General features: G+C 39.5%; 2 protein-coding genes and 1 non-coding gene across 5 annotated transcripts; 2 read left to right on the top strand and 1 right to left on the bottom strand.

Moving 5' to 3' along the window:
- Positions 1–23,137: 23,137 nt before the first annotated feature.
- Positions 23,138–24,499, bottom strand: LOC131299647 (uncharacterized). Its single transcript, XM_058325231.1, has 2 exons — positions 24,021–24,499; positions 23,138–23,882 (listed from the first exon to the last, which is right to left on the bottom strand). The coding sequence occupies exons 1-2, from the start codon at positions 24,497–24,499 to the stop codon at positions 23,138–23,140; spliced, it is 1,224 nt and encodes a 407-aa protein (XP_058181214.1).
- Positions 24,500–33,572: 9,073 nt separating this feature from the next.
- LOC131300754 (uncharacterized) lies at positions 33,573–43,056 on the top strand. Of its 3 annotated transcripts, XM_058326734.1 has the most exons (7): positions 33,573–33,640; positions 33,885–33,967; positions 34,522–34,654; positions 36,126–36,722; positions 37,605–38,100; positions 38,760–38,841; positions 42,745–43,056. In XM_058326734.1, exons 2-7 carry the CDS (start codon positions 33,923–33,925, stop codon positions 42,946–42,948), a joined length of 1,557 nt encoding a protein of 518 aa, XP_058182717.1. In that variant the 5' UTR covers positions 33,573–33,640; positions 33,885–33,922; the 3' UTR covers positions 42,949–43,056. The 3 variants fall into 3 exon arrangements, with proteins under 3 accessions (XP_058182717.1, XP_058182716.1, XP_058182718.1); XM_058326733.1 differs by lacking the exons at positions 33,573–33,640; positions 33,885–33,967 and having other exon boundaries at positions 34,229–34,654; XM_058326735.1 differs by lacking the exons at positions 33,573–33,640; positions 33,885–33,967 and having other exon boundaries at positions 34,512–34,654; positions 36,221–36,722.
- On the top strand, positions 35,388–35,495 carry LOC131302139 (small nucleolar RNA snoR100). Its single transcript, XR_009191614.1, has one exon. It is a non-coding gene; the product is annotated as a small nucleolar RNA snoR100 (small nucleolar RNA).
- Positions 43,057–72,089: the final 29,033 nt, after the last annotated feature.

The following is a 72,089-nucleotide window of genomic DNA, read 5'->3' as shown; positions in this document are numbered from 1 at the left end:
GCACTGGGGGAGACTCGGTACGAAGGGTGGCATCATCTAGAGCCGTGAGTATTGGATGGTTCAAAATTTCTACGGATGTTATCTCCTCGAAGGAATGAGACAAACTTCCAGGTCTATTCACATTCTTCCCATCCTGCTCATTCAGCAGAGCATATAAAAAGTCTACCTCCACATTCGTTTCCTCAACAATGAGAAATTTCTCCCCTGGATCGTTACACAGAAAGGGATCCACAGGGGGAGAACACTGGACACCAGGCTCAACATCCGGCACATCAATCCATTCAGACTCTGAGGAGCTATCAGAATCTAAACTTATATCTTCAACAAAGATAGACGGCTCAATATCCTCTTCCATGGCATTTGAATTGGACTCTTGACAATGTTTAACAAAAACCCTAGATTGCAAAGTTTGAACCAATCGATCAAAGAAATCTAAGGCTTCAGCGGGTTCTTTATCAAACAGTTTTCCATTGCACAACATGTCTATGAAATCATGACTCTTTGGAGAAAGCCCGTCATAAAAATAGTTAGCAATTTGGAAATTTTTAAAGAGTGTTGCTACAGGGACCGAATTGGGGGGACCGAATTCGGACCGACGGCCGCCGGCGGGCCGTCTCCGGCCACCGGACGGCCGATCCGAGCCGTCCAAAAATTCTAAAAAAAAAAACCGAGGGGCCCCGCGCGGGAATCAACGTCATCCGAGGTGTGTAGGGTACATATACACACGAAAAGGGGTGCTCCGATCAAGCACCCTACACACCTCGGATGACGTTGATTCCCGCGCGGGGCCCCTCGGTTTTTTTTTTTAGAATTTTTGGACGGCTCGGATCGGCCGTCCGGTGGCCGGAGACGGCCCGCCGGCGGCCGTCGGTCCGAATTCGGTCCCCCCAATTCGGTCCCTGTAGCATTTTTGATTTTTAAAGCCATGATTCGGGACCGCAATGAGCAAATCCTTGTATCTTCCCCAACATGCATAAAATGACTCATTCTCTCTTTCGGCAAAAGTTTGAATTTGTTTCTTGCGAACCCACGTATAAAAAATGTGAAGGAACTTTCGGTAGAATTCATTTAGCAAATCAACCCAAGTCAGCACAGATTGAGGGTTTAAGGAATTGAGCCAAGTTTTGGCACTACCCCTTAAAGAGAGAAAAGAATTTCACCCACGCGGACTCTGTTTTCACAATGGCACCAAGGGTACCAAGTTTGTCCTTGAAAGCCACAACATATTTGTAAGGGTGTTCGTCATCCATGCCATGGAAGCGGGGCAACAAATTGAAAAATTACATTTGTATCCTAAATACATTAACGGCAAGAGCGGTGGGGGCAACCATGCAAGAAGATGGATAAGCATGATCGGGATAAGAGTATTCCTGTAAAGACCCGGTATTTTTAATAAATAATTATTATTATTATCAAAACAAAAATACTATTTTTGTTAATTTATTTAATGCAAAAAATTATTTATGTTGTCACACCAAATTTTATTTCCGTAATCAATCGTGCGCGCGCGTACCCAATGAGTAGTTTTTTTTTCCGTTGATGCGTGTGTGATCCGGACCAAACCTTTCCCATTTTTTTTTAATTGGTGCGGCTGAAGGAGGGAACAAATTCCCATTTTTTACTCCCCAATTTCCTCTCAATACGACACCACATAATTATCCACATGTTATTACCCCTTAGGCAAAAATCCAAGCCCATTTAAGTATTCATTCCATTTCATTTCCCTGGTGCCCAGCAACTACACCCAGCACACCATCACCTTCCGCCATCACCACCTTTTCCGCCATCATCACCCGGCCACCACCTCTTGCATTCCTCTTCGTAGCCGAACTCCACCTAGACACCACCTAGACCACCTCCATTCTCCTCCGAACCGAACTCCTCACCACCGTAACCTTCCCACCTCCTCACAGCCGTGCACCACCATCTCCTCCTCTCTTCCCCCACGCACCAGCCGGGTACCACCAACACTACCACCTTTTGACCGAGCTCCGCCACCGCTCCGACCGCTACCGAATCACTCCGTAAACCGTTTCGCCGGGCGAGAGGTAGTTCGGAACTCACCTCCCTAAGTATATATATCGCGTGTTTATATTGATTTTAGCGTTTCGATATAATTGTATTCGAATCCAACATCGCCGGTCGAGTCCGGCCGGGCCCCTGGTTTTTTCGACGAAAACACAGCCACTGGATTTTGAAATTTTCTTGGATTAATTACAGTTTGGTCCCCTGAGTTTGTCTAACTTATAAATCCAACCCTTGAGTATTAAAGTCTAATAATGTTAGCCCTTGGAGTTAATTAGTTTCGGTTAAATCTAAATTTTATTGCATGATTAGTTATCGCATGATTAGTGTACCAAATGATAAACCTTATTGCATGGTAGTGTATCGAGTAATAAATTTTATCACATGACTATTTTTTTTATGGCATAATTAGTTGTATCGCATGATTATTTTGCGGCATGATTCTATAGTAAAATTTATTTTATCGCTTGATTGAACATTATTAGGATGTTAGCCTTGGTTGTGAGAATGTGGATTTTGTGAAATGTTGTTGTATTGATAGAATGGACAAATAGGTTCCCGGGATTGGTTGCGATGTGCGGATTTAACTCGTTAGACGTGAAAGCAGGATTAATGGAAAAGATAATAAAGTGAGAGGCTGATATTTGGATTCCGGGTTTGAAACCCGTGGTGATATATGGATTGGAGATTGATTGGTGGTGAATTTGTGAATTGTTGGTTTGCGAAACCTTGGGTACGGCATGGTGGTGGTCGACTCTCGGATGTTGGGACGGGTCATAAGGGTGGTATTGTGCTTGTGTCACAAACCGGGACAGAGTGTGCTCGCGTGCGCACCCGGGAAGTTTTATCCGAACTTATGGTCGCGGACGGGATATCGGGTATATAACTTAGGTATCTTTCATCCGGATCTGGAAAAGGGGAGTCGGACCACACCAGTGTTAGTGCCAGAGGTTATGGGTAGGATCGGATCTGTGGATAAGGTCCGAGATTTCACTTAGGTTAAAGAATAGTAATGAAATAATGGATTTGTTCTCTTTTGATGTTATTCTTATTGCATTCCCATTATAAATCTTGTTGCTTGTAAGTTATGGGTTCGGGTGGGTTTTGGCTACTGAGCGTCATCGCTCACGGTACTATGTTGCCCTGGTAACTCGAACGCCAGGTACCGAAGATGGAACAGAAGTGTCGTACGATTCGATCGAGTTAAACCCTAATGAGGAAGAAGCTGAAAACCTTGGTTTCCGTACACATAGTCGCTCTGATTAATTTAAGTCGACTTTATTTTGGAAGCTTCTAAGTTTATTTGGAAATTGTAATATTTTGATTTATTCGAAACGGTTGTAAAATAATGACATTTGCTTTTGAAATGGAGACGCAGTAAATCTTTGAATTTCTTTTGTGGAAATAATCTTTTCATTATTATTTTTAATGTCTCCGAATTTTTGGGGCGTTACAATTCCCACATAGTCATGGGGACTATTTCCCCATTTACTGCCACCATTCTATTAGATAGATAAGACATAAAGTAAATAGGCAGTTCCATGGGGTTAAGCCACCATCACGTTAGATGGACAACAAAAAGAAAAGGCAATCGATACTTAATCTAGCTTCGTTACACCTCAAGTTTGATAAGATGATCGGTTAGAGGTCTTCGCTAGATCAAGTAGGAATTGAGCAAAGTAAAATAAAATGGAGTACTTACAGTGGTTTGTCGAACCTCCAAATAAACTATAATAAGACATCCCCAGCAACGGCGCCAAAAATGCTTCGTCGCAACCTAACCTCTTAGAAATGTTCACACCCCAAGCGTAGGGCTAGGTCATTGAAAGCATAATAACCGGTAAGACCAGAATCGTTCCCACAGAGAAATCTTCTTAAGCGAATTCAGAATAGAAGTTTCGTAGAGAGTTGTGGCGTTAAAGCGGCCAACTTTGGTTTTCGAATTGAATGACAAAATTTAAACTCAGAATTAAACTAGATTAAAGATGGTTGAGTCAAATGGATTGATTTACCCACGACTTAGTCGTCAAACGGTTTCTTCATCTAACTCAAGAGTGAACCGAAACCGTCCGGATTCCACTAGAAGAATTAAAAGCTAAAGACTACTAATAACTTAATTCAAAGCTCTAATTCAAATTAAACTCATTTAACGCAAGTGAGAGACGAAAAAGGATCATTCGCACACGTAGGATTATCAAGCTCGTAGCACAAGACGATAAACTTCATTGATCAAAGAAGTCACCAACCCCATGATCAAAACTAGACATCATGGGTTTAATTCATTCAAAACCTTGAAATTAAGCTAAAGTTTAAGACAAACCATTTGAACCACTAAATCATATAGTGAACCTCACCCCATGACCAAACCTATATACTACTCACACATAGCAAAAAGACTAGAAAAAGAGTTAAGCATAGAAAAAGTGATTCACCGATGAAAAAGAAAATAAACTAGATTTTATAGAAGATCCAAACCATAGCCATAACATTAATACTTGAGAAATAAACGTACAACCACTACTTACTTGAGTTGTTGAGGAGTTAAAGACAAGAGCTTGAGAGCAATAACTATGGAGTTTCTAGGATAAAAAGACTTTAAGTGTATAAGCTTACATAATGGCCAATAATGGCTTACAAAGCTATTTATAGGCCTTACAAATCAGTCATAAAATGGACCAAAATGTCCCCCAAAATATCCCAAAAATATTCTAGAAGTAGAAACTTTTCGTATATGAAAAGTTAAAAAAGTTAATAAAAATATGCACTAAGGGCTTTGGTACCAATACCAAAAAAATGAGGTATTAGTACCAAATGAACTGTCTTCCAATTCGGCATGATGGTACCAATACCTAAAAAATGAAATATTGGTACCGCTGTGGAAAAAAACTGCAGATTTGAACAACTTGGTTCACCAAGCCTTCTTGTAGTCCGACAGCCTTCCGATGTTTCATTACATGATCAACGGGACTTGGCGGAGGTATGCCTGTGGCCTTGGACTCTCGGATGCCCTCGAGGGCCATCCTCGATGCATTTGCATTGCTTGCTAAGCTTTGGCACGCCCCTCGCCATTCTTGACCATCGAGTGGCCTCCGCGGCTTCTTGAGGTACCGTTAGGTTCCGCTAGCAAAGAAATGGATACCGGCGGGCACTTGGAAACTTGGCTGCATCCCGATACATACCAGCTTGGCACTCAAACACGCCTTATTAGCATGTGTTGACCTAAAACATCACAAAAATACCTCACATGCAATATGGAATAAAAATGACTACTGAAATGCATAAAAGCTACAAACTAGAGGAATTGAGCACCAAGATTATACAATCTTGGGTGTTCATCACAACACCCCCCCCCCCCCACACACACACACACACACACACACACACACGGGGATATTCTAGAATTTTGGGGGCCCTCGTTTTTAACATTTTTTGGGGGCTCGAAGCACGTGCTTCCCTGGCCTACCCCTTTAGCAGGGCCGGCTCATAAGTTTTAGAGACCGAAAGCGAACCTCTTGAATGAGGCATCCCTATATTTTTCATAAAAAGCGGTCTACAAAAAGTCTTATTAAAAAAAATATATTACAAAAGATTAACCATTACAAAATAGAAGCATATAATTATCCCCCAAAAAAATGCAACTATTACAACACCTCAAAATTCATCATTTGAAAATTAATCTTCTCACTTTTTGCTGCAAACGTACTGATTAAGTCTCTATAGTCAAGTTGCTTCACCAACTCTTTCTCGATGGACAATATAGCTATCGAGAAGGAGTTGGGCCTATTTTATGGCTCTTGAATTTCAATTGTGCCTATTTTGTGTAAAGGACGCCTAGTGCAAAAAAAAATTTGGGCCATATATATATACTTACATATATATAAAATTTTGGGGCCCTCAATTTTTACCTTTTTGGGGGGCCCGAAGCTCATGTTTCTCCCGCCTTTGCTATTAACCAGCCTTGCATCCTACTAACCCCCACTAACTATACAGTATTGGCAAAAAAAAAAAACTCTCCCTCTAGCTTCAAATCCCTGTTTGTTTTTTTATTAGTATTAGGCCTTTGGGATTGGATTATTCGTCCCAACCTCATGTTTGTTTACAAATGTGAGGATGGGATTCAAAAACCAAATTGTAAATTTCGTTCCTTAGTTGTTTTCTGTTGATTAAAAAAAAACAAATCAAAGATGCCATATGTCTGAAAAACATAACCGTTTGGAACGCTAAAATATTTAAACTGTAAAGTACATATGTACCCAGCTAATAGTTGTAAGGTTTATTTTTTATTTTACGAAAAACATAATATAGTTGGAAAAAGATCTTTTGGAAATTACCAAACTGTTTATATCACATAGGAATTCAACCAATTTTCTATTTAAGAAAGTAAAAATGTAAAGCAACAGTAGGATCCTTAATTTCTAAAATGGTGCGGCTACGGTTTTACGTTTTTTATTTTTACATTTGACAGGAACAGTTAGGCCATTATATTTGTTAACTGAGGGGAGATTGATCTTTTTGCGTCCATCTGTTCATGGGCCGAATTGCTAATCCCATCGAACTCCTAGTCCATGCACATTTTGATTAGCAAACATGGTAATAGGTACCATAGGGGTCCTTTGCGATTGGTAGTCCAATTCTAGGCCCTATTTGATAAAACTGTTAGCGCTTGAGATTGGAATAGTAGTCCCAACTCTCAAGGGACTCTCAAGCAGCTGTTTAGTAAAAAAAAAAAGGATAAATTATCCATGGTTCAGAAAATCAAGACTTAATTCTCACTAAGGATAAGCTCATTTTTTATTTACCTCCAAATACAACTTCATGATTACCCTTTTACCCATTACTAAATACAACCACCCCCTCCCACCTTCACCCCACAACCACCACCACATTCAGCCGGCAACCACATATTCGCAGTGCTTTTTCGACGACTTTCACAAATTCGCAATGCTTTTTCTGGTGACTTTCAAAAAATTCGCAGTGCTTTTTTCGGCTACTACAAATTCGCAGTGCTTTTCCGGCGACTTAAATAAATTCACAGTGTTTTTTTCGGCGGCTTAAACAAATTCGCAGTGCTTTTCCGTCGACTTAAACAAATTCGCAATGCTTTTTCCGATGACTTTCACAAAATTCACAGTGCTTTTTCTGACAACTTAAACAAATTCGCAGTGACGACTTTTCAGAAAATTCGCAGTGATTAACAAAGTTGTAAACCAGGAAAAATTCAAAAAACCCTGAAAGAAATGGACTCAGAACTCATACGTCAGAGTGAAGATCCCTGGTGACGGACTTTTCACGGAATCGCTTCAACCAAACCGCTCCATCATCGTTGTTACATAACCCCATAATACTGGACGACTCGTCTTCACTGCTCGACAAACTCGCAGCCTCTGCCAACGGCGTCAACGACCTCGGCTCCACCTGATTCTCTCCCTCCTCCTCTTCCTCTACCACCACCTCATTGTCATCATCTCGGTCCACTTCGTCTTCTTCGTCCTGATTGTACAACTCGTCGCATTCTCTGTCTTCTATATTGATTTCCACCGCATCAGGAGGTCCCAAACCAGAGGCGGGGGAAAACGGCGGTGGAGAGGGAGGAGGCGGTGAAAGAGGTGGTGGTGAACCAGAGGTGGCGGAGGTGGTGAGGAAGAGGAGGTAGAGGCGTTCAAGACGTACGGTCGAGATAAGAACAAACTGATCTCACCGGAGGCTGTTTTTTGGGGAAAAAGTTTGTGCAATCCTTAGTGGTGCTTTTTTAATTTGGGTTGGAGTTGAAGGGAATTAGGACTCCCAAAGTGGACCGGCCCTTAAATTGCCCCCAAAAAAAACTCTGGATTGCTAGTCCATGAGATGAATAAGCCGGACCATGTAAGGGGTTCCTTAACAGTGCAATAAACAAACTGGCGTAAACTTAATTATGAGAGTCTTAAAAATAAAAATTAATTATAATTTTTTAGAATAAAATGATCAAAAAAATAAGATTTTCGCACCAATTAAAACAGATTGCGAATTGGAGCACTTAATTTTTCAACCATATTTTTAATATATAAACCATCTAAAAAAAATTAAATGCTCCAATTTCGATAAGTTTAAACCGGTGCCAAAATCTTATTTTTCTGATCATATTATTTTAAAATGTCACAATTAATTTTTATCTCCAGAGCTCTCATCATTAAAAATTTCTATTATCTATTTGGAACCCTATGGAGTAAAAACTAAATTATGATCAGAACTCTAGAGACAAAATTTAATTATGACCGTTTAGAATAATATGATCTGAATAACAATGTCTTTCCACCGGTTCAAATCGATTGAAAATTGGAGCATTTAATTTTTTTAGACTGTTTATATATTAAAAAATTAAGTGTTACAATTTTCAATCTGTTTGAACCAGTACGAAGATATTGTTATTCTAATCATATTATTCTAAAGTGTTATAATTAAATTTTGTCTCTAGAATTCTTATAATTAAGTTCCTGCTCCATAGGGTTCCAAATAAAAAGTAAAAACTTAATTATGAGAACTTTAGAGACAAAAATTAACTATGACATTTTAAAAAAATAAGATCTTTGCACCGGTTTAAAACGGATTGAAAAATTAGAGCACTTAATATTTTAATCATATGTTATCCTTCAGTTTTGCACAAGGGAAAAAATGAAAATGTATACTAGCAATTCAATCATAACCCATAAGAAACAAACATGATATTAATAATCTAATCCCAAAACAAACATACTCATTCATTTCTCATAACCAATTTAAATCATAATCTCATCTCTTTACGAATCACATTCATTTATCACTATTATCAAATGAGGCTCTAAAGTCCAAGACGGTTATCCATATCCTCTTTCAATGCGAGTCAAATCGATTACCCATATCCTGTTTCAATGCGAACCTGCGGTTAAAATATGGATCCGTTCACCCTTTCGGTTTCGGCCGGAGGATCTCAGTGACTGTTGGCGTATAAGTCATATGACTGATGGGTGGACATGTATTCAAGATCGGGTAAGTCAATATCACATGCCTGCTTCTCCTGTGGGGTTGGGTCTTCTGAACCAGTGGCGGAGGGAGCATGGGACGAGTGGGGGCATGCGCTCCCACTCAATTTTTTTTTTTTGAAATTGAAGATTTTAAAATGTATATTTTGTATTTTGTATAGTTAATTGTGTTTCATAAATTTACTTTTAATCTTTCTACGACATGTCGAATATCATTTCATTCTCAATTTTTTGTTTCATCTATTTGAACATTGTCATTACATTGGTGAAATGAGATGTCTAATGTGGAAAATAGCAGTCACTTACTAATTGGAACTCTCTAATGCATAATGTTCAAAATTCAAAAATGCCTAAACCATGAACTATACGTTTTATACTTTAACAATTATTAACAATGGGAGCAATATTGCTAAATATTGTATAGTGAATTGCTCTTAGACTTGATACACTGAGACAATTCAAGCAATTCGATTGTTTTTATATTCTATATAGTTTACTATATTAATAAATATGTTAGGTTTTTTAATTCTTAGCACAAACGTTTTAACGTTGCTTAGTAAGTAATTTTTTGGTTGAAATGTATTTAAAAAATGCCCCCACTTACATAGATTTCTGGCTACGCCACTGGTCTTCTCTATTGTCGGTGGATTTGGAGGGCACGCAATGATCCTATTTTTAATTGGAAAATTTTGGGCAACGGATGAGATTAGTGGGAAGGCGCAAGGGGATTTTCATGAATTTCTGGATGCAAACTCTAAGGTTGGACCCTCTAGTACGAGACCCTCTCAAAATGTGAATTTAGTGTGGACTCAGTCGGAAGGTAGGACGATCAAAATCAATGTGGATGCTGCGGTTTCCACCAGATCAAGAACTGTGGGGAATGGAGCTTTGGCTCGCGGAAATGATGGAAAAGTTCTGGGAATTTTGTTAACACTTCACACTGGTATGAGTGGTATCACGTCTTCCAGAATTGCGGAGGCTCTTGCTATTTGGTACGGGCTGAAATTAGGGATTGCGTTAAAAATTCATTGGGTTTCTCTTGAATCGGATGCGGAAGCTATTGTGCAAAATTGTATTCACTCGAAAGACCCACCTTGCTGTTCCTATCCAAGATTGTTTAGTACTTAAGGAGTCGTTTAATTCTTGTGAGTTCATTTATGTTAAACGTGAATGTAATCGGGGTGCACAATTCACAAATGTGCTCAAAAAGTCCTCTCAAATGATTTGTCCGATCTGTGAACGTCCATTTTGCTCCCATGGATTTTCAATTTTCTGATGTTTAGACTTACGCCTCTTAGATGAATAAAAATCTTCTCTCTTTCTGGAAAAAAAGAAGAAGAAGAATTCGTCATCCAACCATAGATAAATGAATGGTCAATGGACTTCCAAAAGAAAGAAATCAAATTATAGTACAAGTTATGATGGAAAAACACATTTCCCCAGTTGCCAAATACAATGTGCTACAGCGAAAGCTAAGTCGAAGTTTATCTGTTAATAAATGCTCAACTACTACTCATTTTAATTCCTAATTATTCAGGTGTTTAGGTCGGACTTATGTTTACCTTAACTAATTTTAGAGATCAATTTCACCGTCTATTGGCGAGGCTTCTAATTAAAATCAGAGCAAAACTCTGTATGGAATAACCCCAAATGAGTTGATAGCTCTTGGAGGATTTCAAAACTTGAAATTTTAAAAGAGAGTAAACCTCTAAGCCTCAAGTGTCGATTAGCAACCCTTTCTTAACTCCTCCTTCTATGTCGATAGATCCACGCATGGATATCAGAAAGTCTACACCCACAACTCAACAACATTCACATCTCTTAATCTCACCGTCCATCTCGGCAATCAATGGTTCAGATATAAAAAAAAAAAAAAACTCTTTCAGGAACCCTGAAAGAGTTACTTTGGACGGTGAGATGTTGAGCAGTGGGATAGTCTTGCTAAATTACTTATACTTAGCTTAATTACTGATACTTGATGATAAATCTAAACAAATCCATTGAAGTACATTTTCGTGAACCTCGAAAGAGAATCAATTGAACAAATGGTAATGTCCAGGTTCAAGGAACCCAACCACACTCCCAGGTTTTCCAATATTCTCAAACAAAATAATAATACTAGAAACAAACACAAAGTGCACAAAGATGCACAATTGATTTGTGGTTCACACATTGCAGTATTGCACTCATGTATAGTGTGCGCGGCTCGATATCCATTAAAAGAGTATCCACAATGCTATAATCAAAAATGGATAACAAAAAGTTGCCATATCGACTTTTGATTATCCATTTAAGAAATTGCTAAGGTTAGCAATGTAGAGGCCCACAATGTCATAATCAAAAGTTGTCAAATCACCTTTTTAAATTATAAAAATAATAATAACTGTGAACATAGAAATAGTTTTTTCCAAAAATAATTTTGAGACTAATAAACACTATTTATTAGAAATAGAAATTAATTTTTGAAACTTTTTTCAAATTTAAAAAAAAAAAAAAAAAGAAAAAACAGTTTTAAGAAAAACAGCTCTTGTGTAACTACAGTTTTTGAAAAAAATAGTTGTTATATAAGAAAAGGTTTTGAAAAAAAAAACATTTTCTTATACAAAACAATTTTTCAAAAAAAGAACAATTTTTTTTATAGAAATGTTTTTTAAAAACAGTAAAAAAACAATTTTTGGGGGAAAAAGTTTTTAAAAAAAGTTTTAAGTAAAATATTTTTTTTGAAAACATTGTTGAAAAAGAAAAAGAGAGAGGGAGGGGAAAAGGGAAGAGATAGAACATTTTTTTGAAATGATGTGTGTATTTGATTGAGAATGTGAGGTTCATTAAATTTGGTTATTAGCAAAATGTTGCTAGTTTTGGTTATCTAAAGTCCAAAATTTGATTATTTCTAAGTAGGTTGCTAAGTTTTATTATAGCATTGTGAGCTATATTGTGCACTAATATTGTTAACTTTAAAAACTTAGCACTTTTGGTTTTGCCACTGTGGATACTCTAAGTGTGTGCAATTTAAAAATGATGATTATGTGTGCGAGCAATTGTTTGTGTATTTTGGTATGTATTCAGTATTTTGTACCGTATTCCTACAAATGGGGGAGCCTTAGTGATTATATGATGACAAGGAGAACATGTCGTTTGGATAGAGGAGACATAAAGAGGGAAATATATTTTTTGAAAGGCAAACAAAAGGGAAAGCAGAATTTCCATGTAAACAATTTAAATCATTTATGTGAGCCCTCGAGATGGATTCCAAGTTTCAACCACCCTCCAAACATTAAAACATGTTGAAATGAGATGTTGTGTACTGTGTTTCATACAACTGGTCTCTTCTCTCTTTCTCTCTCTCCATCTCAAATGACAATTTTACGGCAAAAAGAGTTGACATTTGCCAAATTTTAAGAGAATGTTTTGTTTGTGCGTATAGCACCTAGTTTACTATTGTTTCTCCACAAAAAGTGCAAAAACCAGATCGGCTTGAGTAGCGCGGGCGTGCCAGGGCAGGATTGCTGCCCAAATTTGTATCAAGGCCTGGAAGCCTCAATCTGACTTCTAACTGGACGAAAGTGCACAGCCTAAGGGTGGAGACCGTGAGGAGGTTCGTGGTTTGCCTTTGCGGGATAAGGACTTAGTATTTCCTAACCGTGTGAAAAATGGAAAGAAATGTAGAACAAGGCCTAAAACAGAAATAAAAGGACTTTATTAACGGTTTAACAAAGTCTGGTTACAAGGAAATGAAATAAAATCTAAACATGGCTAGATTGAACGAGAAAGTAAAGATAATTGAAAGATAAATTGGATAAGACATGGGCTTGATGGTCGTGGACCCTAAGATAGAAGATAATTGAAAAATAAATTTGCATAAGCCGTGAGCTTGATGGTCGTGGACCTTTGCCAAGGCCTTCAACTCTGTAATTTATAGGGGCTTCAAGCCTTCAGCTGCTTCAAATGCTTCAATGCATGGCTGCCATGTGGCCTTCTAGCAGAGGCTTAGGCTTGAGCAGCTTCGAAATGCTCCAATGAGGAGCTGCTCCCTGACCAAAACGTTCCTTTTACTCCAAGAAAACGGCAAATGCCTGAGAAATCCTTCTTCCTTGTATAAAACTTTGTAAAAGGGCAAAAAGAATTTTAGCTCTTGCAACATCTAGGCCATTTGAGCTGCTTCAATACTCAAGCTACTGCTTGAATGGACTCCTTTTGGGCCCACCACTGCTAAAGACCAATACTTCTCTAGGTCTTTCTACCATTTTATTGGTCCTCTATCTCTTGTGGGCCCTCAATTCCTCTAAACTTGATTCCTTATGAAAGAAGAATCGAGAAACAAAGGATTAACCAAACCTGAGTGAGCTGCTTGTGTGCAGCTTGCTTAGGTTTGCATGAGTCATTCACCAACAGCTCCAAGGGCTGCATGTACGCCACCTGTTGTTGGCCTTGCTTCATGTTGAAAGGTGGGGTCCACTCAGACCTTGAGCTGCTAGTGAGCAGCTTACCTAGGTCTGCCAAACAAGAACATTCTAGGTCTTTGAGCTACTTGTGAGCAGCTTGAGGCCTTTGAGCTGCTTGTGAGCATGGATGTTTGTAAAAAAGGCATATTTGGGCCCACCAAGGCAAAAAACGCAGGCCTGGTTAAGCTGCTTGTGAGTAGCTTGTGTGATGTTAGATAGAACCTTCTAGGCCTTTGAGCTGCTTGTGCAGGCCTAAGCTGCTTGTGAGCTGCTTGGGATGTCTCCATGCATGTCTGCCATGTGTCCCAAGCCTTGCTTCATGCTGAAAAAAAGTAAAGACTCAGACCTTGAAAGCAGCTTATCTAGATCTGCCCAGCAAGAACATTCTAGGCCTTTGAGCTGTTTGTGAGCAGCTTGAGGCCTTTTCCCTGCCTACTGAAGGCCATAGGTGACGTTTTCTTTAAAAAGTAGGCCCATCTATTATTTGAGCCTAAACTTGAGGAGCATTATAGGCCTTTTCTCTTTGTAAGTCATGCGAGCTCAAGTCTAAAAAGAAAACTTGGGCTTTAACTGATTTAGGCCCGCTTAGAAGGCCTTATTATTTCTAAGAACTAGCCTAGGCCTAGATAAAACACTCAGATCTAGTGGGTCAACCCTAGTCTTCGGCCAATCTTGGGCTTGGGCCTGTGATAACGAAATCTTAAGCATAAATTTGGCCCAGGCCTTTGAAAACTCAACTCGATCAGTGGTGTTCAAATCGGCCCGATTTCATGGATGACCGATCATGAGGCTTTTCAAGGCTTGAGACCATCATTCAAGCCCTTCTTCTAACCAACAAATTGATTTTCTGAATTTTGGCCAAAAACGGGTGTAAACAACTATTTAATTTTTTTATTAGTTTATGGGAATGGCAAGAATGAGACCCCGTTTTTTTTGTACCTCGTCGTACCAAAAAATTATTTAATGATTAAAGACATCCTTTTGTGAACTCGAAACGAAATTGTTTGTGATTATATATAAATGAAGTTGGCCATAATTTATCCTTTAAATAATTCTACAACCACACACAAATTCACTCACATCCAGTGGCGGACCCAGATGAGGGAGTGCAATTTTGTTCACTCTCTTTAAAAGAGGGTGAACATTACCCTCTCTCTCATTAGTTGAAATGGTGTGAACCCCACCATAAAGTGATGTCATGCTTACCATGCAATACACTTTTTGGTAAGCATGACATCACTTTGTGATGGGGTTCACATCATTTCAACCAATAGAAGGAATGTAATGTTCACTCTCTTAAGTGGAGGGTGAACAAAACTCAACTCTGAGGGCACGTGGGGTCACGTGCCCCCAGTCCAACCAAATATTTTTTCTTTTCTATATCTCTACACGGAAAAACATATCTCTCTCAAGAGCATTGTTGGTAAGTCGGCTCCCTTGCGCCACGGCACCACCGCTTTGGCCTTCCCTCCCGCGGCCCACCGCCAAGTGCTTTCTCTCTACACACACACTATGGTGTCTCCCCCTTTTTTGGGAACACTGGTATACTAAAATCACAAAATGACATGTTATGCTATTTTACCACTTGGCATAACATGGGTAGAACATAAACCACACGGAGGGCATAACATAAAACCAAAAATGCCAGCTAAAAAAAACATAAAACAAAAAAGGGAATGACCGGGGACACCATAGCATAATCCAAAAAAAAATGGCATAATATTTTTAGAATTTTTAATTCACTTTTTTCGGTGTCCCCCTTGTTATGCCTTTTTTGTATAACTAACCACATAATGACATAATATGAAACTATACAAAGACATAACATGAAACCACACAAGGCATAACAGGGGACACTGTAAGGGTAGACACCATAGCATTTCAATGTATGTATATATAGTGGGGAATGACTTCGGTGTCCTTGGTCATTTTGGGAACACCGTAACCTTTGGCATAATAAAATCATTATGAGCATAACCAAAATCTATTACAAGTATAACAAAACCATAATAAGGCATAACTTGTTTGTTATGACTTGGTTGGTTTTTTGGATATTTCTTCGTTATGTCTTGTTTGGGTTTTGTTATGCTTGTAATGAGTTTTAGTTATGCTCATAATGGTGAAGTTATGCCAAAAATTATGGCGTCTCCAAAATAACCTGGGACACCATAGCTGGGCTTTTTATTGAAATTCTAGGTTGAGTATTAATTACAGCTTCAGATTGGAGTTTTTGACCTTTGATGTCAAGAACGATACTCACTACTATATTACATCTTGAATATGAAATTAGGACCTTTAATTTTAATGCGTCTTTGTTAGACAAATTAAAAGGCTTTGGGTCTTGCTTCGGCTCCGAAGTTGCTCAAAGGACTAAGCGGGCGTGCCAGGACTTGTTGCGTCCAACGTAAAAGACGGAATGCCCCTTTTCTGACTTCTTAACCGTGAGGGCGATAGTGCTGCAACCTAAGGGCTGGATTGCAGTAAAGGTCCGTGGTTTTGCCTCTACGAGCGAGAACTTAATAATTTTCTAACCGTGTAGGAAAAGAAGTAACAACGTAGAATAACTTTATTATGCCGTCCGTAATAATAAAGTTGGGGATACAAGAGAGATATGAATAACTTTGTTATGTCGTAATAACAAAATTGGGGACAATAGAGATAGAAATGAGGGAGAAATGAGATAATTGCTTCGTTAGGAAGGCTTTGGTTTTAAGCGTTGAGCTTGATTGGTGTGAACCCTTTTTTCTTCTTGTCTTCTAGTATTTATAGGCAAGATGCTCCACGGTTTTTGCATGTGAATATCTCCTGACTTCACTCCATTGTGCCAAGTGTCCCATGCAACTGCACATCATGGGCTAATGGGTGGTTCTTGGCAATTATGAAAGATTATGGGCAAAAATACTCCGACTGCCCATTTTCCTTTTACTGCATAACCTTGAGATCATCGACCAACATTTTCTCTATGGGCTGCCACGTGTCCAAAAAAATCCGATGAAGTCAAATGACTTCTCAACCTTTTTCGATCGTGGGCAGTTAACAAGAATAATGGGCCACGTGTTGCTCTTCCACTTCCTTTTTCCATGGGTTTCAGGGATGGCAATGGGGCGGATCGGGGCGGATTTTGCATCCCCCAAACCCGCCCCGTTCTATATTGGATCGGAGTCGGAGCGGGAGAAATCGGGGAGGTGTCGGGGTCGGGGAAAAATCGGGTCTCCATTCACCATAATAATTTAACTAGTTTTGTTCTTTTTAGAGTGTTTTGAAAAAAAAAACAAGATATTGATGATTGATGAGAGTTGAAAAAAATATAAGAAAAAAAACAAAGACATAAATTAGTGTTTTATTAATTGGTATATTGCTCTTATTATATCAAAACAATGAAATTTATTTAGATATATACATACAAAAATATAAATATCTATAATCGGGTTCGGATCGGGTTAAAACGGGGCGGGGGAAGCAAATACCATACCCGCCCCATTTGCCTATCGGATCGGGGCGGGGAGGTCGGAGGCGGGGCGGATCGGAGGTAATTGCCATCCCTAATGGGTTTCAAAAGAGTAATGGGCTATTTTGACTTGGTCTAATGGCCATGTGGCAACTACTCCCTGATAAGCTTTACTTCCACTTTTCATGGGATGGTTCCAGAATGTCTAAACAATTACATTTAATCTTGGGCCTTTACAATTAAGGCCTACAATTCCAATAGCCCGAATCCCAATTATACCAAAAATTAATTGGGCCCTATGATCCATGGCCCATAATTTTAATTTATGATCAGATCAGGTTAGAATTAATCGGGCCCAGTCAACATGGGTTCGGCCCATTAATTTTGTTCCAACAAATCTTCATTTGATGGCCCAATTTAATCAAATTCTAATTAAATGGCCTTCCAATGCTCGTCCAGGACTGGGTGCCAAAAACGGGTGTAAACAATGCCCCCCCTATGCCTTGATCTTGTTCAAGATCTAGGCTTGTAAATTAGGACAAAGTATAGTTTTTGGCAAAAACAAACGAGTCTTTATCACTGGGTGGTTTGAAAAATATAAAGATCATTAGGCCTAACTTAGCCTAAAAATCCTTTCGAACGTTCAAATTTTGAAAGATGATCAGGCTTTAATGAAGCCTAACAACTTTTCAAATCTCAAAAAACGCCCCTAATTAGATTTGGACGCCCCCATATTCTAAATAAATCTCAACAGTTTCCAAGATAAAAACCCCACTGAAGAATCCTATTAGCAACAATAATTATCACCTCCCTAGGCCTAGGGGACACGTGTCAACACCCCAGGCCCTGCATTGGCTTGCATGCAGTCTTTTCAGCCGTCAGGACTTCTTTGGGTCAATCAAGAGTCCAACTCTTGGGTTAACTCTTCGATTTTGATCAAGGAGAGAAAGAGAAACAACGACACCTCTTGAATCTTGTACCATCCCTCATAAAAACCTCATTCTTGAACTTTCATTCCCTCTCTACGTCCTCTCTGTTTCTTCCTTTCTTGCACGAAATAAACCCAGAAAAACCCTAACTTACCATTGTACCCGTTTGATCCTCTGGTTTGCAACAAGAATGGCCACCCACAAAGCCAATGCTCCTCCCCCAAACCTTAACAGCTGTGCAGTGCAGATTTGAAACATTCTGGCTGAGGAGAAAATAGCGATTACAAGTGACGTCTTAGTGGTAGCCAACGCTAACAGGGTCGGGCTTGGCCCTGCCTTCCAATTGGGGTTCCCTTCTCAACTCGCCCCCATGTATCCACTGGTTGAAGAAGTCCTTCCTTTCGAATCTCGAAGCCTCAACTGGAGTCGCTTCACCACAGATATACCAAACAGACTTTGGCACAGACCTGACGCCAAATACGTTGAATGGCTCAATCGAGTGATGGAAGCCAAAGGAGATTTGTGGAAGCAGATCGGCATCAGGGATGCTATCCTACTCAGCAAATCCCTGATCGATATGGATAAGCATCTTTTCCTTGCCGCTTCTCAATTTTGGTCTGTCACCACGAATTCATTCCATTTCAAGGTAGGCCTCACGAGCCCCACTCTCCAAGATCTTGCCTTTCTGACGGGCCTTCGTCCCCATGGGATAAAGGCCAATTATTTTCTGTCACAAAAAACTCCCTATTTTTTATATAAAGAGCCCCTGTCCTTCAATCCTTTCATAAACTATTATGCCAAAAAAGGTCCTGTTGAGGAGGATGAGCACGTGGCCTTCCTCCTATATTGGTTCAACAAATTCATTTTCTGCATCTCTGCGAATAGGGTTACCAAGGATTTTATTGACTTGGCATGTGCCCTAGCTTCTGGGCAGAAGCTGGCACTAGGCCCCTTGGTCCTGGCTCACCTTTACCGAGGTACGAAAGAGTTGGTAAACAACAAGTTTATATTTACCCCTGGTCCACTATGGATCATTACTCTATGGCTATGGTTCTATTTCCCCAAATTTGCCCCACCCATGAATAAAAATTTAGAACACGCCTGTTATGGTCTTCATTATGTTGACGCTCGTGGTCTAAGATATGCATTCGGGGCCTACTTTAAGTTCTTCTATCATGAACTTGTTAGTATGGACAAGAACTGGATGCCATTTGCTAGAGATACCGTACCTTGGTGGTTGAAGCGTGAGGCATCAGATCCGGGTGATGACTTTGATGACCACTTTGCAATATGGACAAGTTACTTGATTTCTTGTGACCTCATGTATGGCATGGCTTTTAGTCCCACAAACTACAAGTGTGGTGTTGAATATTACAACACGGCTTAATTTGCCAAGCAGTTTGGCCTGAGCCAGCTTACACCTCTGCCCCCATACCAGTCCTTAAACGAGGACTTCATTGATAGACCAGTGATTCAACCAAGGGAACTGGAAAGAGTGAGGAACACCCTATTAGAGCTCAGAAAGAACTTCAACTTTCACTCCTACGTTGAGCGTACTGATAAGGGCGCCAAGTTTGATAGCTGGTGGGGAAGCTATACAAGAATGCATTTCTTCAATCCATACCTGGAGGTCTTGACCATGCTTCTGCAAGGTCCTGCTGGAGCGCCTAAACCTGGCATTCACATGTCTTTACAATAGATCAGTCATTCACCAACCTTAAGTACAAAAAGAAAAGGTGACCCGAAGGCTCTTTATTGCTTTATTCTCCTTTTAAAACTCTGAAGCTTGGACTAAAATCTTCTTCGTAATGGCAGGTTTGGAAGATGTGCCCAAAGACAATCATGCAGCCCCCTCGGCTCCTCAAAGATCAAAGAGGTTGAAGTCAACTGCCAAAAGGCAATGGCCAAAGGTATAAACTCTTTAGTCATTCGCCTAATCCTTCAGAATAAGGCAATAAAGCTTTCATTCCTCTTTCAGGCGTCAGAGATAGTGGTTGCTAGAAAAACTAGGAGCAGTGCCAAGACCAGTTCCCCTGAAACTAATCCCTCGGAAAAGGTCTACACCTTTCTCATCTCTATTCCTTGTGCTTTATTTGAATGCTCCATTAACTCCATTTCTTCCAGGCCACCTCCAAGATCAAAGAAGGATGAGCTGAGTCTGCTCCCACCAAAAAGAAAAGACTGAGAAAGAAAACTTCTGCCCCAGTCGACTCTGAAAACACCGTGTCTGCTACAGAACATAATCCTATCGTAAGGATGTATTGTGACAGGAATTTCCAAGCATTTATGGCTCCCCATTATCATTAACTTCCCATTGTTTTCAATCCTCAAGAGCTCGACGACTACTTTGAAGAAGAGGCAGAAGCAGCAGATGAAGAACTAAACATGCCTAAACAGGAACCTGAACATGAAGCATCCTCGAGGACTCTAGAGAGGCCTAGGTCTCCAATCATACAGTCCACACCGCCAGCCGATCCTATCGTCGAGCCTAAGTTTGTCAATGTGCAGGAAGAGGAGAAAGACGAGGACCTGGATTCTTTGTTCAAATCTGCCCAGGACTTGTTAAAGGTAGCATACTTCAGGTAGTGGTCTTGGTTCAACTTCTCAGTCTGAGTTTACTCCAGAAGAAGTTAACGAGGCCAAGACAGCCCTCAAGATGGCCCTCCTTCAGAGCTTTAAGGCAGTCGTGCATCCCACCAGAGCCTCAAACATCAAGAAAGCCATGGACGTGCTGGTGAAGGCAAAGGCCTTGGAAACAGAGGAGACCTCCCTGATGAGCACACAATATTGTATATTATTGTGCTTAATATATCTCATTTTCTATATAATTATGTTTATTGTTGAATAATTTAGATAATATTGCGCGTAAGGTATGTTTCTCCTGATTTCAGGTAATTTACGATAAAGTGTTGTTGACATCCAATTTGGCCTGCCCACTCAAGCGCGCAAAAATGATGCCGATATCATCATCATAAAGTCCAAATAAAAATAAGAATTTTTACTGTATTCGGATCCCAATCGGATAACGTTAAAAAGAATAGTCAAGAGCATCACACAACAATGCGCGTCACGTGTGCCTCTTGTTTCATCTTCTACACGTACGGAATTGGAAGTGCAACTTGAAAGCTTCACTTTTATGTGCCAGGAAAAGAAAAGCTGGATGAAGACAAATAGATATTATCATATATAGTATTATAATATGTTATGCATGATAATGCAATTGCATAGTATGATACAGTGTATGACATTAATATGCCTTGTCTTGGCTGCCAACAACAAGCCCCTTTTCTCTTACTTTTTCTTCTCTTTTTGTTTTGTTTGTTGCCTATAAAAGTAGCCAGCCAGTGAATGATAAAAAAAAATATATGGAGATAATCAGTAGGAGTTTTCTCTTTCTTTCTCTTCTCTCAAGCCAAAAAATGTGAGTCTTCTCACTCTAGCATACCTTTTCCTTTGCAAGAACTTCTCTTTTTCCCTTAGTTTTCTCAGTACTCTTTGGAAGCATTTAAGGCCTGGCCCTTGTAATTTGCATTGTAATATTTGTCGCCTGGAATAAGATTGTAGTTTTATAAATTTTCCTTTCGATATCTTTCCAAGTTGTTAGACTGTTTAGTTCTTAGTTTAAATTCTTAAAAAGTAAAGATTGAGGTTTGGTTGTGAGTATTCGCAAACTACTCGGCTGTTTCTCACACTAAATTTAAATCTAAGGTTAATATTAGTGCGAATCCCTTAAAGGTTGAGAACGGAACGCCATTGGCTTACCTCCGTTGTAAACATCTTTCTGGCGCGCACTAGTATCGATCTTTCATATTCAGGTAAATAATAAGTAATTATGTTTTTAGTAGTTTTTAACTTTTCCTTGGCAAGTCCTTTGTCAATGGAAGGGTAGTCGTTATAGGCTCGGCCTGGGGTGAATACCATCCTATGGCCTAAGTAATTCAATAATTCTCACTGTTAAAATCAATTGTATGTGAATATGTAGTCGAATTTCTCCTTTAATCGATTCGAAACTCAAAAGTGTTAAGCCTTTGCTTATGCGTCGACAGTCAATTCTGGCACGCATAATACTGGGTCGCTGTCCTTTTGAGGGTTCGACCAACTTCTTAGAGGAATTCGATCACACTTGCATAGTCTTCCGGTCGAGCACACAAATTACCTGTGGGACTTGATTGTGTAATTTAGTGAGATTATTGAATTATTTAGGCTACATGCGGTGTAAACCCTTGGCCCGAGCCTATCATTTAAATACTTGCAACCATAATTTTAGTTTAATCTAGAATTCACCAAAACAATCACCAAAAATCAAGGGTTGGCTACCTACAGCTACAAACCACCACTTAGACCGATTGAGCATTTCATTCCGATAAACCGCTCCCTGTGGATCGATCTCGGTCTTACCGAGTTATTCTGCAACCGACTTGAGAGCCCTATGCTTCGGGCTAGACACCCAGGAATACTATCTTTGGTCGCAAGCACTCCCTCTAGTATTTTCAAAAGGAATTCCCCAACATGATTAAGTCTCATGATTCTTCTACCCCTGAGCTCAACAAGATAAATGCTAAGCTGGCCGAATTAGACGTAGTTGACATGGAACTAACAAGGTTCAGTACTGAATGGAACCAGCTGAAACAGGACGTCAAGACCAATGAGGCTAACATCACTGCAACTTCCAATGAAATCCAAGACCTCAAGACTAAACTGGCAGAAGCTGAAGGTCGTCTAGAAGGACTTCAGATGGAATCCAAGAAGCTGGCCAAGTATCATGATGAGCTGAAGGCTGGATCAAAAAGTCAGAAGATGAAGTTAAATCTCCTGGTCGAAGAAATTCCAAGTCTCCATGGGCAGCGGGAGACATATGAAGTCCAGCTTGCTAGCTTTGACACCTTCTGGGAGAAGCTCAAGAACAGCCTTGAAGGCCTCTTGTAGGTCTTGTCCTCTAAAACTTACTCCTTCTTTTGATTTGGGCCTGTAATAACTTTAAATTTGTTCCTTTTATGCCTTGCCTGGAACTTTCCTATAAATGGCCTAGGGTACTGGTTTGATTTGATGATATGTGGCCTGAACTTGAGGCCTTTATGAATTTGGCATAACAGGTATCATGGCCTATGTTCAGGCCTTACTAGTAGCTTTTTATGGTTAGTTAGATTGATTTTCCCCAAACTCTCTCATTTCCCACATAGTAGGGTAATGATGCTTTAGGTACTTTCCATTCGTTAAATATTTGAACAAACCACCACTTAAGTCCACAAGAAGATACACGTTACCTCTAAGGACTTAAGCAATCTGGTAAGGACCTTCCTAGGTCGGGGACCCGTTGCCATATCTTGAATTCTTTTCCCCTAAAGGAAATACAGCTTTCCAAACCAAGCCACCTTTAGAAAACCTCTTCTTTCTCACGCGTTTGTCATAAGATCTAGCAACTCTTCTTTTCTGAACCAACATGTGGTCAAGGGTCGTGAGTCTAACTTCATCTAAGTCTTCAAGTTCTACCAACATAGCCTGAGTATAATCTGCAGGAGTGAGGCCATGTTGATATGCTATCCTTGCTGACTTCATTGCCACCTCCATTGGTAGGACTGGGTCGTGTCCAAACACCAACATATAAGGGGTTATATTGGTAGCTTCCTTCTTTGAAGTTCTGTAGGCCCATAAAGCCGCAGAAAGTAACTCATGCCAAGCCCTTGGGTTGTCGTCCACCATCTTTTCTATAATATTGACCAAAGTCCTATTGGTGGACTTGGCCTGGCCATTCCCTTGTGCATAGTAAGGAGTAGAGTTGAACATAATGATGTTTTGTTGGGCAGCAAAATTAACCACTTGTTCTCCCATGAATATTGTACCCCTATCTGCAACCAAGTGTTCAGGCAGTCCAAACCTATGGATGATTCTTTCCTTGATCACCTTGATTACTTCTTGTTGATCCACAGACTTTAATGGCACCGCTTCTGCCCATTTAGTAAAATAGTCTGTGGCAACCAAGATGTAAGTATGATTTCCAGAAGAGGGCGGATAAATTTTTTCAATCACATCAAGGGCCCAGCCTCTAAATGGCCAAGGTTTGACAACAACATGATAATCAGCTGCAAGGACACGTTGAATTGGGCCATGGGCTTACCATGGCTGACATCCTTTTGAAAAATGAATACAATCCTCTAAAATGGTTGGCCAATAGTAGCCATACCTTCTGATCAACCATCTCATCTTTATCCCAGATTGATGGGCTCCACAGATTCCTTCGTGGACCTCACTCATGACCCTCATGGCCTCAGGGTGCCCTAAACACCTTAAAAGTAAGTCATCCTCAAAGCTTTTCTTGTATAATTCATCACCCACGAGGATATAGCTCATAGCTCTTCTTCTTAATTTCCTTGAGGCTCTATGATGGGGCCTCTTGAGGAAAGAAATAATATGTGTACGCCAATCGTTCTCGAGCTCATCGTCTAACTCTTCTCCCGTGAAATCATAAGTAAATACTTCCAGTCCTAGACCTCTTCTCCTTACAGAAGGTAACAATCTCTTTTGGACTGTCATAATCTTACGAATAGTTTCTGGAGCTAACCTCAGGCCTGTAGAGGCCTGAGCCAAGCTGTTGGCTTCAGTGTTCATACTCCTTGAGACGTGTTTGACCGTGACCTTATTAAAATCTTGAATTAATTGCATGGCTGCCATATAATAAGGGGCTAAGTCCTCACTATAGCATTTGAATGTCTTTGCCAAGTGATTGATAACCAGGTTTGAATCCCCAATAACTTGCACTTCTCTGGCCTCTAGATCCCTAAGAATTTCAAGGCCTATAACAACCGCTTCATATTCAGCTTGATTATTTGTACATGGGAAATCGAATTGAAAAGACAATTCAGTCCTCAGGCCTTGGGGAGAGTGATAATTACTCCACAACCTAAGACCTCTTGAGTCCTTGATCCATCAAAAAACAGTGTCCAAGGAGTGAGTGATAATTCAAAAGTGCTCAACCCTTGTTCCGATCCATCGTCGATATCTACGCATGGATGATCAGCAAGAAAATCTGCCAAGGCCTGGCCCTTCACAGCTTTTTGTGGAATGTATTGAAAACTGAATTCCATTAGAGCTAAAGACCATTTGCCAATTCGGCCTCTCATGATTGGCCGAGAAAGCAAGTATTTAACTAAGTATGTTTTACTCATAATGTAAACCAAAACAGGGAGCATATAGTGCCTCAACTTTATTGCCGAAAAGTACAAGGCAAGACAGATCTTTTCAATAGAAGTGTATCTCCTTTCACAAGGAGTCAACAACCTACTTAAATAATAAACCGCCTATTTCTTTCCTTGAGCGTTGTCTGGAGCCAAAAAGCCTCCAATAGAGCCTTCAGCTGCTGAGATGTAGAGTTTCAACGGCTTGTTTTTTATGGGAGGCATAAGGACTGAAGCCATTGCTAATTAGCTTTTGATCTCATCAAAGGCCTTCTGATGGCTTGCCTCCCAAATAAAAGTGTCATGGTCCTTCAGCTTTAAGAGTTGAGAAAAGACCTGGACCCTTCCGGCCAGGTTTGAGATGAACATTCCCAAGAAGTTGAATGAACCTAAGAGCTTCTGTAACTCCTTCTTGATGGTAGGAGGTTTTGTTTCCATAATTGCTTTGGCCTTGTTCTTGTCAACCTCAATTCCTCTGTTGTGGATCAGAAATCCAAGGAATTTGCCTGCGGACACTTCGAAGGCACACTTCAAGGGGTTTACTTTCAGATCAAACTGTTGCATCCTCAAGAATGACTTCCTCAAGTGTTCCAATTGTTCGTCATAGGATTGAGACTTGACCACAATATTATCGATGTAGATTTCCATAAAATGGTCAATGAAATCATTAAATATGGCATTCATTACCCGTTGAAACGAAGCACCTGCATTTTTCAGGCCGAAGGGCATTACGACCCACTCAAAGGTTCCTAGGGCTCCAGGACACCTAAAAGCAGTCTTAGCAATATCAGCCTCATCCATGAAGATCTGATTGTAACCAGAATGTCCATCCATGAAGGACAAGACCTTGTGACCAGAAGCTCCATCTACTAACTGATCTACAACTGGCATTGGGTACTCGTCCTTTGGAGATGCCAAATTCAAATTTCTGAAGTCCACACATACTCTGACCTTGCCGTTCTTCTTAAGGACTGGCACAATATTAGAGAGCCAAGTAACATACCTGGCCGTGCATATGAACCTAGCGTTGAAGAGTCGTTCGATCTCATCTTTGACCTGCAAATAGACTTCATTGGACATCCTCCTTGGCGATTGCTTGAAAGGTCTGAATTCTGGTTGAATAGGAAACTTGTGCTCCACTAGGTCTCTGGACAGACCTGGAAGCTCCTCGTAAGTCCAGGCGAAATAGGACTTGAACTCCCTTAAGAGCTGAATAAACTTTTCCTTGACATCTTTTGGGAGAAGTTGGCTAATATATATAGGCTTGGGATTCTTTGAATCTCCCAAGTTAACTTCTTCCAAAGGATCTTGCATGTCAGCTTTTAGATCATCCAACTTGGCTGGGGCTGCTTCAAGGTCTTCCAGTCTGATTTCGTCGAGATCTTCAACCAGGTTTTCATCCTCATTGATTACTTCGGCCGCACAAGCTGAATGATCTTCCTCTGATTCTTGAACACACATCAGCCTCCTTTCAAGCAAGTAGGCTTCAAACTTTGATAGTGTGGCGTGAAGGGCCACACTCTTTTCTTCCTCTGAAGGGTTTACTAACATTGAGAAAGGCGTTTGAATGAAGTCGTAATTGGCCTACTTGATTCCGTGATCATTGGACCGATTAACTCTTAAAAAAGTGCATTTACTTCTTCCGCTAACTTGTTGCCGTGTATAGGAGCTATCTTGTGGCGGCCATACTTGTCAAGGCCTGCCACTTTCATTGGACCCACCCCTCCATCGTATAAATGGGCCTCAGCATGATTCGTAGAGGCCTGGAAAGGTCTGCGGTCAGCCCATATCACCTCCACATCGTCTTGATTCCAGAAAATAAGGCATTGGTGAAGGATTGAAAGAACTGCCAGGCAAGAGTGAATCCAATCTCTCCCCAATAGAACGTTGAAAGAAGACTGTGAATTAACAACAAAGAAAGGTGTTGTTAAGGTCTTGGACCTTACTGTTAGGTTCATAATCAGAATACCTTGACAAGCTATCTCATTTCCATTGAAATCAGTCAAGGTTGAAGTGCAAGAGACTAGGTCTTGATCAGTCTTCCCAATCTTCTGCATCATAAACCTAGGAATGAGATTGGCTGCTAACCCATTGTCCACAAGAAGACGATTGATTGGCATCCCATCAAGACAACCTGTGATGTACAAGGGCTTGATGTGTTTGTTCATCTTGAGACTTGGTCTTTCAAAGATCACACTAGTTGCCCGATCGTCAGTCTTCCCTTTAGTCTCATCCTTTAGCACAATCACTGAAGGCCCGTTCAGCCCTACAAAGAAGGACTCGTTTAGAATTTCAGCAATCTGCCCCATCTCCACAACATCTCTTTCCATGGCTGTTGGAGTGTTGTCCTTGGCTTCCAGATCTGCTAGTAGGATCACAACCATGTTGCATTGCATATTAGAACCATGTCCAGGCTTGAACTCCTTGGCCTGTGGATTCGTATTCGACTTGCCCCTCGAGTCTGACCTTGTAGGTTCAAGGGCTGTCTTTTGGAGCAAAGTGACTTGTCTTGGTGGAGGCTGAATCCTAGCTTCCTTAAGAGTTCTTTCCAGGAGAGGTTGTTTCTTGGATACAGTTGCTTGCTTTGGATGTGGTTTGGTAATGGCCTCCTTATACGTCTTCTTGAACAAGTCTTGCTTCTGGGGTAAAGTCTTTGGAAGAGGCTCAACGATAGCCTCTTCCATAGTCCATTCCAAAGGCTTGTATACTCTTTTAGCCTTAGGTTTTTCGACCATAAGCTCTTCCACTAGGATCTCCATCTTTGTCTTCCCCTTGGGATCATTTTCATTCATGGGGTCGTCTTCATTCATGGGGTCGTCAACTAGGTCTGTCTCTTCCTCAGCCCTTCTAGCTGCTTGTCTGAATCGTTGGCGGCTTCTCTTCTGAGATTTGGACAAAGGCGGAGGTTCAGAGGGAAACTTTGGATGTTCAACCCTATGCCACTCATCTGGATGAGTGACTGGAGGTCTCACGACCCTTGGCTTGCCCTTGGAAGGAGCAGAAGTCCTTAAATTGCCCAGCTCTTCTTCAACTTCAACCTACCCTGGCTGAATTCGGTTGAACACAGATTCAAGTACAACCCTTCTTCCTTTAGACCTGTGTGACTCTTCAGACCTTGGTTCAGTCCTTCCCACGATAATGCTCTTCAGGGCTGGTTTGCTAGGCCTGCTAGGACTAGCATGATGACCGCACTCCGTGCATATCATGGAACAGGTTGGCATTTTTGGTTTCTTCACCCCTGTAGGTCTGGACCACCATGAATTCTGCTTTTCAAACCTTTTGACCCTTTCAGTGCTGAAATCTCTCTCATCATAACAAGGATCCCAGTACCTGCCTGGGTTGGACTTGTAAGCTGCCCTGGAAAGAGCTCCCAAACTTATCTTCTGCCTAGGAACATTCCTAGGCATGCCTCTCATGTCGACAGAGACCATATTTGTACTCAGTCCTGAGGGGAAAAGATTGCCGTCGACCCCCATGAGCTGTTTCTTCTTCTCAGGAAATTTGAACTCCCCCTGGTCAATTTTGTCCTGGATATCATTTCTAATACTATGCAGTTATTAGTTGTATGACTCCAAGAGTTGTGGTACTTACAATACTCTTTGCCCTTCAGTTCTTCCAGAGTTGGAATCTTGTGACCAAAGGGTAGTTTGAGCAGCTTGTCGGCCAGGAGTTGATCAAAGATAGCTTCAGCTCTACCAACGTCAAAAGTATATGCCCTGGTTGGCCTATTAAAGGTGTTTTGGACTGGTTGTTTTGTGGGCTCCATCTTGACAAAGGCCTTGCAAACGTATGACTTTTTGTTGATGATTTTAGCCATTGCCACGTCCGGGTCTGCCTCTGCTTCCACTGCAGCAACCTTGTAATTAGGGTCACGGTAATACGTTCCCTTGGATGTTGTCTTCTTGTCCTGCTCTTCTGCCAAGAACTTTTCATAATGAGAAGCCTTAGAGGATAATTCAAACAAGTCTCTGAATTTTGTCCTATAGAACTTCTTCTTCATTTCAAAACCCATGTCGTTTAATGCTATACGCATGTGTTCGGCCTCTGGAAGGACTATCTTGCACTTGAATCAAGCAGTCTTAAAACGTAAGAGGTAGGACTCTACGGATTCTAGATGGGTTTGACGATAGCATGACAGGTCTGCCAGCGTCACTTCTGGTTCTACCCTGTATAACTGCTGGTGGAACATCTCCTCCAACTGTGCCCAGGTCTGCACGGAGTTAGGCGGCAAGTTATTGTACCAAGTAAAGGCTGTCCCCATAAGAGAATTGGGAAAGAGCCTCAACTTTAGAGCATCAATGGTTCTAGCCTCTCCGCATTGAACTTGAAACCTAGCAATGTGTTCCACTATTGACTGCGCGCTTTCACCATTGTAGGTCTGGAATTCTGGAACCTTATAGCCCTTTGGGAAAGGTGTATTATCCACCTCCTCGGTATGAGGTTTCCTATATATAGGCCTCCCTAAAGGTCTGAAAACCAGGTCCTAACTGCTCCTGGAGCAAGTTCAGGACTTGATCTCTTCCCATAGTAAGGTCTGGCATAAGAGGCGGCTGCGGGTGTGCCTCTTGTGCTTGTTGGTTCTAGGCTGGACTTGCCCCCCGAGTATCAGAGCTTTGAGGAGTATGAGTAACTCCTTTGTCCTTTCCAGAGCCTTGGCCTCCTTGCAAAGGCCTTTGGTCCGTCTTGCCAGGTTTGTTCTGATCTTCAACCAAAACAAACCTTTGATCGTCATTTACTGGAGGCGACTGGGCTCCTCCAATTACGACTCCCTTCTCCTTTTACCCCCCGAGTGTAGGGCTGCTGGATGATGTAGCGTGATAGAATGTTTGAGGAGGGGGAGGTATCCCCAATAAGCCAGCTTGGTCTTGACCGTTGCCATAAACACCAAACTGTGGAAAGCCCTGCTGCTGAGGAGCGAGCGGTAGCCTCTTTGTAAGCGTAGCAACCATTTTATTGACTGTTATGGTCAGAGGTTCCAAGGACTGAGAGAACGATTGTGAAATTGAATGTGTCACATCGCGGGAGATCTCACGTCCTGCCAAAAACATATAATTTTTGACGCTGTCAGTAGCGTCGCTAAGATCTTGAGCACTGATTAGAGGACTAGATTCCTCGAGTAATGGCACGTCGACTGCCACTCCCTCAGGACTCTGTGGTAGATCCGGAATGGGTGGATCTGATTGTTGCTGATGTTGCTTCCTTGCCATAATAAAACCCTTAGACGATTAAGGTCCCACCGGGCGTGCCAAAAACTGTTTTGGCTCCGAAGTTGCTCAAAGGACTGAGCGGGTGTGCTAGGACTTGTCGCGTCCAACGTAAAGGACTGAGTGCCCCTTTTCTGACTTCTTAACCATGAGGACGATAATGCTGCAACTAAGGGCTGAATTGCAGTGAAGGTCCTTGATTTTGCCTCTACGAGCGAGAACTTAATAATTTCCTAACCGTATAGGAAAAGAAATAACAATGTAGAATAACTTTATTATATCGTAATAATAAAGTTAGGGATACAAGAGAAATATGAATAACTTTGTTATGTCGTAATAACAAAATTGGGGTACAAGAGAGATAGAAATGAAGGAGAAATGAGATAATTGCTTCGCTAGGAAGGCTTTGGTTTTAAGCATTGAGCTTGATTGGTGTGTGAACCCTTTTTTCTTCTTGTCTTCTAGTATTTATAGGCAAGGTGCTCCATAGTTTTTGCATGTGGGCAAAAAGACTGCCCATTTTCCTTTTACTGCATAACCTTGAGATCATCGGCCAACATTTTCTCTATGGGCTGCCACGTGTCAAAAAAATCCAATGAAGTCAAATGACTTCTCAACCTTTTTCGGTCGTGGGCAGTTAACAAGAATAATGGGCCACGTGTTGCTCTTCCACTTCCTTTTTCCATGGGTTTCAAAAGAGTAATGGGCTATTTTGACTTGGTCTAATGGCCATGTGGCAACTACTCCCCGATAAGCTTTACTTCCACTTTCATGGGATGGTTCTAGAATGTCTAAACAATTACATTTAATCTTGAGCATTTACAATTAAGGCCTACAATTCCCATAGCCCGAATCCCAATTTTACCAAAAATTAATTGGGCCCTACGATCCATGGCCCATAATTTTAATTTATGATCAGACCGGGTTAGAATTAACCGAGCCCAGTCAACATGGGTTCGGCCCATTAATTTTGTTCCAACAAATCTTCATTTGATGGCCCAATTTAATCAAATTCTAATTAAATGGCCTTCCAATGCTCGTCTAGGATTGAATGCCAAAAACGGGTGTAAACAGGTCTTTAATGCTTGAAAAAGTTGGGACTTCTGGAAGTGTTTTGTTAGACTAATTTGTGCAAAATGGGTACTTGAGTTAATTGTTTGTCTAGGTGCGCTGATAATAAGACTTTTTGTCTAATTACAATATTATTTCTTACCAGGACCTAATTACAGTATTTGAATAAGATATTTGACAATTTAACTTTTTGTTCTTATGCGTAGAAATTTTGATAAATAAATAAATAAATAAATATATATATATACACACACACACTCGCGCGTATATCTGATAAATGCGATGAATAGTTAAGTTTCATTTGATATAATTTAATTGAAAATGAATTTTCTTTAAGGTTGATGTGCCCCACTATGCTTCGTTTCTAGGTCCGCCACAACTCATGAGGCCCCGTTCTATTGAACTTAATTTAAACTTAATTTAAATCTGAAAGTTTGTTCTTATTTGAATTTTTTTTGCATTTGTTAGTTTTGCACCAAACTTTCATAGGTTATTATTCGTCTCGACAAGACAAATCAGAAAAGTAAATTTTTTTTACTTTTACCCAAGTATTTTGAGAAATAACCACTTTTTAATAAAAAAAATGTCATTTTATTGCTAAAAATGGTTATTTCTCAAAATATTTGGATAAAAGTAAAAAAAAATTACTTTTCCGATTCCTCTCGTCGAGACGAATCAATAACCCACAAAAGTTTAACGCAAAAATAACAAATCCGAAAAAATTCAAATAAAGACAAAACTTCCATATTTAAGTTAAGCTCAAGCGAACATGGCTCACATCACATGTGTTTGTGTACGCTACCCGCCCCATCGGTTCCCATCAGCGTGGTCAAACGAAAAATAGAGATTTAGTTTAAAATCAAAATGGATGACCCGGATGCACCGAGCGGGCACCACGCTCCGCACTGAAAAATTTCTCGAGATTTTTAGACACCAAATAAGGACCAGTTACACAGTGTTCTAAAACTCGAAAATACTCGGTGAGTACTCGATGCCTAGCCGAGTAGAGTTAGGGCTACTCGGTGGAATTACTCGGCCAGCCGATTACTCGGCATTACTCGGCGAGTACCCGGCGAGTACCGATTACTCGGTAAAACGAGATTACTCGGAAGTGGGGAGAAAATCGAAAAAAAACTGAAAAATGGGATAAAATACATAATATGTTAAATTTGAAGGGTCGTTAGTGTAATTTCAGTATAGTTTTATACTTACCCTAATCGAGTGAACACACCAATCAAGCTACTACTGCTGTTCCTCTTCTTCTTCGAGGAATAATTGACTACTAATTTCGTACTTCGTTTTATTTGGTTTGAACGTTGAACTTTGTAATTGACTATTAATTTCGTATCTGGTTTCATTTGGTTTGAACGTTAAGCTTTGCAGTGGACTAGTAAAACTTTGCAATGGACTAATAATTTTGTACTTAGTTTCATTTGGTTTGAACTATGAACATTGAACTTCTCATTATGCATTATGAATATCATTTGGAGAACATATAAAAAAAAATTTCAAGTAATTTCTACTCGCCGAGTAATCACTGAGTAATTGCCGAGTACTCGGCATACAAGGTACAAGGTGGCCGGCCGAGCGAGTACTAAGTACCGAGTTTTAGAACATTGCAGTTACATCAACATTTGCGTTGGCTATTGCTAACAGTTGGATTTGGGTGTCTTCTTTTGATTTAAATTTAAAACTAATCATTATCCAACCACTTTCAAACTTCGAACAAATGGATTAAAAACGGGTCTCCCTGGCTCTCCCACTATTACAGCGGGTCACAGACAATTACCACCGTAAAGAGAGTTGCCGCAAAATTGTGATTCCTCCAAAAACACGTTTCAACAGTTCAAATTGTCGACGGCATACCACGTGTGTGGTACTCGGCTGACACGCAAAGACTTCTTGATTCCAATCGTCAAAACTCTCCTCACTTTACCAGTTTGACCAGCTTAGACTAGAGAAATACTAACACTTTACAGCTTTTGATGTAGTCCTTTCTTCCAGAATGTGAGATTGCGCAGGATTATCAACGATTGTTGGTTTATGGAGTGCTTAAAAGCCATTAGATTTTGAATTTTGGATTGTACATTATATTTTCCGACTATGACCAACCAAGAATCGACCAATCTTGATTCCTTGATTTTGGGATCACAGCATGAGAAAATAATTAATTGTGGATTCTCTAATCTTGATGTGAATAAACTGCTTTGATCGGATTTAAAAAAAAAAAAAAGTAATTAAACTGGACCGAGCAAGAATAGAGTGAAAGGGAGAGAGGAGTGTATGTATATACATCTACCTCTACAGCTACGGGCCTACGGCAGCCGCAGAAAGCAATGCATTATTGCGACTGAGGTCCCGTTCCAACTAACCTTTCTTTTTAAAAAGTTCTTTTTCTTCAATTTTCAAACTCTAATATAATAAAAATGAAAAATAATTTTTTGATTTTTCTTGCACCGTACAAAAGATCTCAATGAAATCTATCAAACAAGATTCATATTGGTAAAAAAATTATTTACATAAACATATAATTTTTAGGCTTGAAATTTCCTTCTTTTTTTCAAAACCTTCCTGTCTTAGAGTTGAAACACCCCCTGAAATTGCTTGTGATGAACGAAACCTGCTAACCTAGGGTGATGATGGATTACGAGAGGATCGAAAAGAGGAGCCATCATATAGTGGTAGGTACCTAATTAGAGCCCGTTCCAAAATATTTTTTTAAAAAATAAATACTTATTACTCCTATATATTTTTAAATTAAAAAATAATATAAATAAAAAATAATTTTTTAATTTTTTTTGCACTTTATTAAAAATCTTAACGAGATCTTTTCATATTGCATATTTTTAAATTTCAATAAAATTATCATTTTTGAGCTTGAAATTTCTTCTTAAAACATAGGTTCTTATTTCACGTTCCGGAACGGCACTTTACTCCTACTAATTTACACTCAACCAAACCATCTCTCTCCCATTTTCCCCGCTCCAATTTCCTTTCCTTCCTTCTAACTTGGGTTTTCGTTTTCTAAATTTCTCTCGCCCCAATGCGCTAAATGACATTTCGTTTTCACGGCATTTCGTTTTCCGATTTCCCACTGTTTGGATTTACTAATTTTGCTTGTGATATCCACCTTTTGATCTGTCAAATCTCGAGTCTGAGAAAATCCGCAGCAATCGCTTTCGCTTCCGGCGAAGTGAATGTGATTTTGTATAATTTATCTGCTTGTTTTATTCAGGGTGGAAGTGGAGGATTATCTCCTGGAAAGTTGAGGAATATGCTTCTGGGAGTGGAGAATAAGAAGGAAGAAGAAGAAGAACTGGAGCACACCTATTCCTTGAGATCTCAAACTTCCGAGATCAATGACTCTGGTATACTATCTTTTTAGTTTCATACATTCGTGTTATGCAAGCATATTTACTCCTTTTTCTTATTTACATCATAAACGGGCAAAGGAGGGGCAACCGGCCCTCCCTGGGCGTGACCGTAAGGCGCAGGCCCATCAACCTTAAGTTTCTACCGTGCCACCAAGGGTTAGTGATCCTAACCTCCCCACAATGGCTAGTGGATCATAGCCGTGATCCCAGAAGTGCAAGGTTCGAGTGATTGTGATCCGCACGACTCAGAACCTTAGACTTCTTGACCACCCAATGACCCAAAACCACTTGGGAGTAAGCCATTTACCACTAGGCGACAACCCTTGGTGGTTATTTAGCTAACCATGGAGTATTGATCCCTTTTTTTTTGAACAAGTACTTCACTTTTGTATTGATCCTTTTTTTGTTAGTTTATATTCGTGGAGATTATATTTTTCTCAGTTTTGGGCGTAATGGGTCTGCTATATTCTTTTTGGTTGCTAAGAAACTAGTAATTGTGTTCGAGATACATGTAGTGGGGATGCATATTTTCAGTTCAGCTTCGTTATCTACAATTTTTTTTTTAATTGCAAAATGGAAAGCAATTGGATGTTTGAGTTTCATATGATATGGTTTTGTGGAAAGAAAATACTGTACTTGCTTGAGTTAGCAAAGATGGTTTTTGAAAACCCAATTTAGGATCAATGGAATTTCATTTTCTTTTGTGCATACCAATGTTCTGGACTATCAATGAAGGAAGCATGGTAATGTGCACATAAATTGATTTGGGTCTCTAGGCCTGCCCTCTCTGATGCCATTTGACTTTGATTTAAGGGCATGATTTTATAACAAAACGCCCTTGTAGCTCCTCGGTTCTTGGAGGTTTAGGGGGGCCACTGTTTTAGTGGTATTTTGAGAACAGCCACTTTGTGCATATATTGCCAAAGGTTAGGTCTGTCTCCAATCATCCCCCACCCATACCCTCAATGATTGGGGACTAGATGGGTTATGTTATGTTGTTGTTGTTGTTGGAATTTCATTTTCTTTACTCGGTGTTCTTGTTGACCAATAAGAGGGAGGGTACCCTGTTTGTTTGGGAAAATGACGGCTCAGGACGTGTTTTGATAATTAATATCCGTCAAGGACAAGCTAAGAACATTTGTTAATGCTGAAAATGTCCTTAGCAGGTATTAATTATCAAAACACGTTCTTGGCCGTCATTTTCCCTGTTTGTTTTGATTCAAAGTAAAACCTCAAACACAAAACTTATTTGGCCATTTGCAAGACAACATTGTCTTGTAGACATAAGACTAGAGTTTGAATTGTTCCACGGTTAAAGAAGTATTGTAACTTTCTGTTGAATCTATGGGAGTCTCGTTATTAAAACAATCATTCTTCTTGTTGCTGTAAAATTTGTTGGATGCTTATTAGTGTTTGTGGAAGCATTACGGAAAAAGCTTATGCTCTGGTATGTGGGCTTAATTAGGTGGTAGCTGTTCTGACAATTGCAAAGATTTGAATGTTGTAAGCGTACTGCCCGATTGCCCAGCATCCACTACAGCTGACTCGTTTCCCACACAGATGGGTTACGATCGTAGACTGAAGGATCACTCTTCAGTGAACTCGAGAAACAAGTATCAAGATGATAGTTTTCTAGATTACGATAGTGGGCATGATAATATGAGTGCATCTCCATCAGTCTTCGAGTTTCAAAAGGCAGACCGGGCCTCACAAAGAGTTCCCCTCGCGCCTTTCTCGAAACCGGCGCCATCGAAATGGGATGATGCCCAAAAATGGATAGCAAGTCCAACATCTAACCGGCCAAAGAGTGGGCACCCTCAGGGGCATTTGCGGAAAGCAAGTAATTTTGGAAGCCGGCAACCATCCATGAAGCTTGTAGCAGAGGTTCCAGATCATTCATTGGTTCCATTTGAAGAGCCAGATATGAAAAGGATTGACTACAGCCAAGCCAAGAAGGAAAATGGTGACAAGTTTGTTAGTTGGGAGGCTGATGCATATCCATTACCAGATTCCTATGCGAAGGCAGTGGTCATGATTGAGAATTGTGTCGAAGAATCAGCAAGTAAGGCCATGTTTGCCATATTTGTGTTGTTTCATTTGGTACATTATCTGCTGAAGATAGTTTTCAATTTTCCAACACCGCAATCTAGTATCAACCATGGGTTCTTCGTCAATAATGTAATTTAGTAGTCTTATTACTTCATCGTCTTCTGTGTTGTGGTGCAAGCATATGACGTTAGTTGACTCTGTTATTTTACTTTTCATTGGATTTCAGAATGAATTAAGACTGACTAGAAGTTCAGAATTCCTTGTTTTCATCTGGAGTGAGAAGAAAATTCTGCTGATGAAGGATGAATTGGCCGTGTTATTTTCTATTCACGTACCTCAATCTGTAGCACATTTGGATAGTATGGAATTGCATACCTAATATTGTTGTCCCGGTTGTTTGAAGACCCAAAAACCAAAAGAGGCAGTTTTAGTTAGATATCCACATGTTTTTGGTTGTCAAGCACCTGCACCAAAATTTTGACCTTTTGGTTTAGATACGCTACTAGCATACCTTAGGTGCGTTTGGCAAAAGATATGAACGCTCCTGGCAGGAATTCCTAAAAGAGCTGTCAACAGTTAAAATTTCTGTTGTGTTTCTCAGTCCCATGGTTGTTGTGGGGCCATAAAAGCAGTCCATCCACACTGAACTTCCCTGACTCGGATTAAGGTGTAGAAAAGTGGCTGGAAGAGATTTCTAAAAGTGGCTATGCCAATGTACTTCTGAATGTCAATAGTCTCTAATGTTTTACTGTTAGATGTAATTCATCGATTGTTGATTGTTACACAACCTAAGCAGCGTCGTACTTTGCGTAATATCTTTGATCTGGTAAACCTCAAATATTATAGCCTTCCCTGTGGCACTTTGAAAATATCTTTGATTCTGATCTTCTTGCAGTTAATCTAAGCCGTCATGATTCCTCTGTATCTATCCATAGTGCAACAACATTTGTTTCTCCGCCATCAACTGCTAGATCGGTTTCAATGAGGGACATGGGTACAGAAATGACACCCATTGCTAGCCAAGAACCTTCCAGGAACGGAACTCCTGTTAGGGCAACAACACCAATACGCAGTCCAACTTCTTCAAGGCCACCAACTCCTCAAAGAACTACAGCAGCTTCATCTCCCACTGATAATCCAAATGACCATTTGGATCTCAACAAAAACGAGTTGGCTGAAAAAGAATTACAGATGAAAACAAGGAGAGAAATAAAGGCTCTTGGAACTCAGCTGGGCAAACTGAATATTGCTGCTTGGGCTAGTAAAGAAGAGGAGGAAAAGGCTGCATCTACCTCACTTAAAAATGTAGGAGTTGAACAAGCAGCAAAAAATGTCATTGAAATCCGTGCAGCAGCTTGGGAGGAGGCAGAGAAAGCCAAGTATTCGGCAAGGTTATTTTTACTCAATTATTTATGCTTTCTAGCCTGGGGCCATGTTTCTGTTGTCATGAACTTCATATATTTTCTTCTTGTTTTGCACTGCAGTCCCTCTGGTCTTCTTGTTGTGTAGGAGTTTCAACTTGTTTCAACCCTTTGATTATAAAGCAAATAGAATGTTGTCTACGTGTAAGATTTTGATGCTTGTGTCTGAATGTGTGAAGTTGACTTTCAAAGTTGATGAATTCCAAAAGGAGGAAATAAATGCCATGTGCACGCCTCAGTTGGGGCATATTTTATTAGAAGGAAGGCAACCATCATACTTCCTGCAAGGAGGTTGACCAGAAGCATAGAAGTATGTTAATGCCTACAAGGCTACAAGATATCTGCAATTATTTTTGAAGAAGTTCTAAGTGTGTACTGCTTTATGTGTGATGCATTTAATTTTCCATCGATAACAAAGACATAACGGTGGGAATGGTGACATACCTGTATTCTGTATGGAATAATATGCGAGGAATTACCTGAACTTAGTATAGCAAAATGTGGCAGTTTTCAGAATAAAGAATTCATTCGACCATAAAATTTCTTTCATTGTCTTGGTTTGGGTCCTCTGTGAACGACACTTTCAAAATGTCGCCTGAGATATGGACTTATTCTTACTCTCTTATCAGGTTTAAACGTGAGGAGATCAAGATACAGGCATGGGAGAATCATCAGAAAGCAAAAACAGAAGCCGAGACGCGGAAAATTGAGGTATGGATCACTTTTGCCATCAAAGATTTTGTTCTTCATTGACATCGGGCTTTCTCTATTCATTTGCACTGCATAAACTTGCTACCTTTGAGTTAGGCGTGAAATGTTTGTCCTATTCCGGGCATATATGGAGCTCTCCTGAAAAGCTTGTGGTTCCCGATTATGTAGTCTAAAAAACGTATCTTATTACTATGTGGGACTCCATTGCCCACTAGTCCAGCAATTGGAGGAAACACCCCTCTTCAGATTACCCTTGAAGCCAAGCATTAGATACATTTAGATAGCCCGGTTGACCACCACTACGAGTAGGTTTTAATCACAAAGCCTAAAATTCTATGTGCATCTATATGAGTATCAACACTCACAAGTCACAACACTTTTTCTCATGCCACTCATTCGCTTTCCAACCCACCACACTTGGATACAGCTCATCCTCTTGGGTAACATATTTATACAACCATGACAACACACAAACCACTACACGATGTACAGCTCGAACCACATGGCAGCCACCTAGACCCCTACCTAGATGCCATGACCAACTCTAAACCATCAGGACCCCACAGTAGGTAAAGAAAAGAAGCCAAGATATTGAACTTTCTGAGATAATGGATCAATCTCTGCTGGAATTGCCCTATAGCCGCTATTGATCCTCTCTCTTCCTGCATTATCCCTTTTATAAACCCTTGGTGCCTCCATATCTATATAGAAGGAAAAGGACCCACTCTCTCACTCTCTCTAAAATTTTATAAAGGCCCAAATTTCTTTCCCACTACCTCCTATTTAGTTAACAATTCCCTTGACTAGACCGTTTGTAAGAAAAAGAAACACTTCTCAGATACTGGGCTGGGTAAATAGTTCACTGACGCCCTTCTCGGAGGATAGGGAGGGAATTTCGCATCGAATTCCAGACCATAGAGGACTTCTAGCAGCTATATTACCTTCAATGTAATGAATTTAGGAAGGTAACATTTACTATTAATATGTGAAAGTCAATAAAATAGCCAATTTACAAACAAAATGCCGTGCCAATTAAATACGGTATATGTTTTTATTGTAAAGTGATGAAAATGCATAAATGTATGATCAATTCCAAGAAAAATTTTGGGCTACTTTGGAGGATCTATCGTGATGATTGTGACGCAATTACGCAAATAATATTGTGCTCCTAGGAGCAGAAAACGTTGTGGGGTTCCTCTTGGACTGATTGTTGGAAGAACTTACCTTGTCGGATAGCACACAGAAACTTGCTTTTGTGTGCAATCTATTTGCTGCATCCTGCATTACAAACGCGCTACCGATGGCAATAATGCACATGGGTTGAGTATGAGTTTTGTACTTGGTTTGACTGTGCTGCTATTTTGACTTTTGTTCAAGGGGTGCACAATGTGATTTAGTTTTTTTTCTTAGCAAAGAGTCTTACTAGGGCTTTAATTCGGCTAAACACAACATCCCTTCCGGTGGGCAAGAGAGGTAGTATTCCCAGGACCGGCCCAGGGGTAAGCCCAGCAAGCCCTTGGGCTTGGGCAACAAGACATATATATATATATATATATATATATATATATATATATATTGCATGAATGATGCCTTGGGTTCGTGGGTCAACAACATTTGCTAAAAAGCATTGGGACACCGGTTCGACTATTGCGAGCAACATGCTCAGTTTTTTATTTTAAGAGATATATATGGAGTATATCACACACACACACACACACACACACACACACACACACATATATATATAAATCTTCAAGTAAGAACCTTATATGCGGATCGCCCCATTTTTTGCCTTTCCCGATCAAATTTCGATGATCCGAGCCACTCAATGTGCTCAGAACGTGATTTTAAGGGTACCCACGAGAAATCGGCAAAAAAATGACCGGAAAGGGCTTTGATTTGAGCAGTTTTTATTTGAACCGTTCCATAAAAAACAAACAAAAACTGCTCGGATGAAGCCCTTTCCGGCTTTTTTTTTGCTGATTCCTCGCGGGTACTTTTAAAATCACGTTCTGAACACATTGAGCAGCTTGGATCGTCGAAATTCGATCAGGAAAGGGAGGTCTGCATTTTATTAAAATGAGGTGGTCCTTATTAAAAGGGGACTCATATAGAGAAATATACGGGGTGGTTCCGGGAACAACTAATTAGACATCTAAAAAAACATATCATAGTTCCCGATCAAATTTTAATGATCCGAGCCGCTCAATGTGATCAGAACATGATTTTAAGAGTACCTACGAAAAATTAGCAAAAAAAACCGGGAAGGGTTATACACACACATGTACACTTTTTGAGAAAGCTCTTGCAAGAAGGATTCTGTCAACAATAGCTCATACTTAAGTCTCGAGGAATGCGGGTTCAACTCTTTTGCCCAACATATGAAGTTTTTTTTTTTAACCTTCTCATTGAAACTAAGGCTCTGTTTGGAACCTAGAGAAAAACTAAATAATTTAGAAGGAAAAACTAAGGCTCTGTTTGGAACATTGGGAAAGAATAGAAATAACTGAAAAATAAATTAGAGTAACTTGGAAGAAAAATTGGAAAGAAAGTTGATTTGAGATTTGAAAATTTTCCCTTTTTTTTTTTTTAAGAACCAAACAAGGAAAGGAATTTTTTTGAAATTCTCTTTTTGTTTCCACTTTTTTCTACAAGTCAGCCTAAGACTATAGTAACAAATATTTGTCACTAAATATCTTTAGCTACACTTTTTTAATAATATTTTTGTGACAATAATTTTGGTAATTGATTTTGGCGCTCCACTTTTTGATAATCACACTCTAATATTTGTCTTCTAGTGTTCAAAATATATATACATAAAAAGACAAATATTGGAGTGTAGTTATCAATATTTAGAGTGCCAAAATCAATTCCCATAACTTTTTGTCACTAATATAGGTTAGTGACAATTTTTGCATGTCAATATAGGTCAATTTTCTTATAATGTGATTTGAAGAATTTGCTTAAGATGTTTTTTTTTAATCAGATCGTGCTAATCATAAAGCACTAACCAGGTTTTCATTTTAATTTTGATTTTTTTGATGTAATTCAAACTAAAATCACAATATAACCTCTCTCTTTTTTTACTTATTTGTTTTTTTTAAAATTTTTATGACTACTATAGTAATAAGCGGGCAACTAATTTTGCGGTTGGGCTTGGGCAACCCAAACGTCGGGGTCGGCTCTGAGTATGCCTCAGAGGAGCTAGTCACTCCTGGTCCGGAATGCATATACCAAAAACTAGAATAGCGAGGCTGCAAGGTTACCGTCCCAATGGTTGAAATTTGTTGATGTGTTTGAATAAAGGCTTTGAAATTGTTTTTAGCTGCTATTTGCTAGTCTGCCAGTTCCATGTCTGTCTGTAGATGGTTCAGCCTTTCCGTTTGGGTTATAATTTTTTTGGAAGAGTAATGCCTTTTAGCACAAATCAAGTAATGCCTTTAGTACGAGTCCAATAATGCCAATCCTGCCGTTCATATCTTTACACTCTTAAATATATGGCGTTTACTTATAAAAAAGAAATAATGAGTCCAATAATGCCAGCCACTGTAACAGTTATGTAGACAGTGAAACTTGTTTCTGTACCCTATGTTTCATGTGCTTAAAAGTTAAAAGATCTAATTCCGAAAAATATGACATTTATAATAATAATACGACTCTGATTTTTTTTTTTTTAAATTACAAGCGACATTTGTGAATCAATTGTAGGCATTTGGTTTGAAGCCTAAGGACCTGTAGAACTCTGCATTAGTTTGCAAGGAAATTTGAACCAAAACAAATTGTTTGCAAGGCATTGTCCCTTAAAAAACCAGTTTATGTAGATGGTGAGACCTCTGTTTGAACTTGTGATTGCGGACCCCTGAAGTTTATCTATTCTTTCTAACTAATGCTTGTGGTTTTCAGGTAAAGGTGGAAAGGATGAGGGGACGTGCACACGATAAACTCATGAACAAGCTAGCAGCTGCGACGCACAAGGCTGAAGAGAAGCGGGCAGCAGCCGAGGCCAAGAAAAACCGGCAAGCCACTAGGACGGAGCAACAAGCAGAGTATATCCGCACAACGGGTCATATGCCATCCTCATTTTCATGCGGTTGTTGCTGCTGTTAAACCTCTATGAATTTGTGTTGCATAGATTCCTTTATGTTTTTGCCTTTACTTTGTCCCTGTGGACATTTGACCGGTCATTGGAATGAAAGCTTTTTCTCTTTGGCATCAGTACCAAGTACCCTCTTTTTTTTCTTGTTTTTGGTGGTTTGAATCTGGCAATACAATTATGGTAAACATGTTTTTTTCCCCCCTCCTCTCTTCGGCATTATATTGCTCTGTTGGCTGGTTCTGTTCTTCGGCCCAATACACTGTTTTGGGTAAACCAAATGTACACCGGATAAGTGTAGGACCTACATCCACAAATGATCCAGGTTGATCAATTTGTTTAAAATAATTTTGAAGGGTCATTGTAAAAAGATTACCTCAATTGAATATTAATTGGTGACCATGTTCTTGTCTTGTTGTTAGGATACTAGGTAACTTGGATTACTGGCGGGCTTGTGACATTTTGTGGGCAATGTGCCCTTAAAATTCTGGTTTTAAGAGGGCCGGATCGAGGGAGCGCTAGCAGAACGAGCACTCAATTTAGAGTCGCCACTTGGCTTTGAAGGTTCGACACTCAATGAACCGAACTTGAAACGCTTTTTACGCTATTTGATTTGAAAAAGTGAAGGTACAAGTCCGTCATAACCATATTTGGGTTCAGGAGCCAGGTTACGAGAGGGAAATGGTTTTAAGGCACTCCTCTCGCCCAATTCAAAGATTGGTCTCTACTTAGACATTTTGTGAAAATATTCGAGATTCTTCTTTATTAATTAATTTTTTTAGTCAATTAGAGCGGAGAACAGTTAAAATGGGGATTAAAACTGTAACAATTTGCAGGATGTGATAATATAGCATAGATGGATGATTTAATAAGCAATTAATGAGATAAAAATCAAAATACTGCTGAAAAGCTAAAACAATGCATTAATCGGAAATTGGCACGAACAGTGATCAACTTGCATGTAATGATCTACGTGCATACAAGCCGACCAATGCGCGCAAACCAGCAACCAGCGCGAGTGAATTAGTTTGTCACAACAGACTTGATTTTTATCCCTCTTTGGGTTCTAGAATGACCAGTGCTCACCCAGGTCCAAACCAATAGTTTATACGCAGTTTAGCAAATAATAATTACAAACAGAAAGATTAAGAATTGAAATACACCCCATAAACAGTGTGGGGATATAAACAATGGCCAAAGGCCAAGTTACCCATGCAAAGCCAAGTACTGGAAGCCAAGCCACATCTGCGCGCGCAGGTTAAAGACACGCGCACACATGTTCTAACTAGACTTCTAGTGTTTGGTGTTGCATGTCTAGGCTCTGAGACATATTTAGAAGCAACCCAGGGGCATTCCAAAACAATAGCTTAATGTATTGAAAGACAACTAGCAATTTTTTTTAACATGTAAAACAGTAAGCAGGTTTTTAAACATGCTCAACAGTGTCCTATAAGTTATTAAAAACATAAAGACCAACACCCCTATCCCCACGCAGGTCTGCGCGCACAATCAAGGATTGACACATGCGTACTGACGACTAACGCACGTAGGTGTGAAAGCCATGCGGTTCTTGTAACCTTGCCAACTTTAGGACCAAGACTGGTATAGATTACTAGCTTTGGCCCTGCCAGTCCCCCTCAGGGATCAAAACAAAAAGACAGTAAAGGTTTATACCTTTGTTTGAGGATTGGAAAAGGACTTGAACTTAGTGTTTAGTGACTAAGAATGGATGTATTGAATGTTTGAGTGACAAAGGGAATATTTGCTTGAGTTTGAGAAGATTATAGTGTGAGTATGTATTGCTCTTTGAAATTTTGTAACTTAGGATTTTGTAACCCTTTTAATGGAGGATCAAAAGGGATATTTATAGGAGGAAGGGAAGATGGTGTACAAGGTGGTGCAACTAGGTGCAACTAGCCAACAGGGGCTAGTTGGAATGCTTTGTGGGTAAGCCCTCCCATAAACGTGATGGGAGGATTGTGAGAGAGGAGGAAGAGCGGTGATCCCCGGGCTGCCAGGGAGGTTGTACTAGCTTGGTAGCTGCCTGATGATTGCTTCTGCAGCTTGTCGAAAGGTGATGGGACAAGGGATTGACCAGCGCGCGTTGGACTCAAACCGGCACGCGTGTGTCAAACAAACAACCGCGCTAGTCAACGGTCAAAGTTTGACCTTTGACCAACACCTGTCAAGTTGATTGGCGTGCGCAAAATCTAGACTAACATGTGTAGGTGAAACTTTTTGGCTAGGGTTTATAGTTTAGGGTTTAAGGTTTAAAAGGGGTTCCAAACACTCAAAGTTCAAATCCTAATCCTTCTCAAAACTGCTATTGATCCAATTCATCATTGAGAAAACAAGAACCGGAAAAATAAAATAAATCAATTGGGAGACCTAGATTGGGGTGTCTACACATTTATTGGTGGTTTAAAAAAAAACTCGCATTATTTGGCTGATAATAGTTAAAAATTTGTAATTGGTTAGTAATCATTTACAAATACAAAAGGAGAAAATTATATCATTAGTGTGTTTAAGTTAAGCCACTTTGTCTCAATTCTCAAGCATAAGTATGATTTTTTTTTTTTTGTGCTTAATCGTGAAGTATTTTGTCTCCTATTTTTGAATGAGAAAATACTCCAGAAGTAGGGCCAGCCTTGGGCATAAGCCCATCAGGCGACTGCCTAGGGCCTCCCGTTTTGGGCTGAATAATAAGGCCTCCAAAATGATAAAATATAATAAATATTATATGTTTGAACAACTTTATGAGAAGGCTAATGTAGCTTAGTGGTAAGATGTGTGTGAATGGGGCACGGGAACTTGAGTTCGATCTCTAGCTTCTTCTTTTTTTATCGCAAAGTTTTGGAATTTGTACAACAAAAAAGTTTTGGAGTTTCAAACCCACGGCCTTCGAAACTTAAAGGCGGTACAACCACGGAACCATAAGGCTAGCTTGTTTCCTACATTGAACAACTAATAAATATATTAAAAAATGAGATGCCCCATTTTTAAATCCCGCCTAGGCTCTCAAATTGTTGCTCATGTTTCAGGAATCTAACTTTTTTATGTGCCCTACATAATTGTACCAAAAAAGGGAAAGAATTACCCCTTTTTTCCCCTAGCAATTGGCTCTTTGTTTTGGGACAACTAAAAAAGGAAAGAAGGAGCAACATTTTGAGACGGAAATGAGTAATAAGAATATAAGATAGCGGCATCCGAAGTTGATATGCAATACAAAAAGATAAAAGGATTCAAACTTTCTTGTCTCTCCGGCCAGCCTCCGTAGAAGTTCAAGTTATCTCTGTTAAGGCTTGGTTTGGCTCTCGGTCTGAGGTCTGGTCCACACCCAGAAGGGCCAAGCTATTTGCAACCACAAATTTCCTAAACGTAATCTGTTCTAAAATTAATTACTTTCAGACAAAAATGCCCTTAAAAAAATTGACAAAAACACCCCCAATGAAATGACATCGTTTTAGGATGGATCCATCATCTTCCTCCCTACTCTTCTTCCCCAACCTGGAATCGAGAATGTACAGTACAAATTCTTCCTAATTCTTTCCGATGGAATACTTTAAGTCTAATGGTAGAATTTAGACTTGTACAGAATTCTCTCTACTCTTCTTCTTGAACACGCCATCTTATTTCTTTGAATCGAGAATATACAGTACAATTTCTAGTGGTTCGATAAAACTCATTTTGTGTGTTTTTTTGTTTGTTTTGATTACAGATTGCCCGAGTCCCCAGTCGAAGTCTGTTGGGAAATCCAATGCCTGTGAAGGATGCCCGAATCAGGATGTTTGTGCTACTGCTCCCAAAGGCCCTGACCCAGATTCATTCGCATGGAACTCATATTTCTTCGCCGACGAACCCAGTCTCATCGCGCATTTCGTGAATGCGTTATACGGAGCATGACGCATTCGGAATTTGCATTTTTTTGCGTTTTTAACAGTCAGAATATGCGTTTTTTTTTTAGAAAAAAAAAAAAAAAACATGATGCATCTTCAAGATGCGTTATAAAGGGTTCGGATATTATACTATGAATTTTGTAAACATTTTCAAGTTCTAAAATTTGAAATTTTTAAAATTTTTCAAAAATGTGTATTCAAACATGTCGATTTTTTTTTTGAAGGAGGTGGTGTTAGTGATGGTGGGACACAATTGGTGGTAGTAGTGGTGCGGCAATTATGGAGGTGGTGGTGTGGCGTTGTTGGGTGTGGTGGTGATGGGCCGGTGGTGTGGCGTTGTTGGGTGTGGTGGTGAAGGGCCATTGGTGGTGTACATGTACTGGTATTGGGTGGTGGTGGTGTTGGGTGGTTGTGGAGAAGAGAGAACTGTGAGATAGAGAAGGGAGATGGGGAAGAGATGGTTGGTAGGAAAGGGTATTTTTGAAAATTTATGAATATTTGTTAGGTTGTATTTAGAAAATTGTTATAAGATTTGTGGGTTATGCTTAAAACATGTTACGTATAAAAAATTTGTGATTGCAAATAGCTTTGCCCTACCCAGAAATCATAAGCAGCGGAAAGCTTCCTTCACTCCACCTCTGTTTGGCAGCTTTGGCTGTTTGAGAATAAAACAAAACAAACGATTGGTGGCAAGTTCACTTTTCGATTCTCTTGGGATAGTTCGAACTTCCTAGTATCATGAGTTTTTTTTAAGCTTTCTTGGGTTCCAAGTATAACTTATCTTCTTTCCATTACTGTTGTTTTCCCTGCATCAAAACAACAAGATTCCATGAGTATGTTTTTTTTTTTTCTTCTTAAAGTTTCGTTATTGGTCCATTGATATTTTCCTTCTGAAAACTAAAAATCTGTGCTGCGACAGATCGAATTGGTCTTTGTATTGGGGGAAATTGTTTTGACATTAACAATACTAGCAAATGCACTCGGGCCGCAATATTGTCCCAACTTAAAAACTATCCGCCATAAAAAGAAACATTTAAATAGAGATAGATTACCTAAAAAGTGAGAAGAGAGATATAGATTTATTAAGAGAATATTTTCCAGTATCTTTTAAATAGTGGTGACAAATTAAACCCAAACTCATTAATCGACTCAAATCCATCCACTAAAACATAGACCCAACCCAATCCATTTATTAGTTGGGTCAGAATGGGTCCAACCCATCTAACTCATTTAGTAATTGGGTATTAAGTTGGTCTTAATGGGTTAACTTAAATGACCCAATAAGTCATGAAGATGACCCATCAAAGAAAAATAGAAAAAACACAATATAGATTGAAATTAGCTCCTCTTGATCTCGATAAATTTTTGGGTGCCAGGTGGGTACCACGTCACCCGGCTGATGTGTCCGAGCCGTCCAAAAGTGTGTTGGACGGCCTAGATTAAACCATTCTCTCTCCTCTTCCTCTCTCCTTTTTCTCTCTCCAAATCTGAGCAGTCCAGAACCAAAATGGATGGCTCGGATGTACCGAGCGGGCACCACGTGGTACCCGCTCGATAAATTTAATAACTATTGAAAAACATGTTAAACGGGAAACTTTATGTATTTGAAAACAGAGCGAGTCGCTATACCATTAACTGGAGTACCAGCCATGATAGACACTTCTGATTTTTTTTTTATCGAACGGACACCACTTGATACCCGCTCGGCACTAAATTTTTTTTCAGATCTCATTGTTCCTCCACTCGACTCTGACATAGAATTCGCCTGCTAATTGATAGCATCCAGTATTAATTGTTAGAAACCCGAAGGGAAGGTCAGTGTAACTGCCCCTGCTAATTGATTTGTCATCATACCCCTACTATTGCACTTTTAATTTTTCTACTGTATGGCCAAGTCGAGTTTCGTAATGTTTGAGCTCGGCCCTTTTATTAAACGAGCCTAAAACTCGAGCTCGAGCTTAAACGAGCCGAGCCTATACAAATGAGCCGAACTTTGCAAGTTAAGTCTAGCTTTGGAGTGTCGATCTCAACTTGCTTAGAAAACGAGCCAAAAACTCGTACTTAAGCTCGGCTTGGTCACTAAAGAGTCGAGCCGAGCCACGAGCTGCTCAGCTCGGTTCATTTTTGAAAAGTTTTTTGTTTTGTTTTCGAAGGAAACTTTTGGAGTTGGCAATAGTCATTCTTTTTTTCTTTTTTTGATCTAGTCAATTCATTCAAATCATTTTTTACTGGATGCTAAAATTTCAGCAGAATCTCCATTCGGTTCAGTAATTTAGTATACAAGGGTAATTTGGTCATTTTATTATATAGGGGTGTTATGGTAATTTTAGTATACAAGGGTAATTTGGTCATTAAACTGTATAAGGGCAATATGGTCATTTTAGTGTATATGAGTATTTTTGTTATTTTAAATTTTAATATATATGTAATTGGCCGGGTTAATGGGCGGGTCGGGTTTGATTTCAAATAAATAGGTTATGTTGGGTATGGGTAATTGAGCTCATAATTAATTGGGTCTATATGGGTCAATGACCTATTAAAGATCCAACCCACTAATAACTTATCCAATTTGGCCCAAATCCGCCCATTTGACACTCCTACTTTTAAATAAGAAATGATGTAACGGGTACAACTTAACATGAAAACATAATCGGATGGTCATAGATGTTACTTTGTATGCATAGACATTTTTTTTTTGAAAAATCGCTTTGTTTATAGATGCTTCACTTTGTGTTTATGTATGGATACCTTTCTCAGTCTTTCGGCTAAGATCAACTGTGTTTGTGTACATGTGTTTGATCTTAGTGATCGGAACCTATGTTATTGTCGAGTGGTCATTAGTTAAAAGTTCAATTCAAATTGGGAAACAAAACGGGGCAAAAGAGAATGCTAAGTCGTTTAACCCTAGAGTTTTTTTTTTCTTTTTTCTACGGGTTTAACCCTAGAGTAATGGGGTTGAATTCTGCTGCCGGGTTGCCCCTGCCCAATCCATTTTAGTTACTTTTTTTAGAAAATTAGAGGCCGGTTCTCTTTTCTAGCCTCAGTTTGATCCCAACCCTTTTCTTTTTTTTTCCAAACCTGTATAAGCTCGGTTATGGTACATATTGACATTTTTAGCCCCAAGCTAAATCGACCCCCTCTCTCCTTCTAAATGCTCTGACGCTGAACCTCTGACCTCTCATCTCTCGCCTCCCACAACCAAAATCCCCACCGCAACACCCAGTGCTAGATCGGCATCACCGTCGACTTCTCCAATGAGTCCGGCTTTGCCGGCAACGAGTAGAGTTCGCCTTCGCCGGAAACGCCGGCAACGAGTAGAGTTCGCCTTCGCCGGAAACGAAGAATCTGCTTTCTCCCTTGATCTTGAGTACCGACCTCTTGTTGCCATGGTTGATGATTAAGAGTGAAAAGATGGAGGACAAACGAGGAGTTTTCGGATCTATTCGGCAGTGGCGAGGGCTCGAACCTTCGGCTTGTCTCCTGATCTTTACGCCGGAAAAAATGTAGGAGTTAATGTTGTAGTATCTTTTTCTTTTTGCTAAACTTATGGTGGAATCTAGTTTTTCCGGCACAATTCTGCTTGGCCAGATTAGTAGCTTTTCCGTTTTGCAAAAAAATGGTGGAATTTTGCTTGGATTTTGTGTTCAAAAGTATAGTTTATTGGAATATTTTTTGGGAAGCTTCTGGTATCGTATTGATGGAAAACAGTAGAGTTATAAATGTGAACAATGTATTTGTGTGCATATGTGTAAATTATTTTTGTAGTTTAATGGTGGAATCTAGAAAGAAGTAGTTGTGTGCATATGTGTAAATTGTTAGAAAGATTTTTGGGAAAATTTCTGGTATGGATGAAAATTTTAGAAATTTTTTGTGCATGTGTTCATTTTTTATGAGAACTGTGTATTTTTTATGAGAATTGTGTGTTGTTTATGAAAACTGTCTATGACAATTGCGTATTTTCTATGAGAACTGTATATTTTTCTATAAAAACTGTTCATGAGAACTGTGTATTTTTTTATGAGAATTGTATATTTTTTTATGAGAACTGTGTATTTTTCATGAGGACTGTGTATTTTTCTATGAGAATTGTATATTGTCCATGAGAACTGTATATTTTATTGTGTGGTAAAACTATGTGAATTGTATATTTTTCAGTTCACACAGTCCAATTCTCATAACTAGTTCAGAAAGCTAGTTCTTTATGAGAAAAGTCACTTCTTATAGCCAGCTCTTATATAATTAATTATGAAAATTGACAGTTCTCATATAACTGACTATGAGAATTGGCAATTCACATAGTCAGTTCTTATAACTCAGTTCACATAGTTAGTTTTCTATGACATAGAACTGACTATGGGACTTGACAGTTCTCATAACTAGTTCACATAACCAAGGGTATTTTTGTTCGAAATAATATGATTCAAGAATTGATTCTAAAAATATAGCTCTCATAACTTCAGTTCTCATATCCATAGTTCAGAGGTATTTTTATTCATTTGTGTATTTTCTATGAGAATCGTATTTTTTCTTATGAGAACTGTATATTTCCTATGAGATTTGTGTATTTGTCCATGAGAATTGTCTATAAAAACTATAAATTTTTCCTGAGAACTGTGTATTTTCTATGAGATTTGTGTATTTTCTGTGAAAATTGTTTATGAGAATTGTGTATTTTCTGTGAGAACTGTATATTATACATGAGAACTTTCTATGAGAACAATATATTTTTTTATAAAAAACTGTGTATTTTTCTATGAGAACTGTGTATTGTCCAGGAAAAATTTCAAAAAAAACCCCTGAACTTTCTGACAATTCGCAAAAAAACACCTGAACTTTCACTATTAACAAAAAAACACCTGAACTTTCTGACAACTCGCAAAAAAACACCTGAACTTTCACTATTAACAAAAAAACACCTAAACTTAGCATTCCGTAAACAATTAGACCCCCGCCATCCAATTCCGTTAGTTTGTAATGGATGGAGCTAACGGAAGGCGTTAACTTTTTTTTTTTACTTTTTACATTAAAAAATTACTTTTAACTCTTTCTTTTTTTATTGGTAAATAAATATGCAATAAAGTTCTTTTTTTTTCTTACTATTTATCAAAAATTACTTTAACTCTATTTTTTACTATTTACAAAAATAACCTTAACCACCATCTTTTTTGTTACTTTCAAATTTTACCTTTCCCCTTCTCTCTCTCTCTCTCTCCCTCTTTTTTTTTTAGAACTTTAACCCCACTCCACCAATCAACTGCCAAAACTCTAGCTCTAATTTCAGAAATTCAAAATTGCTTTTAACCTCCTTTTTTTCAGCATTCTTGTTTTTTATATTTTTTACTTCCAAAATTACTTTTAACTCTTTATTTTTAGTAGTAAATAAATATGAAATAAAGTTTTTTTTTTTAATTATTTATCAAGAATTACTTTAACTGTAATCTTTACTATTAATAATAATAACTTTAAGACCCATTTTTACTTTCAAATACTCTCTCTCTCCACTGATGAAAATCCTCCCTCCTCTTGTCTCCACCGATCAGTTTGGAGAAACCCAAAATTCCTCTATCAGTTGGTTGTGGGGTTAAATTTGAAAGTAAAAAAAAAAAACGGGACGGGGTGCGGGGAAGCAGGGGGTGTTAAAATAATTTTCGTAATAGTTAAAAAATGGGGGTGAATAATTTTTGAAAAAGAGAAAGGAAAAAAGAACTTTATTGCATATTTATTTATGACTAAAAAATGAATGAGTTAAAAGTAATTTTTGGAAGTAAAAGTAGTAAAAAAACGAAAAGGTTACAAAGAGGAGGTTAAAAGAACTTTTGAATTTCTGAAATTGTGGCTAAGGCTTAGGCGGTTGGTTGTGGGGTTAATTGGTGGTGTGGAGTCGATTCTAATAAGAAAAAAAGGGGGAGAGAGAGAGAGAGGGGGGAAAGGTAAAATTTGAAAATAAAAAATAGGGTTAAAGTAATTTTCGATAAATAATAAGAAAAAAAGAACTTTATTGCATATTTATATACCAATAAAAAAAAGTGTTAAAAGTAATTTTTTAATGTAAAAAGTAAAAAAAAAAAAAGTTAACGCCTTCCGTTAGCTCCATCCGTTACAAACTAACGGAATTGGACGGCAGGGGTCTAATTGTTAACGGAATGCTAAGTTTAGGTGTTTTTTTGTTAATAGTGAAAGTTCAGGTATTTTTTTGCGAGTTGTCAGAAAGTTCAGGTGTTTTTTTGTTAATAGTGAAAGTTCAGGTGTTTTTTTGCGAGTTGTCAGAAAGTTCAGGGGTTTTTTTGAAATTTTTCCTATTGTCCATGACAACTATATATGAGAACTGTGTATTTTCTATGAGAATTGAGTATTGTCCATGAGAACTGTGTATTTCTATGACAACTACGTATTTTCTATGAGAACTGTGTATTTTAGTGTGTGTTGAGGCTATTTGAACTGTGTATTTTTCAGTTCACATAATCATTTCAAATAATTCTCATAGAACTGACTATGAGAATTGGCAGTTCTCATAGACAGTTCATAGAACTAAGAGAATTTTTGTCCGAAACAGTTCTCATGAAGACAGTTTTCATAGGGACAGTTCTCATAGAAATAGTTCTTATGGACAATTCTCATAAAAACAGTTCTCATAAAAAAATTTCATAGTAAATGGTATTTTTTTAATCTTTCATAATTTTATATTCAATATGGATCTTGTTAAGTAGATATCGTCGAGTAGGTTCCAAAAATATAATTTTTTTTAAAAATGAATATCTACAACAAAAGATATGGCTTTTTGAAATTTAAACAATGTTTTAATAGTGCATCAGTGCTCATGGAGCATTGGATAATTTTTCTATACTAAATGTTCTCTAGTTCCGTGCGCTGATGCGTGTGAAAGGGCATTGTTGAAATAAAAAATACAAATAATTGTACAGGATTAAAATAAGACCGAACCTAATTTTTGGGGCCGGCCTAAAAATTCCCCTACTTTTTTCTCTTAATTTTTGTGATATTTGAATTAAATTTTTACGTTACGTAGTTCGTTTTGATGAGAGGAATGAAAAAATATAAGAATATTGACAAACTTGAAAAAAAATAATATAAGACAGTAAAAAATACTCAAAAAGACTCGACTTTTTGGAAAACACTGCATTTTTTTAATCTTTATAATCTTTTTGTTTGAATTTTTTTAAATATTAGTATATATTTTTATACTTTTTTGATTGGTCTCAACGAAATGTGATATACAAAATTGAACAAAATCTAAAAAAATGTAAGAGAAAAAAAAAAGTGCCAAAAACCTTTAAAAAGTTGGGGCAAAGGGGCCTTAAGTCTATGGGTTTGTTCCATTAGTTAAAATAAGTATTTATTTTTTAAATAGTACTCTATTTACCTTACTATTTTTCAAATAAGTATTTATTTTTTAAATTAAAGGTGATGTATTTAAAAAAATGACCTATTTCGTAAAGTGAGAAATAAGTAACCTTAGTAAAACAGGGTCTTATTGTAACGATTCTGATTTTCAATAAATAAAAATTTTGTTAAATATTCGAATTTCATTTTTTTATTTACTTGGATTGCTTTTAAAATTCCTTTTAATAATCCGTCATAATTAGATTTGAGACGTTTAAAATTAAAACTCCTACTCTCGAACGATCTAGTCCTTTTCCAATGACAAATTTGCTTGAAAAAGCACTTGTATATTTTCCTAGTAAGTAAACTAATTCTTAAAAATTATATTTCTAGACTAGAAATCCTATTTGACAAGTAGAATTAGCTTCCAACCAATTAATTAGAGAAACCTAACTACCATTTCACCTAGTTGCATTTTCTTAACCTTAGATGAACCTTTTTGACCATCTTTGAGTCTTGTGAACCCCTCCAACCCTAATGGAACTATTAGACCATTAGAAGTAATCATTTTGCTTTCAAAAGAAGCAAACTTAGCATTGCCATGCATGCAAACCTAAGACTAATAGCCTTGAACCTAATAAGTCACCCTCCAAGACTTACTTTCCCAGATTTTCTCTAGATATATGTATATATGTATAAGATATACATAGTACTAGAGAGAGAGAGAAAGCCGAGAGGGAGAGAGGAGAGAGAGGCCGAGAGAGAGTGAATGTGTGCATGTGTTTGTACACTCTAGCAAGCTATCTCTTTTAGCCAACCTCACACTCAATCTAAGTACAATTTGACAACCCATTTCTAGGCTTCTTTAAACATAAACCTAGCCAATCATTTTCTTTTTCCTTGCAAGTAATTCATTCTAGGACAAGACAAGACCAAAACCCTTCATGATAACCTAGATTTTGAACCTAAATTGGATTGACAAGTCATGGCATGCTTGAAAGGCTTTGATTGGACAAGACCATGGAGTAAAAAAATGAGGGAAAGAGAGGGAGAGGAGGGCCGGCCAAGGAGGGGAGAGGGGGAGCGAAAATTTTGCTATAAATTGGACTCCTCACTTGTCATTCAACTCACACCTTTAAACCTTTCAACTTCTCTCTCTAGAATTCTTGTATTCTTACTTGTTCTTGAAGTTCTTCCCTTGTTCTTGAGTTTCTTCTTGAAGTTCTTCAAGAAACTCATCCTAGGTCGCCACTAAACCACCCTCTTGATCTAAAAAGTTTAGTAGTATAGTCAAAAACTAGTTTCGAGAGAAACCTTTCTCTTTCGAAACTGCCAGAAGCTTACCGTAGGAAGTCACTCCATCTGATAGCTGACTTACTTCTTGTAGCCGCCCCACCGCCAAGAAGAACGGTAGAATATCTCTAACCACTTTCTCTAGTATAAAGTTTAGTTATATGTAGATTCCCTCGTACTTTCTATCTCTAAATATAGAAATATGCATATTGTTTGTATGTGGAAATGCACGAGAACTTGAAAGGTGTTTATTAAAGTTTTGAAAAGGAAGGAGAGTATGTTGAATATATCGACTTTATTTTCTGGAAAAACATATGTTGTTTTGAATTTTTCAAAAAGAAAGAACGGATTTTGAAAGATAAGAATTTATCGCTTGATCGGAAGTATTCGTATTTTGATCTTTAGGATGACTATGAGTATGTATACATAATTGTTAGACTTTCTTGTCTTGTTGTGTGCCTAAACATAAGTGGTTTCCACTCCAAAGGTGTCCATACATGTGGCGTTATGCTTTAAGTTGAGATTTGAGCATGATGAAGTAATATAGAGTTGGATGATCTTGCTAGTTTAGTTTCAAGATTACAATGAATGATTTATGATTTCATATGAGAAAAGTTCTACCACGGAGTCTTTACCTAAAAACGAGACACATAAATCGAGAAAATAGAAATATGGCACATAGGGTGTGGTAAATGAAAAGATGTGTTTTGAAAAAGAGAAATGTTTTGAAAACTACAATGTGGCCAGACGTGGTAACCCGTTGTGTGGTATGTGTATGTGTGTGCCAATGGGAACTTGGAGGGGCGGAACCATTGTGAGGATACTCGGGAACCCGAAGCGGCGGAATCGAGATTGGGTGTGTAGCTTGGTTATCCGTGGAGAAGAGCCAATACAGGTTATGTGCCAATGGGAACCCGGAGCGGTGGAACCATTATGAACATACTCGGGAACCCAAAGCGGCGGAACCAAAGTTAGGTGTGTAAAAACGATTTTGGAAATGTTGATTTGGTATATAAAAAAAAATGGTGACACGGTCTACGACAAGTCACGCAGGAGAAACTCAGAAAATCATGGACACCAACGTTAGTTTGGATAGTGAATGTGGATGTATCATTGTTAACTGTTTTGTTAAATATGCATTTACTATGTGGAAATCGTTAATTTTATGATCTATTGTTTATAAGTTAAGGGTTAGTGAGTATAGATTATTCTATTGAGCTCCTGTAGCTCGTGGTATTATCTTTGGTGACCCTGACATATTATATTGGTGGCAACACTGGTATAATGTGTCAGACCTTGTAGATGAACATGGTGAACTCTACACCTTGGAGGCTTTCGGGGCCGAGGAGCTTGCCAGGATAGAAGAGCAGGCAAAATAGTAAATAGGAACCCTAGATACCCCTTTTGTGTTTAATAAAAGTACTCTTGTAAGAGTTATGATGTAATAATGAGCCAGACTCTATTTAGTTTCAATGAAAAATGTTTATTTAACGTTCCTAAAATTAGGGGCGTTACACTTATGGTGTGTTCTACTAACTAAAATAAATATACTTATTTTTTGGTGATAGGTTCACTACAGAGATTTCAGAAGCCCACAAGTCCATCCCAACATTTTATACGCCCACAAGTCCACACACGTAACCTAAACCCTAGGGTATCCTATGAAAGTGCCTAAAACCCTAAACCTTATGAAAGTGTCAAACCACTAAAACTCTATAATAGGAAATTGCACCCTAAAAGCCCTATGAAAGTGCCTAAACCCTAGGGTACTCTACCCTACCCTACCCTAGGGTACCCTATCCCATAATAGGAAAGTGCACCTTAAAACTTGTGAAAATGCCTAAACCCTAGGGTACCCTACCCTAGGGAGTGGACTGGGCCTACTATGAACTTTTTAAAATGGACTTGACACCTTACAAAACTAATAGGTGGACTTGTGGGCTTATGAAATTCACATAATAGACTTAAGAACATTTTTTTAATAATATTTAAAGAAATAAATAGTAATTCAGAGAAATAATGCTTCAAAAATTTACAAAAAAAAGTTTGAGACTTAATCAATAGTTTCAACGATTCATTCATTTTAACTAAAGCTCTTATATCTGCTCATTGTTTCGTAACTGCATGTTTACAAAAGAGGTGTTAATCAATCAAATGTATAGTTACGAATAATACAGCCAAAGAAATAACAATTCAACTGTAATGGCCTTAATTTCCAGTAAATAAAAATTTTGTTTAATATTTGAATTTTATTTTAATTACTTGAATTTCTTTTAAAATTTCTTTTTAATTTCTAATAATCCGTCATAATTAGATTTGAGACTTATAAAATTATATCTTTTTGCATCGAACGATTTAGTCCTTTTCTAAAGACAAGTATGTTTGTAGAAGTACTTGTATATTTTCTTAGCTAGTTAAATAAAATCTTTAAATTATATTTCTTGGCTAGAAATCCTACTTGGTAAGTAGAATTAGTTTCCAACCGATTAGTTAGAAAAACCTAACTATTGTTTCAACCTAATTATAATCTCCTAACCCTAGATGAACCTTTTTGACCATCTTTGAGCCTTATGAACCCTTCTAACCCTAATTGAACCATTAGGCCATTAGAGATAATCATTATTCCCATGACTAGTCATTTCAAGGCCATACCTATCATCATTACCTCATTACCCATTGGTCAATAATTGTTAGGAGACCCCTTGTTTCCTGGAATGTTTCCTATCCTGTATGCCTTCCATGAGTTTTTCGGTGTCCTACCCCCGATGCAAAACCTTGAGGTTGGAAATGAGGAGGGAGAAGTCGATGGCGATAAGGACACCAATAAGGTGACTAAGAAGGAAAATCAGTTAAGTGAAGGGAATCTCGAAGAGGACGAGACTCCAAAGGACCCGTGAAAACCAGGGATACCACTTAGGCATACTCGAATAAATCTAGTGACAGTTGTAATCCTTCGGGATGTAGGACGTTGGAAGTTAGGATCATCGTTGTCTGCTTGGTATCTCCTAGGTCGTACTCTTCCTATGTTTGGAAATAAAAACCTTATCTTAGGTCTCTACTTGCCTTGTAGTGGAACTATATGCTTATGATTGTAAATTTTCTGCTTATCTATGAAAAACTCGCTTTATTTTGAAAGAGTACTGTTGCATTCCATTTTTTTTAAACTGCTTTTTACCTCTAGAAGGAAACGCCATTTACAAAAGGAAAATTGTTTAAGTAGACTAAAACATCGAGATTTCCACTCGTTGATGGTAAACACATGCCACGAATTAGGACACGACAACGGAGGACCCTTTAACACAGTTATTATAGCCATTCTTAGCACCAACCAACCCAGACCCAAGCAGCCGGAACCTCAACCCGAATCCAATTGCTTCCTAGGGAAGAATTCGATCGCCTTTTCCGTTGCTGCTTCGAAAATTGATTCGTGTTACATAATCTCGATGGTCTCATCTCACCTCATAGTCCTTTCACTAGGAGTAAGAACCCTGCGATCTTAAGTGACGCGCCCTTGAGAAAATAGATTAAGAATAACTCCCTACTAACACTAAAAAGGAAGGACTACGAGAGTAAGTCAAGATGCCAGCACCAACAGCAAGGCCGCCACCGCAAGCCACAAGGGCGACATCGATGCGAAGTCAAAGGTGCACCCTAACGCAACGTCTGAAGCCAACAAGATCAACCATTACTTCCAAAGCTCCCAATTCTAACCTCTAAAACCATAAGAATCCTTAGAATCGTAAACCGACAAAGGAAGGCATAAAACTGTTCCAGGGCTGCGGACGTAACCACCTATACCGGACGCAAACCGAGAACACTTAGACCGAAGAGCTCGTTTAGGTTAGGAATGCTTGAAAGGAACGACAATTACTCCCGCCGATTAAATCTTATATTAATCCGCTAGTCATATCTGTACCATTTCACAACTACATTGCTTCTCTCAAATCTCTGTTTGAAATCGACATCCTTGGGAAAGAAACCCTCATTGCATGAAGTAATGAAATCATCCTTACGACACTTATTGACAAGAGTGGCGTAATCTTGGGTATCTTTTGTAACCAGACCTTATTGGCCAAGCGATTCAACTCAGCAGTACACCATATGGTGTTATCGATCCTAACCATTATCACTTACCAGAAACCTTTCATTGTCCCTCAAATTTTTTCATAATTCCTTGATATTGATCCCTTGAGTCTTGAACCTTGAGAATCCTAACCCCTAATTTCTTTTCCAACTGTTATTGACGCTTTCAATAATGACCGGCAATGCCATTTGGCAATAACTGGGATTTGATAATTGGTCCATTTGATCACTGATATCTCTTCTATTTCGATCGTGATCAATAATTTCGGATGATATTCAAATCATTTCGGAAAACCCCTTGTTTCACTCACATGACACAATCCTTCAAGTACAACTCTTCCAAAATTGTTGAAACTAATCTCCGTAGGAGATGGGTACCCTTCCTTGAACTAACCAGGTATTATCAAAAGCTTGCGCTACTTGAGGGCAACTTAAATCAGTCATTCCTATCCCAACATCTAGGATTATCTTGGATTTTTGAAAATTTGTTTTCAAGATTGTCGTACCTCTGAAATTACCGCCTTGAGTCGATGCTGCCAAAGACTTGTTTTCCCTGACTGTATAGGTTCTTTTTGTGCCTTTGCTAATAATATCTGAGCTTTTAGAATATCGTAGGGCTCGCTTGTTGATGTTCGATTTTTCCCTGAATGAGGATGGAGTACTTACGCTTTACGATTATGGAGTAATTCTGCTCAAGTGAATCCATTGTTTCCTAGTTTTAGAAATGAGTTTAATATCGTTAGGTGGGGAAGGATCGTGCTAAGGAAATGTTTGAAGGGTACGAGTCCGCATGATGATTTGGTAGAAGTTTTGCATTTGACGTTGGCATTTACGGTGGAAACTTCATCAAAGGCGTACAACGAGGCAAATTGTTCGACGGTTAAAGCAACTTCAACCCCGTCTTGTTAAGCAAGTGATGAGGCTTAATTCGATTAACAAAGCATGCAGAGGATTGTAAAGGATGCCTCGAACGCTACTCCAAAATACTTCTAGGACTTGTCGAAGCCTTTAGACAGTGGCCGTGTGATGCCAAAGCGTTTTATAGCATGCCAAAGTGTTCGAATCATGATTAGATTGCTGATTGGCTTAAAACATGCCTATAGTGTAACGCCCCTGAATTTTGGTTAATAAAAATTTCGTTAAATATTTAAATTTTATTTGAATTACTTATTTTCTCTGGAGTGACTATATGATTTCTTGTTAATCTTCGTCGTAGTTAAATTTCGGTCAATAGTTTAACTCTCGACTAGAAACCCTATTTGACCAATTTAGTTAGTTTCCGACGACTAGTTGGAGGAACCGAGCAACCAAACTTACCTAGTTACTAGATGGACCTTTTGAAACTTTTGAACCTTTTTGCCTTTACCCATTTGTCCTTAATGGTTAGGGTAATTTTTGTCCATTGGACAATAACCTTTTCATTATTATATTTTGTTTAAAGTACATATAGGACATGTAGTCTTTTCTAAAATCTTATTTTAGTATAAAAATACTTGTACTCCTTTTATCCTTTGGTCTGTACCCACTAGGGAAATTATTACCCATTGGTTAAAACCATTAGTCATTCTTTAGTTGACTTGTACTTGGAAGACTTGAGATTTGACTTGTACTCTATTATAAATGGGGAGAATCCTAGCCTTTTATTTAATTGGGGTACTTGGTACCACACCTATATTTAAATATAGGGCTTTTGTCACATGCTTTAAAAGGACAATCTTGATTATTTTAATATAAAAGTTTCCTTGTAACTATTGTCCATTGGACAATAAAAGTTAGGGGAATTATTATCCATTGGGTAATAACCGTTAAGAAATTTATTATCCAATGGGTAATAGGCCCATCTTTCAACCAAGTACATGGGTTCATTAAAATAATATTTTCTTAAACCCCATGTGATAAAGTACACATTATTTTATTATTAAAGTACTTATTAGCCTTGGTAGCCTTTAAGGCCTAAGATTCTTAAAAGTACTCCTATGTTGTTTTATATTGGGGTTTTGTACCCAATTGGATTAATTTATTATGGAGTTAACCTTCCTAGAGTACTTGTACACTAGTCTATTTATTTAAATCAGCATGTGCCTTATTGGATTTCTTTATTGGGTATTTGACTTGAAAAATCTTGTACTTTCTTATTCTTTCTTGTTTATATATATATATATATATATATGTGTGTGTGTGTGTGTGTGTGTGTGTGTGTGTGTGTGTGTGTGTGTGTACTAGAGAGAGAGAGGAGGAAAGAGAGAAGAAGATGGGATTGTACTTTCTTGATCTTCCATATCTTCCTACATCTTTCAAGTCCATGGGTGAATTTTTCTCCTAACCAAACATAACTCCCCATTTGTACTTCTATTATTGTTTAACACAAAATCTTGTACAATTGTCTCCAAATCTTCCATAATCCCATCCAAGGACAATCTTAGCCATGCAAGCCTAGGATTTAGACCTTGATCTTCCAAGATTGCTTGCCATGTGTCAAAATTTGAGGTAGAGAGAGAGAGAGGGGGACCGGCCTTGGGAGAGAGAGAGAGGGCATGCCTTTGCCTATAAATAGCAAGTCATTCCAAGCATTGAACTCACACCTTCAAGCTTTGCTCCAACTTCTCTCTAGAAATTCCTTTGTTCTTTCTTTGTTCTTCTTTGTTCTTGAGTTGTTCTTGTGTTCTTCAAGAAACTCAACCTAAGCCGCCACTAAACCGCCACTCGACCACCCTTCGATCCATAAAGTAGAGTAGTGTTAGTTAAGTAGAAGTTTCGAGAGAAACCTTTCTCTTTCGAAGCTACTGGATACCACCGTAGGAAGTTACTCCGTCCGACCACCGACTAACCTTCCGTAGCCGACTACCGCCAAGAAGTAAGGTAGGATCTCCTTATCGTCCACCCCAAGTATAAAGTAGGAATTTCATATCTCTATTCCTAAAGTATAATGTAAGGAAATCCTTACTTACTTCCTATTTATTTACTCAAGTATAACGTTGTTATTTTGAACCGCTAAGAAAGAATGGTATATGAAGTGTATCTTTATCTATTTACTTTAAGTATTCGTATTTTGATCTTTAAAGATGATTATGAGTATGCATATATGAATTGCTTGTATTACTTGTGGTATGTGATTAAGCATAAGTGATTTCACTCCAAAGACGTCCGTACATGTGGCGTTGTGCTTTGAATAAAGCATAAGTGATACACTCCAAGGGCGTCCGTACATGTGGCGTTATGCTATAAGTGATGATTGAGTATGATAAGTAATATAGAATTGGATGATCTTGTTATAATGATTCTTGCTTACTTTTGTCCTACCGCGGAGTCCTTGCATGTAACGAGAATCGAAAAAGTAGAAACATGACACCTAGGGTGTGATTAATGAAAGGAAATGTTTTCCGAGGAAGGAAATATTTTGAAACAACATAATGACCAGTTTTGGGTGGCATTATGTGAGTTGTGTGCGTGTGTAAAAGAAACATTTGAAAAGGGTGAAAAGTTTTGAAATCCGCAATGTGGCCTGACTTGCCCATTGTGTGAGGTGTGTGTGTGTTCCAATGGGAATCCGGGAAAAATGGAACCATTGTGAGGTTGTGTGTGTTCCAATGGAAATTCGGGAAAAACGGAACCACTGTGAGGTTGTGTGTGTTCCAATGGAGATCCGGGAAAAACGGAACCATTGTGAGGTTATGTGTGTTCCAATGGGAATCCGGGAAAAACGGAACCATTGTGAGGATGTGTGCGTTCCCATGGGAACCCGGACCGGCGGAACCATGGTGAGGTATGGCTTGGTTATCCGCGGAGAGGAGCCAATGCAATTGTGTGCCAATGGGAACCCGGCGCGGCGGAACCATTGTGAGGATACTCGGGAGACTGGCGCTGCGGAACCGAGGTTGGGTGAGTTAAACGAACGATTTTTGAAATGATTTGGAAACTGCAACGTGGCCGAACGTGGTAGCCCATTGTGTGGTGTGTGTTTTGTGTGTGTTCCAATGGGATCCGGGAAAAAAACGGAACCATTGTGAGGATGTGTGTGTTCCCATGGGAATCCAGAGCAGCGAAACCATGGTGAGGTATGGCTTGGTTATCCGCGGTACGGAGCCAATGCAAATGATTTTGAAAGGTTGATTTGAAATGTGGAAATGTTGACACGGTCTACGATGAGTCGCGTAGGAGAAACCCGAAAATCTTAGACACCAACGATAGATGATTAATGAATGTGGATGTGTCATTGTTAACTGTGTATATACGTATCATGTGGAAATTGATGTTTTATTATAGTCTTGTTTGTAAGTTAAGGTTGGTGGGTAAGAATTTTCCTATTGAGCGTTGTAGCTCACGGTGTTACCTTTTGGTGACCTTGACATATTATATTGGTGGTGACGCCGGTATAATGTGTCAGACCTTGCAGTTGTTCAAGACGAACAGTTCACCGTGGAGGCCTTTGGAGCTGAAGAGCTGGCTAGGATGGAGGAGCAGGCGGAGCTGTAGTTAGGAACCCTAGTTTCCCTCCCTTTTGTAATGAAAGTACTCTTATGGAGGTTATGATGTAATAAAGAGCCAAACTCTATTTTTAAGTTGCAATAAAATTGTCTTTTTAACGTACCCAAAATTCGGGGCGTTACATATAGGGTCATTTTTTACTTGCAGGGGCATTTCTTTCGTTCCTTGACATCACCCCTCTCAGTTCAGTCATAAGTTAAAATCCTAAATTTCGAGCCCGGTCAACACTGCAAAGGTACCTATGCCCATGTAGCTATCTTGACTTTCCACCTTCTTCCAATTGAGAATCTACCATTTGAATGGGAAGATTCATCCTAAACTGTTTATCATTGCGTACCTACATAGGGCTAGAAACTGAACCCTTAAGATCGCTCTTAAACCTACCAGAGAGAATGACTGTCAACCTAGTCTACGAAAGTTACGGGATGGCGATATCTGACAAATGACGAAGACGATCACCTCAACGTCATGCTAGTAAAGGATTGGTTGTGACCTGCTCCTATTTTAAGGGGGATAGACGATGATTCAAAGACCAGTACAGCGACGAGGTCTGATCCGTATTCACGCACCAATTTCGATGACGAAATTATTTTAAGGGGGATAGACTATAACGACCCTGATTTTTGGTAAATAAAAATTTCGTTAAATATTTGAATTTTATTTTAATTACTTGGATTTCTTTTAAAATTCCTTTTTAATTTCTAATAATCCGTCATAATTAGATTTGAGACTTATAAAATTATATCTTTTCGCATCGAACGATTTAGTCCTTTTCTAAAGACAAGTATGCTTGTAGAAGCACTTGTATATTTTCTTAGCTAGTTAAATAAAATCTTTAAATTATATTTCTTGGCTAGAAATCCTACTTGGCAAGTGGAATTAGTTTTCAACCGATTAGTTAGAGAAACCTAACTACTGTTTCAACCTAGTTACAATCTCCTAATCCTAGATGGACCTTTTTGACCATCTTTGAGCCTTATGAACCCTCCTAACCCTAATTGAACTATTAGGCCATTAGAGATAATCATTATTCCCATGACTAGTCATTTCAAGGCCATACCTATCATCATTACCTCATTACCCATTGGTCAATAATTGTTAGGAAAATTTTTTTTCCTTGGACAATGGACATTAGATTGCCAATGAATAGGTGATTTGACAAGACAAATCAAGGACCATAGGAAGCCATCATTTTGCTTCCAAAAGAAGCAAACTTAGCATTGCCATGCATGCAAGCCTATGAAGAATAGCCTTGAACCTAATTCCCCTCCTAGACTTACTTTCCTAGATTTTCCTAGATGTACATATATATACACATACTTGGTACAAAAGAGAGAGAGAGAGAGAGAGGCCGAGAGGAGAGAGAGAGAGAGGGAGAAAGAGGAGTGAGGTGTGTGCTTAAGTGTTGTGCACTCCAAGCTACCCTATTAGCCTTAAGCCTATTTATGACTTGACAACTCATTTCTAGTCAATTTCAAGCATAGAATCCTAGCCTTAGTCATCCTAGATTTGCTTCCAAACTAGCCTTTAATCACCATAGAATTTGACTACAACCTAGACCTATGAATGACTAAACATGGAAGGCTGCTCTTTAGCCTAATCAAAACCTACCCTAGACTTGTAAGACTTGCCAACCTAGACTATGATCACCTAGATCTACCTGGAAAGCCTAAGATCCTACTTGATTTTATAGCCTTACGCCTAAAGATTGGATTTGACAAGTTATGGTGAGCTTGAAAGGCTTGATATGACAACTCAATGGAGCAAAATCCATGGGGTAAAGAGAGAGGGAGATGGCTGTAGACACCCCAATCTGGGCTTCCAGATTAGTTTACTTTCGGTTTTTGATTCCCTGATGATGAAACGGATCAAGAACACCCCGTGAATGATAAGTGTTTGAGCTTTGAGTGTTTGACACCCTTTTGAACCTAACCAAATCAGAGCCACTTCAAAAGCCAAAAACCCTACTGGCACGCGTTGGTTGAGAGCCCGTGCGCGCAGATCAACTTGATAGGTGTTGGTCAATGGTCAAAGCTTGACCGTTGACTAATGCGTGAGTAAGTGGTAAACGCGCGCGACAGAATGACACCAGCGCGCGTTGGTCAAACTGCCAGGTGGTGGTCAACAATCAAAATTTGACCATTGACCCTCGTGCGCTAAACTGACTCCCGCGTGCGCCAGACTGACTCCATCGCGCGCCGGAGTGCAATGCTTGTTCCCACCAACTTTTTTTGAGGTGGAAACTTGGCCACCAATGCAACCTCAGCCAGCCTCGTGGACTGGCTGAATCCCTCTCTTTGCAGCCCATATCTACCACCCTTTCTCCCTATAAATACCCCATTTGTTCATCCATTTGAAGGGTTCAAGTGTTCCAAAAAATACCAAGTATCAAGTTCCAAGTGATACAAAGCCTTAACCCTAATTCAAAGCAACACAAGCAACCTTGTTTTCTTGCTTTTATCATTCATACTCCTTCAAGAACACTGCTTGTTCTTCCACCCCAATCAACCTCACACTCAAAGCTCAAGCACATTTCAAACCCAAAAACCAAAGGTATAGCTTACCTTTATTCTGCTCTCTGTTCTGATCCCTGAGGGAGGCTGGCAGGGTCAAGGCTGGTAATCAATACCAGTCCTGGCCCTAAAGCTGGCAAGGTTTCAAAAACCGTCATGGTAGGACCAGCGCGCGACGGACCCACTCTCGCGCGCGACACGCCATTGCTGCACGCGCTGGACCGCGTGGGGATTGGTTTCCTACTGATCTATGTCTTCTTGTACATTTAGATCACTGTTAAGCATGAAAATAACCAGTTTACTGCTTTACTTTGTTAGAAATGCTAGCTGTAGTTCAATATGTATTTCTGCTATTATGGAGTACCACTGGGACCTTTCTGAACATACCTCATAACCCAGAAACGTGTAAACCAAGCACTGGTCTGGTTCAGTCCTGCTCGCACCAAGGCGCGACAATCGCGCACCAGACTGCCTCTGACCAGTGAGTGGCCTTGCACGGGTAACTTGGCCTTAGGCCGTTATTTTGTCCCCACACTGTTTATGGGGTGTTTTGTTAAATTATAGGGTTTTTCAGCCTTTTAACTATATATTATAACTGCGAAGAACTGCTTATCAACTACTTGGTTTGTCCTGGGTGTGCACTAGTCCTTCTAGAGCCCAGAAGTGGGTAAAAATAGAGGCTGTGAGCAAAGCAAACTCACGAGCGCTTGTGTGGTATTCGCGCGCGCAGGTTGTAATCACATGCAGTGATCCGCGTGGATTGGATCAGTGCATGTAGATTCCTTTTTGTACACATCAATTCAATACAGTGCGTCGGGTTTGCTCCGTTAAACAGAACCTGGCCTTTACCCTATTTAGTAACTGCTCATACATGCTATCTATCACATCTTGCAAACATGTTATAGCTTTAAATCCCCATTAAACTGTTCCCCCACCCTAATTGGCTAAAGAATTGATTAATCAAACAGAATCGCAAATATTTTTGCAAATGCCTAAGTAGAGACCGATCTCTGGATTAGGCGAGAGGGGTGCCTTAAAACCCTTCCCCTCTCGTAACCTGACTCCCGAACGCAGATATGGTTATGACGGACTGGTGCCTTTACGTTTTTCAAATCAAACAGCGCAGCAAGTGTTTCAATTCGGTTCCTTAGGTGTCGGACCTTCAAACCCAAGTGGCGACTCTAAATTGAGCGCTCGTCTGCCAAAAAGAGCATCCGATCCGCCTTTTTCGGGGCACGCTACCCATAGTGGCGACTCTACTGGGGATCGAATCAATATTAATCTATACTTAGATTTTAATACGCTTAAGAACAATCCCACAAAAGTCTATCAAAATAGTGAGCTTCGCGCTGCTAAAGAAAGGATTGGTGATTTAACAGGACCTCGTGTCCGGCCATCCTGACTGGGGCTTTTCCGATTGTTCTCTCGCGTAGTTACTTCTAAGTATTGGTTAAGAAAGAGAGCCAAATTTGAAAAGGCATTTGCGAATTTGCGAATTTGTTCCATTAATCAAATTCTTTAGCATCTTCTTATGCATCGAAGAGGGATAAGTCTCGTTGGATCGTTTTGGCAATCCGGCACGGTTTATTGGAGCCCGGGGACCCCGAATGACCAACAACCTTCGACGATGATGAATCATTCTATCGTTTGACTGTTGCTCTGCGATTACGCGAGCATCGGGAGGTATATCTTGGCTCTAGTATGAGGAACCTGTTACAAGCCAAAATCAGCCTTTGCATATACAAAGCATTAGAACTCTCCAAATTAGGACAAGTACCTACAGGGTAAGATCTACTTGCATCTAACCCCATATACTGTCTACGTGTTACTATTTTTCCTATCGCATGCACTGTACATACATACCATTTTGCATAGGAGCATGTTTAGAGCGGTTTCTAGGTTGTCACTCTTTCGAGTCTGTCTTATGCCTATTAGGACGATGCCATGGCCTGATGAAGAGTCATGCATCTTGATGGTGCATGTTATCAATTTTTAAAGTACTTAGATCAACAAAACTTTGGGAAATCAAGACTTTCAAAGTCCTTGTCTACATACCCACTCAAGGTTTCAAACAGAAAATAAGGAACAACGGAGAGAATGTCGTGATGCTTATACCACCTTGGTTATCGTGTGCAGCACGTACACCGTTTAGGCTATGGCGCTGTGTCACCTACGCCGCCCCAGTTCCGGTATCACGTCATCTACACCGAGTTGTTCTGACTCCAAAGTTGAAACTTCAAGAACGGAGTAGTCAAACGCTTAGACTATTTTGACATCTCTTAGTGTTAGTCGATTCAAACAAGGATACACCCTAGAAAAGAATTCTGAGGATTTTGGCAGCGTCCGAACGTCATGAGACAGACTCTTTTTTAGTTATAGAGTCTAGGAGGACACCGACGACGATGTGTACATTGCATTATTCTTGTACATCGTTTGCTACAGGAATGTCACTGAGCTTTCAATTACTTTACTGTCTAGTTTGGAACCATTGCACCGAACAAGAGAGTATCAAAAGAAAGAGTCAAACCTACTTGGGAACGTCTTCAGAATTCGGTTCAAAGGCTTGTCAAGCTAGAAATCCAGTTAGTTGCAACAGAGGCTTCTCCAGGTTCACTGTTGGCCACCCTACAGTCGAGTTCGCCATCGATATTGCAAAAAGCCACGCCACCGGCTTCCCCATCTTCAACATCTTCTTCAGGCTTATCAGAAAAACCTGTCATGGCAGATCAGCCGCAACCGCTCACTCTGGAAACCATGCTCATAAACCTCCAGAACAGTATCACTGCTATGCAATAGAGGGCCACTCAGATTGATGCTTCCATCACTCGTCTAAATGATCTCATCAACACTCGTCTTCCACCAGCGCTAGTGCTGGAAGTGGAGGACGAGGATGATGAGGATGTTCATGCAGAACCTATCTTCGTCGAGGATCCAAATCATGTAGGGCGTCTCATTGTTCAGCCCATCTCTAGAAAGGTTTGTGTGCTTGCTCCAAACCCGAACCTTGCTGCTGTTAGGCCAATTCAAAACCCTGATATGGCTGCTCTCATGGCCAAGATGGCTAAGCTGGAAGAAGCTGTCTCAAAATCCGAGAAGATCAGCGCAGGAGGAATTGACCTAGATCGTCTCTGCCTGTACCCTAATGCTAGGCTTCCTGACAAATTCAAGATGCCTTACTTCGTTAAGTTCAACGGGAGCAGTGATCCCAAGACTCATCTCTTTGGTTACCATGCTGCAATGAAACTGCTGGGTGTGGAAAGTGAGGCTATGTCTCAGCTATTCCCACAGACTCTCTCCGGGCTTGCTTTCTATTGGTTTCTATCGCTCGACATCTCCAAAAGAAGAACTTGGGAAGACATTGGGGCTGCCTTTGTTGCACAGTACAATTACAACTCTTATCTCAAGATGACTACTCGTGAGTTAGAGTCCACCAAGATGGAAGCAAATGAGTCCTTTGCGGATTTTGTTAAGAGGTGGAGAGCCAAAGCCGCATTAAAGACTGATCGCTCGAGCGAGAGGGATCAACTTTGCATCATCTCCCGCAATCTTCAGCCCGACTATGCCAAGCACCTCGTGCTGGTTCAAGCATCTGCCAACTTTGAGACTTTCTTCGAGTCTGGCCTAGCCATTGAGGATGCACTGCAGAGTGGAATTCTTCCTAGGGAAAAGCCCTCCTCACAAAAAGCTAAGCCGAGGGCTTACTCTAGAAATAGTAGTGCACTGTTTGGTAACAGCAACTACTCTAATACAGCTACAAGTGGGAGCGATGCTCCAGTTTTGGACTCTAATCGCGCTGCCGATATCAATCAGGTTCAAAACGCCCAAAGCTACCGGGCCCGAACCCAACCTCAAAGTTTCTCTGTCTTCGAAGCACCTCTGTCCGCAGTGATGGAAAAACTTGTCAAGTTTGGGCATCTCAAACCTTTGACCCCAACCTCCCCGCCAAAAGTCCTACCTTCTGATTACAAGCCTCACCACTTTTGTGCCTTCCACCAAATGTCTGGCCATCCCACTGACGCGTGCTATCGTCTTCGACATGAGATTCAAGATCTCATTGACAATGGCACAGTTCAGGTTCCACCAAAGCCCAATGTCATTTCCCTTTGGTTGGTCAGATATCTATCATCTCCACTCAAATCAACTCAAGCTCTACCATATTCAACCCTAGTCACTATATCGTCCCAGAAAGCCAACCCAAACCAATCATATCCATCTCGTTCGAACTGGAGATTAAGATAATGGTTGTAGGTTGGGCAATTGAGATCTTCACTATCGACACCTGGATTGACAGTAATGAGGAGCTTACAAAGGAGCGGACTGACGGGCTGAGGTCCATTTTTCATGGGAACACCGAGTAGGTTTGGTCGAAGAAGCTGGGGGAGCCGCAATGCTTTTGCTTGGGCCAGACGTCCTCTAGATTCCACCTCTCTGTGAGGAAGCCAAGGGTAACTATAATGGTTGCATTTTCAAAGTCGCATCTATTTTGCATTTACACTTTTGAGTCGGAGTCTGACACAGTGTCTGTCAAGTCGTCTAAGTCTAGCTCTGAGTCGGCGTTTGTGTCTCTTGGCCCTCCATGTTGTAGCTTCTATTTGAGGCTTTTGTTGTATTTGGCGACCCCGAGGGGCTTTCTTATGATATGCATTATCTTGCTTCCAAGTACTTCGCTGGCTTTTACATAGACTGTGTCGACCCTAACGACGAAGGGATAGATTTCGATGGGGTCATCCCCAAGGAAATGTGTTTCCCTCGCCGAAAGGGAAGACAAAAGGCTTTTGCTCAGCCTATAATTGAAATTGTAGTTGTCAATAAACTTGAAAGATGAGGTAGACCCCCGAATGGTTTAAATTGGTTCACCACTGTCCCTAGAGAGGCATTGCGCCCGGTCAGACAGGCTTGAAGAGTTCATCGACATCTTGGCATGGTTTCACAAAGACATGTCTGCATTGATCTAGGGACAAAGAAGCATTAAGTCCCCTTACTCCAGGCCTCATACCGTGTTCAAAGCAACAACAGCGACGTTCCGCCAAGCACAAATTAGAGAGTTCAAAAATAGCCTAGAGTGAGGCGTGTCAACTGAAGCACTCTGGACCCCGTGCTATCAAAGCCATTTTATCTGGGGTTGCGACCAAACATCATCGACCTCGACGACAACAAATTCAATGCCTTGGTCAGCATGGATCAATTCAAAGCCTTTTCCCTGAGAGAAGCTCATTGGGGTGAAAACCCCAAGGGTGGGCAGTTCCAAGTAAAAGTAAGAGCAAGCCTACTAGACCGATAACCTATGAAGGCGGTCTAGGCAAAAGTAAATAGGCAATATTCAAAAGCTCGCTAGACCGAAGACCCGAATGGGCGGTTCTAGGCAAAAGTTAGAGCGTAAAAGGAGAGGTAAAACACACGAGTGAACCTTGGCCTGAACTACGTTTTGACCTGATTCCCCAGAATGTGGGATACGTAGGCAGTCTCTCTTTGAGACTCGATCATAATCTATCAATTGGATCCAAGGCTTTGGAGCATCGCCATGGTCGAGAAGAAGACAAGCTTCGT

Source organism: Rhododendron vialii, chromosome 9a, assembly GCF_030253575.1.
Source record: "Rhododendron vialii isolate Sample 1 chromosome 9a, ASM3025357v1".
Classification (NCBI taxonomy): Eukaryota; Viridiplantae; Streptophyta; class Magnoliopsida; order Ericales; family Ericaceae; genus Rhododendron; species Rhododendron vialii.
The sequence above is the reverse complement of the archived record's forward strand: the minus strand, read 5'-3'. Positions and strand labels throughout refer to the sequence as shown.

What these genes read in the sequence shown, in the direction of transcription:
- LOC131300754 (XM_058326733.1), top strand. Translation starts at nt 34,339, where the DNA reads ATGACATTTCGTTTTCACGGCATTTCGTTTTCCGATTTCCCACTGTTT. An exon ending in TTCCGAGATCAATGACTCTG is followed by an intron (nt 34,655 to 36,125) that starts GTATACTATCTT and finishes GGGCTTAATTAG; the next exon opens with GTGGTAGCTGTTCTGACAAT. An exon ending in AAAGCCAAGTATTCGGCAAG is followed by an intron (nt 38,101 to 38,759) that starts GTTATTTTTACT and finishes CTCTCTTATCAG; the next exon opens with GTTTAAACGTGAGGAGATCA.
- LOC131299647 (XM_058325231.1), bottom strand. Translation starts at nt 24,499, where the DNA reads ATGCAATTAATTCAAGATTTTAATAAGGTCACGGTCAAACACGTCTCA. An exon ending in ATGAGATGGTTGATCAGAAG is followed by an intron (nt 23,883 to 24,020) that starts GTATGGCTACTA and finishes TTGGCCATTTAG; the next exon opens with AGGCTGGGCCCTTGATGTGA.